The sequence below is a fragment of the Salmo salar genome, chromosome ssa20 (genome assembly GCF_905237065.1).
Source record: "Salmo salar chromosome ssa20, Ssal_v3.1, whole genome shotgun sequence".
Lineage (NCBI taxonomy): Eukaryota > Metazoa > Chordata > Actinopteri > Salmoniformes > Salmonidae > Salmo > Salmo salar.
Window position 1 is genome coordinate 48,292,567 of NC_059461.1, and position 72,089 is coordinate 48,364,655.

At 43.4% G+C, this 72,089-nt stretch overlaps 1 protein-coding gene and 2 long non-coding RNA genes across 4 annotated transcripts; 2 read left to right on the plus strand and 1 right to left on the minus strand.

Annotated features, from left to right (window-relative positions):
• Window positions 1–3,342: 3,342 nt before the first annotated feature.
• LOC123729324 (galaxin-like) lies at window positions 3,343–29,315 on the plus strand. Its single transcript, XM_045704206.1, has 12 exons — window positions 3,343–3,488; window positions 3,587–3,619; window positions 8,825–8,882; window positions 9,138–9,280; window positions 9,429–9,563; window positions 10,853–11,088; window positions 18,287–18,429; window positions 23,509–23,609; window positions 24,384–24,613; window positions 27,969–28,297; window positions 28,523–28,579; window positions 28,739–29,315. Exons 6-12 carry the CDS (start codon window positions 11,015–11,017, stop codon window positions 29,059–29,061), a joined length of 1,257 nt encoding a protein of 418 aa, XP_045560162.1. The 5' UTR covers window positions 3,343–3,488; window positions 3,587–3,619; window positions 8,825–8,882; window positions 9,138–9,280; window positions 9,429–9,563; window positions 10,853–11,014; the 3' UTR covers window positions 29,062–29,315.
• A 23,242-nt stretch (window positions 29,316–52,557) lies between these two features.
• LOC123729240 (uncharacterized) lies at window positions 52,558–59,544 on the minus strand. 2 transcript variants are annotated; one of them, XR_006760957.1, is made up of 3 exons: window positions 59,502–59,544; window positions 54,603–54,748; window positions 52,558–54,434 (listed from the first exon to the last, which is right to left on the minus strand). It is a non-coding gene; the product is annotated as an uncharacterized lncRNA (long non-coding RNA). The 2 variants fall into 2 exon arrangements; XR_006760956.1 differs by lacking the exon at window positions 59,502–59,544 and adding an exon at window positions 58,830–59,065.
• A 108-nt stretch (window positions 59,545–59,652) lies between these two features.
• Window positions 59,653–60,937, plus strand: LOC123729330 (uncharacterized). Its single transcript, XR_006761095.1, has 4 exons — window positions 59,653–59,815; window positions 60,196–60,229; window positions 60,313–60,375; window positions 60,454–60,937. It is a non-coding gene; the product is annotated as an uncharacterized lncRNA (long non-coding RNA).
• The last annotated feature ends 11,152 nt before the right edge of the window (window positions 60,938–72,089 follow it).

Sequence of the window (72,089 nt, forward strand, 5' to 3'; positions counted from 1 at the left end):
TTAGCCTACTATCAAGATGATAAGTAGGCTACAAATACATAATGAGCATTCATGATTAAACGTTTATTTTACCTGCAGCGCATCCTGGAGAGAATGACGCACCACGTGACTACTCTGCTGTACGATGGTGCTTTAAGTTTAACTTCCATTATAATATTAATGTATTATGTTTCGTGCATTGATGAAATTATAGAAATACAATACAGAAATCAGATTTGATGTCATTTTTATTTTAGGATTCGAAAAAACAACGTGCAACGTGCATAATAGGCCTCCTGTAATTTCAGACCTCCCCATGGAAATAAAATGCAGTCCTTTTCAATCCTCAATAATACGATACAATCTTATTCTCTTTTCCCCCTTATCTGGGCAACAGACAGAGTGCAATAAAACAGCAGCCTTTTGAAAAGGTTTCTGTGCATTATCCTCTTCTCTTTAGTTGTCTGCAAATGTGCAAGGGTAAAATGCAGCAGCACCCTCTTCTCTTTTGACACGCACAATACAATGCAGCCATCCTCGGACCTGAGTAACAAAACACAATAATATCCCTATGTGTCATTCCAAATATATACTGACAAAAATCACTTTATAAAAACAGGCACATATTTAGTAACTAAGTGGCTATGACAGGATTGTGTTCTTACCCGTTTAATGTGACTTCTGTTTTCGGACATCACTGGACAGCTTCTCAACATCGGGCATGTAAGATGTAACTTTAATCTTCACGCAAGCTCTCATCTGTGAGGCGGGTGCGGTATTTGGATTTTATGTAGTTCATGTTTGAGAATATCTGCTCGCACAGGTATGTTGATCCAAAGACGGATAATACTCCAAATGCATATTTTTTTCATGTTCCTATAACTGTCAGGAAGAATGGAAATGTCTTTCCACGTTACTCTTTTTGTTATTTGACAACTTCTCATTACAAAGCAAACATGCAGGCAGTCCTTCCGCATTGGCAATGAAAGCAAATGATTCGGTCCAAGAACTGTGGAATCCTCTGTTATCCTCAGCTATCTTTTCCCCTTTGGGATCCATGGCCCATGACACACCTGCCGGTTTGTTTGCAACAGCCACCTGTCTGGCACTACGCCGAGCTGAAATAAACGTGTGTCGCAGGCTATGACGTAAATCTTCGTTGACAGAAATGTTGAAATTAAATATTTATTATACAAATTTTTACAGCATTGGATAATAAATTATATTAAAACAAAAAATATATTCACACCATCTTTTTCCATTTTCATATTTTTGAAAAAGCTCCAGGGAGCCACTAGGGCGGCGCTAAAGAGCCGCATGCGGCTCTAGAGCCGCGGGTTGCCGACCCCCGGCCTAGCCAGTCTCCAGATCTGAACCCAATAGAAAATCTTTGGAGGGAGCTGAAAGTCCGTATTGCCCAGCGACAGCCCCGAAACCTGAAGGATCTGGAGAAGGTCTGTATGGAGGAGTGGGCCAAAATCCCTGCTACAGTGTGTGCAAACCTGGTCAAGAACTACAGGAAACGTATGATCTCTGTAATTGCAAACAAAGGTTTCTATACCAAATATTAAGTTCTGCTTTTCTGATGTATCAAATACTTATGTCATGCAATAAAATGCAAATTAATTACTTAAAAATCATACAATGTCATTTTCTGGATTTTTGTTTTAGATTCAGTCTCTCACAGTTGAAGTGTACCTATGATAATAATTACAGACCTCTACATGCTTTGTAAGTAGGAAACAAGGCCGATTTTGCAGGTTATCAAATACTTGTTCTCCCCACTGTATATGTCTCAGAGGAGGAGAATACTCGTTTGCTTATGTTAATTTCCACCTCATTGCAGCGGTTTCAACCCACAGACTGACTGGTTGAAAAAACAGGCAGATCAAGATGGATTGATTGCAAAGTGGTATAGTATAAACAGGACATTTACCCTGGAATCGTCAAGGCGTACGTGCAGTGGTGCTCGTGAAAGCCATGAGTTGTGTTGGCCCCAACCATTTTTTTTTGGGGGGGGGGCGATGTAGGACTACATCATATGATACATTCCACGCATGCGGTTAGACTTTTCCCTGAGGCCCATCCAGTGACCAAAAGGCACATGGGGCTGGATGCCTTGTTCTAGGAGGAACTTTGCTCTCTTTCTAAGCCTTAGATACCCTTGGAAACTCACTATACAATACATACAAAGCAGGACATAAAATCAAACATTAAATAGAACATAGGCATCTCTCATTGAACTCTTCCCTCAATATATAGGTGTGACATGAGGTCGGACCCAGCAGCAGAGAAGAGAACCAGACGATGAATCAGTAGTATAGGATAAACGTAAATACTTTACTAGGAAACGGTTAAACAGAAGGTCCAAAGTAACACTGTGGGAAAAAAATTAACACCAGGACTTAGGAGACAAGCGCAAATGAATCAAGCTTCTGCAAAGGGTAACAGAAACACACCTCTTTACAAGGGAATCATAATTAGTCATAGAAAACACCTTTGCGCCATCGTCTCTAGGACAGTCTCTGACGCCCTCTGGTGACAGGTGGAACCATTACAATAGGTTCTAGAAGTTCTAGTTGTTGCATCTAAGTGCGGTCAATGACAAAACATTGTTCTCATGTTGAAAAGATACTAGTCCCAGTGTTTTGAAATCTTTGTCTTATATTAATTAAATGTTTAACATTTCCACCACAACCCATATGTAAATGAGTATATTATGTATAAATTACATTGATTTGTTTTAGATAGGGAAATCATATGGTTGTTATCATCATCTCACAAGTTTGGGTGGAAATAACATATTTATCATGATAAATATATGTTGGTTTCAGCTGTCACCAATGCAACTTTATACATTCAGGTGTGGTGTTGAATTATTAATATTAGGAAAACCTTAATCACTTAAAAGAATGTTTCAAAAAAGTTCATGTACAAATGTATAAGAAATGTGATAAATAAAAATAAAAGATTCTACTAAAATGGATGTTTAATGACGTGATGGAAATGACATTTGTCTATGGCTGTCCGGGGAAAAAAATACAAGAATATATACATTTCTGAATAGTACGATCACAGCCATTATCAGATATAGTTTCTAGACAAATCAAAGACAATTATAATACTGGTAAAATTGTGTATCAATACATTTTAACTTCTGAAAGTGCCTGAAGTTGTAGAATCACCCTTATGACATGAGTAACAATTAGGCGGAAATTTAAAAAATAGTTAGTTGAAATTGATAATGCAGTAATTTTCACTTTACATTTTCACCAACTGCAACATGAAAAGCAGGACCCAGCAAAAGAATGACTCATACAACTTATGACTGAGAATGGGTCATCAAATGTATTTTGGGGAAAGCTAGGCAACTGGATATTGTTGTCAGGGGTGGTACTTGTAGATGTGGCTGAAATTGAGTACTTATCTCTGTGCATATTAGTATTTCATCTATGAATGAGACTGCTCTATTGAAAGAGTCACCATGACCACTCCACTACTGATGTTTGGTATGTGACCATCCCTATCAAACTCTGCACATTTGCTAGAATTTCTGTAGAACCTCTAGACTTCCTTTCCTTAACATTTGCTTTTTGAATTTGTGCAGTTTGGCTGACTCTACCCTGCTACAATGCTCATGGTAAGTGGAAAGCACTATCTTCTCTTTCTTGCATCTGTTTGTATGATGGAAGTGGGGCCAGCTGTTGAGAGGTGTGGGCTACTATTCTGCCTCTCAGATTGACGTGTGTACAGTATACAGCAGAGATAGTATTGCAATGTGAGCTCCTCTTCGGTTATGATAAGCCACAGTGGAACTTGTGAATTATTGTTCTTTGAGCCTGAGAATTTATGCATCATCAGGGATGAATTCATTTCTTCCCGGTACGGGACCTTTTTAATGGGCCTAATCATAGAATCCCTAGTATTTATGCGTCCACTCATGGGCGGCGTGTTTCAAGTTTGGGAAGCTAATGTTCAACTTAATATAAAGCATTCCAACCACCTTCACATTTGCAGACTTATGTAAGAGCCTACTACTCCCGATGTGATCAGTTTGTATACAGTTGAAGTCGAAGTTTACACTTAGGTTGGAGTCATTAGAACTCGTTTTTCAACCACTCCACAAATTTCTTGTTAACAAACTATAGTTCTGGCAAGTCGGTTAGGACATCTACTTTGTGCATGACACAAGTAATATGTCCAACAATTGTTTACAGATTATTTCACTTATAATTGAGTTTAAATGTATTTGGCTAAGGTGTATGTATGTTTATGGGGCGGCAGGTAGCATAGTGGTTAGAGCGTTGGTTGGCGAAAGGTTGCAAGATCGAATCCCTGAGCTGACAAGGTAAAGATCTGTCGTTCTGCCCCTGAACAAGGCAGATAACCCACTGTTCCTAAGCTGTCATTGAAAATAAGAATTTGTTCTTAACGGACTTGCCTAGTTAAATAAAGGTAAACTTCTGACTTCAACTGTATGTATACAGTCTCCTACTGTACTTAATTACCCTTTTTCCAGTCAGAGGCATTCAGCCAGGTGTGTCTGCTTTTGGGTCTCCAGGAAATGGGTCAGACAGCGGGTAGTTGTTTGTGTACTTTGTCCTGTTGTATGACTTGTGCTTGACCTCAGTGTCTGACTCTAGGAGGAAACTGGTTGATTCTTGTTTGGTATTTGAGGAATGTTACTCATGTACAGTTGAAGTCAGAAGTTTACATAAACCTTAGCCAAATAAATTTAAACTCAGTTTTTCACAATTCCTGACATTTAATCCTAGTAAAAATTCCCTGTCTTAGGTCAGTTAGGATCACAACTTTATTTTAATAATGTGAAATGTCAGAATAATAGGAGAGAGAATGATTTATTTCAGCTTTTATTTCTTTCATCACATTCCCAGTGGGTCAGAAGTTTACATACACTCAATTAGTATTTGTTAGCATTGCCTTTAAATAGTTTTACTTGGGTCAAACGTTTTGGGTAGCCTTCCACAAGCTTCCCACAATAAGTTGGGTGAATTTTGGCCCATTCCTCCTGACAGAGCTTGTGTAACTGAGTCAGGTTTGTCTGCCTCCTTGCTCACACATGCTCTTTCAGTTCTGCCCACATTTAGAAGACCCATTTGCGACCAAGCTTTAACTTCCTGACTGATGTCTTGAGATGTTGCTTCAATATATCCACATAATTTTCCTACCTCATGATGCCATCTATTTTGTGAAGTGCACCAGACCCTCCTGCAGCAATCACCCCCACAACATGATGCTGCCACCCCCGTGCTTCACAGTTGGGATGGTGATCTTCGACTTGCAAGCCTCTCCCTTTTTCCTCCAAACATAACGATGGTCATTATGGCCAAACAGTTCTATTTTTGTTTCATCAGACCAAAGGACATTTCTCCAAAAAGTATGATCTTTGTCCCCATGTGCAGTTGCAAACCACAGTCTGGCTTTTTTATGGTGGTTTTGGAGCAGTGGCTTCGCCCTTGCTGAGCAGCCTTTCAGGTTATGCTGATAGAGGACTCGTTTTAATGTGGATATAGATACTTTTGTTCTTGTTTCCTCTAGCATCTTCACAAGGTCCTTTGCTGTTGTTCTGGGATTGATTTGCACTTTTCGCACCAAAGTACGTTCATCTCTATGAGACAGAGCGCGTCGCCTTCCTGAGCGGTATGATGGCTGCGTGGTCCCATGGTGTTTATACTTGCGTACTATTGTTCGTACAGATGAACGTGGTACCTTCAGGGGTTTGGAAATTGCTCCAAAGGATGAACCAGACTTGTGGAGGTCTTGGCTGATTTCTTTTGATTTTCCCATGATGTCAAGCAAAGAGGAACTGAGTTTCTGGAATTTTCCAAGCTGTTTAAAGGCACAGTCAACTTAGTGTATGTAAACTTCTGACCCACTGGAATTGTGATACAGTGAATTATAAGTGAAATAATCTGTCTAAACAATTGTTGGAAAAATGACTTGTGTCATTCACAAAGTAGATGTCCTAACCAACTTGCCAAAACTATCATTTGTTAACAAGACATTTGTGGAGTGGTTGAAAAACGAGTTTTAATGACTCCAACCTAAGCGTAAACTTCCGACTTCAACTGTGTGTGTGTGTGTGTGTGTGTGTGTGTGTGTGTGTGTGTGTGTGTGTGTGTATATATTATTTCTTTGCACGGGAAGAATGTCCTTTTATAAACACATTTCATTCAATTCTACTGCACTTTATATGATTGGAGACAGAATATATTTTGTTAATAGGACAAAAAGTAGAGTAGCCTAATCTGCTGACAAACAGATTAATAAAAAAAATGTTTTCCAATACGCTAACAATTCTCTGTGGCCAAATCATGCTTTCTGGTGTAGAAGCCTATTTTGAATGATTTTATTTATATCTGTATAAAAAGGAGTAGGCTAATTTAGTTACATAATATTACCTATTTCATTTAATATACTTTAGGGGAAGCTTAGTTGAACCACATTGCATTTTGGAGCGTAGGCTATACCACCCGTTTTCACGTTCATTCGCACATTTTTCATGCCTCTGACATTTGTTTTAATTATTGTGGTAGGCTTATGTTTTACTGGTACAGTGTACCCTCACTATTTATTTTGCCAGGACGCTTTACCTGACCGTATAAAATCAAATTGTATTAGTCACATGCGCCGAATACAACAGGTATGTATTTCACCTTACCGTCACCTTACACCTTTCACCTTACAGTGAAATGCAGTTTAACAAAAACCGGATAAGAATAAGAAATAAAAGTAACAAGTAATTAAAGAGTAGCAGTAAAATAACAATAGCAAGACTATATACAGGGGGGTACCGGTACAGAGTCAATGTGCGGGGGACCGGTTAGTTGAGGTAATATGTACATGTAGGTAGAGTTATTAAAGTGACTATGCATAGATGATAACAAAGAGTAACAGCGGTGTAAAAGAGGGGGGAGGGGGAAATGCAAATAGTCTGGGTAGGCATTTGATTATTGCCTTACACCTTATGTTCTCCAGATGCATAAAACGATTTGCCTTCCAGCAGAAGTCACTAATTGTCAATGGAGCAGTCCGCAACGCTATGTTGGGGATTCCGCACTAAGCAGGGGTGCGTTCTGTGTACCGCATGTGTTCAATACTTTCAACTTGTGATCGGCTTTACCATTTGGTGGTACAAACGGAAGTACACAGACTCCAGCTAGCTTTTAACTAGTTGAAAGCGAAGCATGTGTGTCAAGTACGACAAATGCGGGCTAGATATCTGGTAAAACAAAACGTATATGCACATGGTGGACATCTGGCAATACTTTTACCCCTGTGCATCGTGTACCTTACTTCCCTGACATGCCTCCTGAAAAAGAAAAGGAAAACAGAATGCAGTGGATCATGTTGCTTTAGAATCCTGCCTGTATAGGGATATGTGCAACCTATACTGAACAAAAATATAAAACGCAACATGTGAAGTGTTCGTCCCATGTTTCATGAGCTGAAATAAAATACACCAGAAATGTTCCATACACACATAAGGCTTATTTCTAAAATTGTCTACAAATTTGTTTACATCCCTGTTAGTAAGCATTTCTCCATTGCCTAGATAATCCATCCACCTGACAGGTGTGGCATATAAATAAACTGATTAAACAGCATGATCATTACACAGGTGCACCTCATGCTGGGAACAACAAAAGGCCACTCTAAAAATGTGCCGTTTTGTCACACAACACAATGCCACAGATGTGGGAGCGTGCAATTGGCATGCTGATTGCAGGAATGTCCACCAGAGCTTTTACCAGATAACGCTTCCGTATTTCACTGAAAGAATAAACGTTTTGTTTTCGAAATTATAGTTTCTGTTTTTGACCATATTAATGACCTAAGGCTTGTATTTCTGTGTGTTATTACATTATAATTAAGTCTATGATTTGATAGAGCAGTCTGACTGAGCGGTGGTAGGCATCAGCAGGCTCGTAAGCATTCATTCAAACAGCACTTTCCTGCATTTGCCAGCAGCTCTTCGCTATTAGAACATCCAATAGTCAAATGTATATGAAATACAAATGGTATAGAGAGAAATAGTCCTATAATAACTACAACCTAAAACTTCTTACCTGGGAATATTGAAGACTACTGTTCAAAGGAACCACCAGCTTTCACATGTTTTGAGCAAGGTACTTAAACCTTAGCTTTTTTACATGGCACATATTGCACTTTTACTTTCTTCTCCAACACTTTGTTTTTGCATTATTTAAACCAAATTGAACGTTTCATTATTTATTTGAGACTAAATTGATTTTATTGATGTATTATATTAAGTTAAAATAAGTGTTCATTCAGTGTTGTTGTAATTGTCATTATTACAAATATGTAAAAAAAATAAATTGAATAAAAATAAATAAAAAACGTCCGATTAATCGGTATCGGGTTTTTTGGTCCGCCAATAATCGGTATCAGGATTGAAAAATCATTATCGGTCGACCTCTACTACTGGCTGTGTGGTTTATAGAGTGATGGGGATATTAATCCTGATTTTAACGTTTTTGAATTCAAATGACTTATATGGAGCTGCAGAGACCTTTAGGAAGTGCTAACTGGAGCTATAGATACCGTTGCTTCCTGACAATAACTTATTCAACTTCAGTCACTGTATCGGCAGTTGTAAAATGCGATTTTAAACAATACAACATTTTGCATTGCTTTACTTTTCTTTGTACTGTAAAGCGATTTACAGTTCCAATATTTTCTTAGTGAGCGTTTTGCAAATATCACGCTTAGATTAATAGCATTCCTCATGACCTGAGATTACTTTTCACAGAATACATAGCCAGTGCTTTGTCTTGATGTGGGGATGTTCCACGTTTCACAGGGCAAGTCAATCCTTTTGGAGTTCCAGTCTCTGCCCATGCTGGGAAGTTCTATGACACGTGAGTATAGCAAGTACCCTTATTATCTGTGCTCTGGGTAGAAGCTGCCCTTGGGCCCAGATCTTTAGTGGGGATACTGACCTTAGATCAGTGTTTAGGGGCAACTTCATCCTACTACCTTTCTTTAATTAAGATGTGTCAGCATGATGTGACTGTATGTGTGAGCATTGTGACTCCACTCTATGTCTAGTATATGTGCTGCACATAGATATAGCAAATGTCCTCTAGACATGAAGATGAGCCTCTGCCTTTCAGGCCTCCCAGAGATCACGTCTGCGACGGGCTGAATTATGACGCTCTAGATTACACTTGCTGTGAAAAAGAACTACATAAAGGGGCGGGGCTGTCCTGCTGTGGAAACAGGGTCTTTAACCTCACCCAGGCTTCCTGTTGTGAAGGTGAGATAGGAGACGTGCCTCTGTCTAGCAGTATCCCACTGCATCTATTCACTCAAACCTGGTAACTGGGTTGAAAACATTATTTTCTCAGCATCTCCCAAGTTTGAATTGGTATTTTGTGTGTTTATCTGCCATTCAACCGATGCAGGTCAGCTGACTCTGAATGTGAGCCAGCTGGTGTCAGATTGCTGTGGTTCTAGGGCATATGACCCACTCAACCAGCTGTGCTGTGACTTACGGATCCTGACCAGGACCCAACCCCATTCCAAGTGTTGTGGAAAAGGTCAGTGATGACAGGTATTTTGAGGCCTTTGCTGTCATCATTGGGAAGAATAATACAACTACATCAAAAGGCATACAAATAGGTGGTGTCAGTGTGTGCATTTTAGACTTGGCTCGCCCCATTGAGGTCTGTCTAGTCTGAAAGCATTTTGGGAGATATTTCCCAATTCTCTCATGAGTCATTGTGACAACCTAATTTCCCACCTGCACCCAGAGCTCGCACTAGGTGCTTAAAGTACTTGAATTTGGCACTCTGAAATTGAAGTACTGGAAAAGCTTGAAAAATCGGACATTTTCTTAAGTTAGTAGTTGAAAGGTCATTTAATGTAAATTAGAAAAGAACAGAATGATCAAATAGGTTGATATGAAAAATGTGTTGGTCTTGCGAATTAATTTCCAGGCTGACAACCCAGTTTTATTTCCTCACGTGTTTCGTGGTCTGGCAGCGCACAATTGGCCCAACGTCGTCCGGGTTTGGCTGCCATTGTAAATAAGAATTTGTTCTTAACTGACTTGCCTAGTTAAATAAAGGTTAAAAAAAATGGAAAGGAAATACAAAGAGAGAGGAAGCATTGAAGCAAGCAGGGAGAGAGGTTAGTAGTACAGTGGTTCCCAAACTTGGGGTCCGGGACCCATGTGGGGTCTCCTAAAATTTAAATAGGGTCCCCTGAGAGAATCTTTAAATCTTATTAAACCCATTAATTTGTTTCTTCAAATGGGTATAGAAAACATTTTAGAGTCAACTAAGGGCATTTTACACTGTTAGAATTCACTTTCATGTCATTATGTGTTGGGACAGCCTGTGGGACCAAACATTTTGCTAAATATAAAGACAATTTAAATAAAGACAATTTTATATCATTATCATCATGTTCAATGAACAAAAATATAAATGTATCATGCAATTTCAAAGATTTTACTCAGTTACAGTTCATATAAGGAAATCAGTCAACATCCTCATCACTGACTTAGCACTCCTGTGTGTAGTAAATAAGTAGTGAAACACGTATTATTGAGTAGAACTTGTAAGGTAGTGATGAATAGTAAGTTAATGGTGATATACTGTCATCTGATGGCGACTAGAAACAATTGCATGATAGGAACAATTAAATGGACGGTCCTTGAAAATACATACTGGTGCTTGAAAGTCCTTGAATTTGACTTGCCACTGTCTGCACCTCATGGCTTCTATGCTCACTTACTCCCCTTCACAATGACAAGCTTGTAACACTTGAGCACTTGAGTGCTTTAAACAGTAAATCTGATCAATTGTTATTACCTGTCCCACAGACCTTTATGATGAAGACCACGAGCTTTGCTGTGGAAAAGTCCAAGGAAGGAGGGTCCTGACCAAAATGTCTGGTCACCACCGGTGCTGTGGAGACCACCAGTTTGACCAGCGAAGCCACTGCTGCTGCATCGATTCTGAACCACTATCTCCACAGCCTCTCAATGCAAGCTGCTGTGCATCATCAGGGTCTAATGTTTTTCCGCACTGGGGCAATTGCTCAGAAGTCTCCAAACTGGTAAGGTTGCCTGTGGCCTTCAACCATATACTGAACCTCATGTCTCACTTTCTTTATTCAATCATTTCATTAACAGTCAGGTTTTAAAATAATAATTTTGATGTCCTAAAGCAACAATGGGGGTGGCGTCCGTTGCTTTATTTCCCTTGTGGGTTTATGCTTTTGGCCTAGGCTTTGAATGGTCTGCCAAGAACAGACACGGCGCCAGGACTTTTGCTCTCTCGGTGTTAAGGGGGAGCTTGACCAATACGCGGGGTGCTAAGAAAATAGTCGATTTTCATGCCTTCAGAGTTAAGTTCTCGTTTTTTTCAATAAAAGCAGATATGACACACAGCACATTTGAGATAAATGTAGCGGTCTTTATTACGTACCACAGGAGAACCAAGAAATTAAGAGCGACACCACGGCTGTCTTTTTGGCTTTTATGTCGATCTGCAATAGTATTGTGAAAAGACAGGACAGGAACACAGTCTCCAATGCACCATCTGACAAGTTGTTCCATATGTAACCGGTGCTGTACTGCACCGCTGTAACTCTGCGTCGTGTGTGGTTGATTGAGACTATAGACGTGGACTTTGGAGATCAGGTTGTTTTAATTAAGCAGAATTCACTCTGCATCCTGCATCCAAAAGAAAATAAAACATTTGTAAAGCACATATGTTCTGCGAATCGTCACCTCTTTCTACAACAGATGCACAATACAAGGGACTGGGATCATTCGAGGAGCTAGCCATCGTTCACACATACAATAGTCTGCTAATACCTTAGCTAGCTATTAACCACATGTTGAATTCAGAATGTTGATACCATCCTAAAAAGTACATTTACATCTTAACAATACCATCCACTTATGAGTAACCTCTAAATATACAGTGAGGGAAAAAAGTATTTGATCCCCTGCTGATTTTGTACGTTTTGCCCTCGGACAAAGAAATGATCAGTCTAATTTTAATGGTAGGTTTATTTTAACAGTGAGAGACAGAATAACAACAAAAAAATCCAGAAAAACACATCAAATTTTATAAATTGATTTGTATTTTAATGAGGGAAATAAGTATTTGACCCCTCTGCAAAACATGACTTAGTACTTGGTGGCTAAACCCTTGTTGGCAATCACAGAGGTAAAACGTTTATTGTAGTTGGTCACCAGGTTTACACACATCTCAGGAGGGATTTTGTCCCACTCCTCTTTGCAGATCTTCTCCAAGTCATTAAGGTTTCGAGGCTGATGTTTGGCAACTCGAATCTTCAGCTCCCTCCACAGATTTTCTATGGGATTAAGGTCTGGAGACTGGCTAGGCCACTCCAGGACCTTAATGTGCTTCTTCTTGAGCCACTCCTTTGTTGCCTTGGCCGTGTGTTTTGGGTCATTGTCATGCTGGAATACCCATCAACGACCCATTTTCAATGCCCTGGCTGAGGGAAGGAGGTTCTCACCCAAGATTTGACAGTACATGGCCCCGTCAAATGATGTGGTGAAGTTGTCCTGTCCCCTTAGCAGAAAAACACCCCCAAAGCATAATGTTTCCACCTCCATGTTTGACAGTGGAGATGGTATTCTTGGGGTCATAGGCAGCATTCCTCCTCCTCCAAACACGGCGAGTTGAGTTGATACCAAAGAGCTCCATTTTGGTCTCATCTGACCACAACACTTTCACCAGTCGTCCTCTGAATCATTCAGATGTTCATTGGCAAACTTTAGACGGGCATGTATATGTGCTTTCTTGAGCAGGGGGACCTTGCGGGCGCTGCAGGATTTCAGTCCTTCACGGCGTAGTGTGTTACCAATTGTTTTCTTGGTGACTATGGTCCCAGCTGCCTTGAGATCATTGACAAGATCCTCCCGTGTCGTTCTGGGCTGATTCCTCACCGTTCTCATGATCATTGCAACTCCACGAGGTGAGATCTTGCATGGAACCCCAGGCCGAGGGAGATTGACAGTTCTTTTGTGTTTCTTCCATTTGCGAATAATCGCACCAACTGTTGTCACCTTCTCACCAAGCTGCTTGGCGATGGTCTTGTAGCCCATTCCAGCCTTGTGTAGGTCTACAATCTTGTCCCTGACATCCTTGGAGAGCTCTTTGGTCTTGGCCATGGTGGAGAGTTTGGAATCTGATTGATTGCTTCTGTGGACAGGTGTCTTTTATACAGGTAACAAACTGAGATTAGGAGCACTCCCTTTAAGAGTGTGCTCCTAATCTCAGCTCGTTACCTGTATAAAAAGACACCTGGGAGCCAGAAATCTTTCTGATTGAGAGGGGGTCAAATACTTATTTCCCTCATTAAAATGGAAATCAATTTATAACATTTGACATGCATTTTTCTGGATTTTTTTATTGTTATTCTGTCTCTCACTGTTCAGATAAACCTACCATTAAAATTATAGACTGATAATTTCTTTGTCAGTAGGCAAACGTACAAAATCAGCAGGGGATCAAATACTTTTTCCCTCACTGTACAACATTATTCATGAACAAAACACTGTATGACTTTATGCTTAAAAGAATCAAACTTTTCTGAAGACGACAGAAAAAGCGTGCCTACCTCTCATAGTGCATCAAAATGATCTGAGCACGAGCACGCAGGGCAAAACGTAAGTACACACTCCCCTACTCCCAGGATGCAGGCATGCATAATAACAAATCAACATGACATATTAATATATGAACCTGGGCTCGAACCAGGGACACTTGCACACATCAACAACTGACACCCACGAAGCGTCGTTACCCTTCGCGCCACAAAAGCCGCGGCCTTTGTAACGCAAGGGGAAACCCTACTTCAAGTCTCAGAGCGAGTGACGTCACTGATTGAAACGCTATTAGCGCGCACCACCGCTAACTAACTAGCCATTTCACATCGGTTACATATAGACAGTAAATACGACAGGTTATGTATGCCCGCAGGCCTCTTGCCTAAGCACTCCCTAGGTGCCTTCCCCTTCCACCCTGGGAACAAATGAAACAGAAAAGTACAAACAAGTTCAATAATCAAAACAGTCCTTTGGACATAAACATACCTCCGCAGGACCGCTACAAAATACTTCATGAAAACCTGTCTCTCAGCAAAAACTAACATAGGACATACTAATCATCTTTCTGAGAAACAACCAACATATGATACAACCCTCAGCTTTATCTGAGAAACAACCAACATATGATACAACCCTCAGCTTTATCTGAGAAACAACCAACCCAGGCATTAACCCTCAGCTTTATCTGAGAAACAACCAACCCAGGCATTAACCCTCAGCTTTATCTGAGAAACAACCAACCCAGGCTATAACCCTCAGCTTTATCTGAGAAACAACCAACCCAGGATATAACCCTCAGCTTTATCTGAGAAACAACCAACCCAGGATATAACCCTCAGCTTTATCTGAGAAACAACCAACCCAGGATATAACCCTCAGCTTTATCTGAGAAACAACCAACCCAGGATATAACCCTCAGCTCTCTTCTGAGAAACAACCAACCCAGGATATAACCCTCAGCTTTATCTGAGAAACAACCAACCCAGGATATAACCCTCAGCTTTATCTGAGAAACAACCAACCCAGGATATAACCCTCAGCTCTCTTCTGAGAAACAACCAACCCAGGATATAACCCTCAGCTCTCTTCTGAGAAACAGAAGACTGGCTTATATAGCTGGAGAAGAAGTCTAATGGGATACAGCTGTATCCTGACGAGGGGGCGGGGTCAGCTCCAATCTGCAATGGGGCTGACCAATCAGCTGCTTAGGGGAATCCAGGAAGCCATTTCCTAAAATACACACATACAAATACACAAACCACAACACAGAAACTGGGGATCATAACACTCACATAACGTAGCCTAACTGCGCGAACACCTCCTACACACACACACACGTGCACGCTGCCAGGGATCAAATGCTGACCGCATTATCTACCAAGAGAATTCTCTTTGATCATAATCACAGTCGTGTATATTCCCCCCCAAGCAGACACATCGACGGCCCTGAAAGAACTTCATTGGACTCTATGTAAACTAGAAACCACATATCCTGAGGCTGCATTTATTGTAGCCAGGGATTTTAACAAGGCTAATCTGAAAACAAGGCTCCCCAAATTCTATCAGCATATTGATTGTGCTACCAGGGCTGGCAAAACCCTAGACCACTGTTATTCTAACTTCCGCGACGCATATAAGGCCCTCCCCCGCCCTCCCTTCGGAAAAGCTGACCACGACTCCATTTTGTTGTTCCCAGCCAATAGACAGAAACTAAAACAGGAAGCTCCCGCCCTCAGGTCTGTTCAACGCTGGTCCGACCAATCGGATTCCACGCTTCAAGATTGCTTTGATCACGTGGACTGGGATATGTTCCGCATTGCGGCGAACAACAACATTGACGAATACGCTGATTCGGTGTGCGAGTTTATTAACAAGTGCATCGGTGATGTCGTACCCACAGCATCTATTAAAGCATTCCCAAACCAGAAACCGTGGATTGATGGCAGCATTCGCGCAAAACTGAACGCGCGAACCACTGCTTTTAATCATGGCAAGGTGACCGGAAACATGACCGAATACAAACATTGTAGTTATTCACTCCGCAAGGCAATCAAACAAGCTAAGCGTCAGTACAGAGACAAAGTGGAGTCGCAATTCAACGGCTCAGACACGAGAGGTATGTGGCAGGGTCTACAGTCAATCACCGACTACAAAAGAAAAACCAGCCCCGTCGCGGATCACGATGCTTTGCTCCCAGACAGACTAAACAACTTTTTTGCTTGCTTTGAGGACAATACAGTGCCACTGACACGGCCCGCTACCAAAACCTGCGGGCTCTCCTTCACTGTAGCCAACGTGAGTAAAACATTTAAACGTGTTAACCCTCGCAAAGCTGCAGGCCCAGACGGCATTCCCGGCCGCGTCCTCGGAGCATGCGCAGACCAGCTGGCTGGTGTGTTTACAGACATATTCAATAAATCCTTATCCCAGTCTGCTGTCACCACATGCTTCAAGAGGGCCACCATTGTTCCTGTTCCCAAGAAAGCTAAGGTAACTGAGCTAAATGACTATCGCCCTGTAGCACTCACTTCCGTCATCATGAAGTGCTTTGAGAGACTAGTCAAGGACCATATCACCTCCACCCTACCTGACACCCTAGACCCACTCCAATTTGCTTACCAACCCAATAGGTCCACAGACGACGCAATCGCCATCACACTGCACACTGCCCTAACCCATCTGAACAAGAGGAATACCTATGTAAGAATGCTGTTCATCGATTACAGCTCAGAATTTAACACCATAGTACCCTCCAAACTCGTCATTAAGCTCGAGACCCTGGGTCTCGACCCCGCCCTGTGCAACTGGGTCCTGGACTTCCTGACGGGCTGCCCCCAGGTGGTGAGGGTAGGTAACAACATCTCCACCCCGCTGATCCTCAACACTGGGTCCCCACAAGGGTGCGTTCTCAGCCCTCTCCTGTACTCCTTGTTCACCCACGACTGCGTGGCCATGCACGCCTCCAACTTAATCATCAAGTTTGCAGACGACACTACAGTGTAGGCTTGATTACCAACAATGACGAGACGGCCTACAGGGAGGAGGTGAGGGCCCTCGGAGTGTGGTGTCAGGAAAATAACCTCACACTCAATCTCAACAAAACAAAGGAGATGATCCTGGACTTCAGGAAACAGCAGAGGGAGCAGCCTCCTATCTACATTGACGGGACAGTAGTGGAGAGGGTGGAGAGTTTTAAGTTCCTCGGCGTACACATCACGGACAAACTGAAATGGTCCACCCACACAGACAGCGTGGTGAAGAAGGCGCAGCAGCGCCTCTTCAACCTCAGGAGGTTGAAGCTTGTCACCAAAAACACTCACAAACTTTTACAGATGCACAATCGAGAGCATCCTGTCGGGCTGTATCACCGCCTGGTACGGCAGCTGCTCCGCCCATAACCGGAAGGCTCTCCAGAGGGTAGTGAGGTCTGCACAACGCATCACCGGGTGCAAACTACCTGCCCTCCAGGACACCTACACCACCCGATGTCAAAAAGATCATCAAGGACAACAACCACCCAAGCCACTGCCTGTTCACCCCGCTATCATCCAGAAGGCGAGGTCAGTACAGGTGCATCAAAGCGGGGACCGAGAGACTGAAAAACAGCCTCTATCTCAAGGCCATCAGACTGTTAAACAGCCATCACTAACATTGAGTGGCTGCTGCCAACATACTGACTCAACTCCAGCCACTTAATAATGGAAAAATTGGATGTAATCAATTTATCACTAGCCACTTTATATTATATAATGTTTACTTATCCTACATTACTCATCTCTTATGTATATACTGTACGCTATACCATCTACTGCATCTTGATGTAATTAAATGTATCACTAGCCACTTTAAACAATGCCACTTTATATAATGTTTTCATACCCTACATTACTCATCTCATATGTATATACTGTACGCTATACCATCTACTGCATCTTGCCATCTTGATGTAATGTATCACTAGCCACTTTAAACAATGCCGCTTTATATGTTTTCATACCCTACATTACTCATCTCATATGCATATACTGTACCCTATACCATCTACTGCATCTTGCCTATGCCGTTTGGCCATCACTCATTTATATATTTTTATGTACATATTCGTATTCATTCCTGTACACTTGTGTGTATAAGGTAGTTGTTGTGAAATTGTTAGGTTATATTACTTGTTAGATGTTACTGCATGGTCGGAACTAGAAGCACAAGCATTTCGCTACACTTGCATTGACACCTGCTAACCATGTGTAAGTGACAAATACATTTGATTTGATTTGATTTGGAACAGAATGGCTGGTTATTAACTTTAACATATTTATTTTTATTTAAAAAAAAAATTATACTAAAATGCTTGAGGGGGCTTAACTGGGGCTATGCAGATTTGTGACGTGGCTATAGCACCCCCTAGCCCCGGTGTAGCGCCGTGTCTGGCCAACAACCACATTGACACTGTGATTATTAAAGTGGGCACTTTAATTGTAAACCTTTGTCTGTAGAAGAAGAGTGGTGGAATAGTTAGAAACATGTTTTTTAACATGATTTTTTTTTAACTATTCTTGTATGTGTATTTGTGTACATTATGTTTGTTTATGTGTCTTTATGTGCATGTGTTTGTATTGCATCTAAGTGTGTGTTTCTCTCTCTCTCGCGCTCTCCACATGCCTCCAGTATGCCTGGGGAGAAGCCTTGTGGTCTAGGTGCCTGTTTCAACCCAACAACAGAGCGTTGCTGTGTGAACCCTAGCTCTCACCAGGGTCAAAGTTACTCTCATGACCAGGCCTGCTGTGATGGAACACTCAGCCACACCCCACGTAAGACAGCACAAGGTGCCCTGCTAGTGTCTGTATGTTTGTGTGTTTCAGAGGAGGCTGGTGGGAAGAGCTATAGGAGGACAGGCTCATTGTAATGGCTGGAATGGAATAAATGGAACGGTATCAAACACATCAAACATATACAAACCACATGTTTGACTCCGCTCCATCTATTCAATTCCAGCCGATACAATGAGACGGTCCTCCTATAGTTTCTCCCACCAGCCTCCTTTGGTGTGTATGTACACTGAGTGTACAAAACATTAGAAACACTTGCTGTTTCCATGACAGACTGACCAGGTGAAAGCTATATTCCCTTATTGATGTCACTTGTTAAATCCACTTCAGTCAATGTAGATAAAGGGGAGGAGACAGGTTAAAACCTCTGAGATGTCAAGTCCCCCGTTTAGGGGATCTGCGTGGTTCTGGTACCGGTTCCGACCGACAGGATGTGAAATCTGAAACCACTTGAAGCTGGGATGTCCCTCCTATCATTTCATTCTGTCTTCAGAATGTCCGTCAACTCCTGTCTAAACCCTATGTCACAGCCACTGACAAAGCACATGCTTGCAATCCTTATATCGTAGCGCAGCAGTAGAGTGGTTTCAGAGATTAATTCATATCCATCTGTGGCGTGTATTCATGGATGCCAAGGGAAGCCAGGCTTCCCCAAAAAATGTACCAGTAAACAATTTATCTTTAGTCTCTCTGTGTTTCATAATTTTCCTTAACCCTTGTGTTGTCTTATGGGTCAAAAATAACCCACCACTATGTTTAACAGCAGAGAAAACCCCCTAAATTCTATTTTTTCAACTTGAAATTGTATGACTTTTCCTAGAGTGACCCCAACAGCAATTCTCTCTCTGTGGATCTAGCCCCAAGAAGTTCTGGACAACGGTTAAAGACCTGAATAATAAACCTTTCTCCTCACAGCTGCCCATGTCCCTTAAAGTTTATGATGTGGTTGTTACTGACAAGAAGCACATAGCTGAGCTCTTTAATCACCACTTCATTAAGTCAGCATTCCTATTTGACTTAGCCATGCCTCGTTGCCCATCCAAAATGTTCTCATCTCCCACCCCTTCTAATGCAACTAGCCCTGATGCTCCTCCCTCTTTTTCCCCTGCCCCTCTACAAAGTTTCTCCCTGCAGGTGGTCACTGAGTCCGACGTGCTAAAGGAGCTCCTTAAACTTGACCCCCAAAAAACATCTGGGGCAGATGGTTTAGACCCTTTCTTCTTTAATGTTGCTGCCCCTATAATCGCCAAGCCTATCTCTGACCTCTCTCCTCTCTGGGGAGTTCCCATTGCTTGCAAGGCAGCCACAGTTAGTCCTTTATTTAAAGGGGGAGATCAAGCTGATCCTAACTGTTATAGGCCTATTTCTATTTTGCCCTGTTTATCAAAAGTGTTTGAAAAACTTGGCAATAATCAACTGACTGGCTTTCTTGATGTCTATAGTATTCTCTCTGGTATGCAATCTGGTTACAGCTCAGGTTATGGATGTGTCACTGCAACCTTAAAGGTCCTCAATGATGTCACCATTACCCTTGATTCTAAACAATGTTGTGCTTCTATTTTTATTGACTTGGCCAAAGCTTTTGATACGGTAGACCATTCCATTCTTGTGGGCCGGCTAAGGAGTATTGGTGTCTCTGAGGGGTCTTTGGCCTGGTTTGTTAACTACCTCTCCCAAAGAGTGCAGTGTATAAAGTCTGGGACACCAGTAGTGAGAGTACGTGGTGCAGACACAGATTCTCTCTACGTCACCTGGTAGGAGCGGCCTGCCAGATAGGATGCAATCCAAGAGTGTGCAGAGCCTGAGACGCACAGCCCTGAGAGGGTGGAGAGGAGGATCTGATGGTTCATGGTGGCAGTGCGCAGAGCCTCCGTGACACAGAGAAGAGCAGTCTCGGTTGAGTGACCTGTCTTGAAGCCTGACTGGTTAGGGTAAGAAGATCGTTCTGAAAGAGATAACGAGAAAGTTGATCAGAGACACACGCCCAAGTGTTTTGAAAAGAAAGGGATACAGGTCTATAGTTTTAGAGGTCAGATAGTCGAGTGTTATTTTCCTGAGGAGGAGAGCAACTTCGTCCATTTTGAAGTCAGAGAAGATGCAGCCAGTGGTCATTGATGAGGGGAGTGAGGAATGGGAGAAGGTCTCTAGAGATGGTCTGGAGGAGGGGATGGGGTCGAGCGGGGAGGTTGTCAGGTGGACAGACCTCTCTAGTCGCAAGATTTCATCTGGAAAGAGAGGAGAGAAAGAGGTCAGGAGACAAGAGGGAGAAGGATTTAGCAGAAGGGAGAGATGATAGGATAAAAGAGAGTTAGTGCGAGAGCGAAGATTGTCAATACCCCACCAAGGTGGCCTAGAGGCTCTGAGCTTCTTTTTAGAACAATGCCCTGTAGACTCTCGGCCTAGCTCCTCATGTATCAGAGACCTAGCATAGCTGGTACTCACAAATAACAGTTTTATGTATAGAAGTGACTTTTTTCTACCAACAAAGGGAACTGCTACGGGGAGTACGATGGCCCCCAATTATGCCAATCTTTATGGGACTTTTAGAACACGATTGCATTCTCAATCCTGAGCAAAATCCCTTTCTATTGAAGATCAAACTATATCGACGTTATATAAATGATGTATTGGTATTATTTAATGGGACTCTTGAGAGTCTTGAGATGTTACATGAGTTTCTTAATAAGTAAAATGATCATCTTCGTTTTACCACGTACTTTGATTACTCTAGTGTCAGCTTCCTTGACATTCAGATCACCAAAGAAAATGACACACTCCTCACCGATCTATGCAGCAAGCCCACAGATCGAAACACGCATCTAAGATGTGCTAGTTTCCACCCTATTTCTCCTAAAGAAAAGCCTCCTGATCAGTCAGTTAAAACATGTCTGTAGAATCTGTAACATTGACAATTTCCTTTTGGAGTCCTTTTGGATACATTCTCTCAACACTCTGTCTCCAAGAGGCCCAAACAAGAAACTAGACATAACCTTTTCTATAAAATGTGTCATGCTCACAGGGGGCTGCCCTTTTAAAATTCTCCCTATATTATATCAAATTCTATACAAAATGATTGACACATTTGTCTCACCCGTTTTTTATCTATTGCACACATATAGTGCATTCAGAAAGTATTCAGACCCCTTCACTTTTTCCACATTTTGTTACGTTACAGCCTTATTCTAACATGTATTAAATTGTATTTTTTTCCTCAGCAATCTACACACAATACCCCATAATGACTAAGCAAAAATTGATATATCACATTTTACATAATTATTCAGACCCTTTACTCAGTACTTTCTTGAATCACCTTTGGCAGCAATTACAGCCTAGGGTCTTCTTGGGTATGATGCTACAAGTTTGGCACACCTGTATTTGGGGAGTTTCTCCCATTCTTCTCTGCAGATCCTCTCAAGCTCTGTCAGGTTGGATGGGGAGTGTTTCTGCACAGCTCTTTTCAAGTCTCTCAAGAGATATTGTCTCGAAGCCACTACTGCGTTATCTTGGCTGTATACTTAGGTTCGTTGTCCTGTTGGAAGGTGAACCTTCGCCCCAGTCTGAGGTCCTGAGTGCTCTGGACCTCCTTTCCTGTACTTTGCTCCGTTCATCTTTCCCTCGATCCTGACTAGTCTCCCAGTCCATGCCGGTGAAAAATATCCCCACAGCATGATGCTGCCACCAACATGCTTCACCGTAGGAACGGTATAGGCCAGGTGATGAGCGGCTCCTGGTTTCATCCAGACGTGATGCTTGGCATTCACGCCAAATAGTTCAAATCTTGGTTTTATCAGAGAATCTTGTTTCTCGTGGAGAGTCCTTTGAGTGCTGTTTACTGAGGAGTGGCTTCCGTCTGGCCACTGTACCATAAAGGCCTGATTGGTGGAGTGCTGCAGAGATGGTTGTCCTTCTGGAAGGTTCTCACATCTCCACAGAGGAACTCTGGAGCTCTATCAGAGTGACCATTGGGTCAATTGAATTTACCACAGGTACGACTTCAATCAAGTTGGAGAAACATCTCAAGGATGATCAATGGAAAAGATGAACATGAGCTCAATTTCAGGTATCATAGCAAAGGGTCTGAATATTTAAGTAAATAAGGTATTTGTTTTTTATTTTTAATAAGGCTGTAACGTAGAAAAAAAGCCAAGGGGTCTGAATACTTTCCGAATGGACTGTATATTAGCCTGGTTGACATGGATTATTTACCATTCTTAATTTGATTTGAAAAAATACTATCGTATACTATGGTATAAATACTGTTTTTGCAGACTTTACTGTAGTATTTACAGTTAACTATAGTATAAACACTAGTAAAATAACTGTAGTGTATATACTATAGTAATTAATGTGGTGTTTTTGCAGACTGTACTCTACTGTAGTATTTAATGTAGTGTTTTTGCGGACTGTACTATACTGTAGTATTCCTGTACTGCTTTTGCATTACTTTAGTATTTACTATAGCTTTTTTGTTTTATTGTATTTGACATAGAAGTGGAGGCTTTCTCCTTCAAGAAACCTACTGAAGAAACACTAAAAGAGCACATTTTCCATAACCTGTAGGTAGGTAGGCAGGACTGTGTTCTGAATGGATAGTTCAGTGCTTCTGCTCTTTTCTATAACCTGTAAGGAACACAATATGGTCTATACTTGGCATGGTGGTTTGTCACTTATGGGTGGCCCAAATTGTGATTATGGGGGAGGGGAATGGGCAGAGTATATGAACATTGAATACTGTAGTATTTACTATAGCTTAATAAAAATGGGGGGTGGGGGGGGTGGATGGACTGTAGTGTTTGTGCGGACATTACTGTATTTTTTACAGTAGTGTTTTTTTTCAGATAATACTAGTATTTACTGTAGTATTCTATACTACAACGGTGTATTGTAAATACTACACATGATTGAGGGATACAATAGTGTGTAGTATAGTATACTGCAGTTTACTATATGATTCTATAGTAATTTATGTAGTGTTCTATAGTAAACTGTAGTATTTTTTCCATGTGGCTCACCACCATCCCCATCTCTGTCCTTCCTCCTTCCCATCTCTCTAACCAGATCTCTACAATGGTGCTAGCTGTGGCTCTCAGGTTTACAATCCAAACTTCAACATCTGCTGTGCCGGGAAGCTGTCCAATAGGGTGCCTGGAAAAAACCTGGTAAGTCCATTAGCCCATAGATCTTAGGCCTATAGCTAAAGCTTAGTTCACTGAACCTCCTCCGCTATATAAAAATGTGTCCTCATCTCAGTCAAATTGAAGTAAAACAGCTAAATCATCCATCCGCTTGATGAGTAGATATAGGTCAAGCAATAAAGACAAAAGCTGTACAGTACAGGGATGTATTTGTAAAAAAAAGTTTAAATATCTAAAGACGAGCCTGAAACTATACATTGTCCACAGACCCATTTTCAGCCCCGTCAGAATGTTCATACAGGGCCCCAGTGGGAAGTGGGTGTCCTATACTCAAGGCCAATATTCTAGACTGGTGCTTGATCTAAAAGTTTGTCAGGGAGAAAATCTGCCCCATATTTTGCTAGTAACAATTACTATTTCTATTGGTGTTTGCTTTACTTGAGCTATATGCTGTACCATGTCATTTCCATCTGCATTGTTAGTTCTGTAAGTCCCAACCCACAACCAGTTAGTGTCTCCTCGTCTATGTGACTGTTAGTCAGATAATGGATAACAATAGTTCTCATTGGGTCTCTTCTATCGCTTCACACTCTGTCGGTAGAGGATGTGTGCACAGGTTGACTGGTAAGAAAGTTAGACTCTCTTTTCTAGCATGTGGACTTTCTTTTGTGATTGTGTGTGAATTTGCATGCTACCGTTTGTGAGTGCATGAAGTTGTCTGTATGTGTGTCTGTTATACATGCTGTGTGTTTGTGTGTGTGTTGTTACCCTGCTGACTAGTGTGTGTCTCTCTCCCAGTGCTGCGGTACAACTCCGTATGGTGTAGAGGACCGAGGGGTGCTGTGCTGTAACCAGACCTTGCATCGTGTGGTGGAGGATGGGTACCAGTGCTCCCCAGGTGGCCACTTGTATCTGCCATCCCGTGACATGGTGTGTGGCTCACGCGTTCATCTCAACGATCCAGGCAAACACTGCTGTGGAGAGGACACATACGACCCTCAGTATGAAATCTGCTGCAACGGACACAAGTGAGTAGCTCTGTAGGGTGGAAATTGTAGGAAGTTTATCCCAAAGACGTGGGGTTATCACTGTCTGCAAGAGCAGTTCAGAGTGCCTAAGGGCAGAACTAAGGCGCTAAGAACAGCTTTGATCTCATTGTCACTAACACCTTGTTTCAGAAGAACAAATATAAACTCCAGGTGAAAATATGTCCCCCCCCCAACGCCTGCAGAAGTACAGTAAGAGGCATCTGCACTGTACCCAGCTTGTGAAAGCTGCAGTAAGGGACGAGTTCCGTCGCTCTCTCGCTGAAAGGCTGAGGGAGAGTGAGCCTCTTCTGAGTGCAGAGGCCCACTCCATTGGCTACAGAGGTAGGAAACATCAAGACTGGTTTGATGAGAACTCGGACACCATCGCAACGTTACTGGACAATATGCACAAAGCGCACAGGGCTCCTCTCAACAGCCCCACATCTGCTACCCTCTGCCAGCAATGGGGTGCATCACGCAAGGACGTGCAAACAACCTTGCATGCTCTGCAAAACGAATGGTGGACGAATAAGGCACAGGAAATCCAAGTTTATGCAGACAAAAACTACATGCAATTCAGCTAAAGCTACCTATGGCCCTAGAAGTCGCTCCATCACCCCCCTGAAAACAGCTGATGGTCTGACTCTCTTGAAGGACCAAAACCAGATCCTGATCAGGCAAGCTGACTACTTTGAAGCACTACTCAATCAGCGCTCTCCTACAGACCACTCCACCCTGGAAGAACTGCCTGTCCGCCTACCCATTCAAGACCTTAACCATTCACCAACCTTCCAAAAGGTGTTATCAGCTCTCCGTTCCCTCAAAAACGATAAGACTCCAGGTGCCTACAGCATCCCGGCAGAGCTACTTAAGAAGGGAGGTTACTTCTGCACCAGAACACTCCATCAGTACATCACTGAGGTTTGGGACCGGTAGATCATCCCCCAACAGTGGTGGGATGCAAACATTGTCACCATATATAAGAACAAGGGTAACAAGTCCATCTGCGGCAACAGCCAGGGATATCCCTTCTGGCTGTTGCCAGCAAGGTCCTCTCCAAGGTGATGCTGCCAGAGTCACAATGCGGCTTCAGAAAGAACAGGAGTACGGTCTACATTATATTCACGGCACGGCAACTCCAGGAGAAGTGCTGTGAACAACAAAAGGACCTTTTCATGACCTTTGTCCACCTCTCCAAGGCCTTCGACACTGTGAGCAGGTAACTACTATGGGGCATTCTACTCACATTTGGCTGTCCAGACAAATTTGTCAACATCCTTTGCCAGTTCCATGATGGGAGGATGCTCGGGTGGCCATAGGAGGGCAGGAGACAGTGCCCTTTGGAGTAAGCGTTGATGTGTGCTGGCACCTGTACTGTTTAACATCTTCCTCCTATGTGTCCACAAGGAGCTTGAGGACAGCAACGGGTTGCGGTGGACTTCAGGCTGGATAGAAACCTATTCAACATCCGGAGGCTCCAAGCAACCATCAAGGTTGTTAGAAGACCTTCAGTCTGTCCTTGAAACGGCTGTGAGGGTCTATAGCAGAATTGGACTGTCAATCAACACCACCAAGGCAAAGGTGGTCTGCCAATGGAGATCCAGCCCTCCTCCTGCCATGCCTGTTTTCACCATTAAACACAAATCACTGGCAAACGTCCCATCATTCAAATACCTGAGCAGAATCCTCTCGGAGGACTGCAGCATCGACCTCAAAATTCAAAACAGGATCAAGCAAGCATCAGCTGCCTTCTGGAAACTCAGACACAAGGCCTTCCAAAACAGGGATCACCACCTCCACACCAAAGTCGCTGTCTATCAAGCCATCTGCATCACCACACTTCTTTACAGCTGTAAAGCCTGGGTCACTTACAGTCGCCACAACAAGCAGCTCGAGCGATTCCACAAAAGATGCCTGCAGCAATCCTATGAATCACCTGGTGCAACCGTGTGCCGCATACAGAAATACTTGCTAAGACCAAGTGCAAGAGTATGGAGGCCATGGTCACACAACACCAACTGTGCTGGCTTGGGCATGTCATTAGAATGTCTCAGGAGCGCTTGCCAGGGAAGATCCTGTAGGGCCAGCTACATCTTGGCCGGTGGTCTGCAGGGGGCAGATGAAGTGCTACAAGGACCAGCTGAATACGTCGCTGAAGACGTGCAACATCAAACCCACAGACCTGGTGGACGCCGCTGCCGACCATTCCACCTGGCGGCAGCTCTGCCAGAGCGGTGTACAGAGGTGGCAGGAGGAGAGGAGCACAAAGAAACAGCAAAAACATCTCAGGAGACGTTCAACCATGCCTGCCCCCCCCAACACAGACTGCATAGGCCCCACCTGCAATAAAGTTTGTGTATCTCAGATTGGACTCTACAGTCACCAAATAATTCACTGTTAACTCAGAAGTGGAAGTCATCATCGGATACGATGGAGCAACCATCAAACCATCAAGCAACATACAAATCATTAAAATCCAGACGGAAAATATTTAAAATCCTATCACTAAAATCTAGATGGAAAATATTTACACAAGAAGCAACCTAATATCACACAGTCAAACTCTCAGTCATTTAGTAAGTTCACCCTTCTGCCATTCTCACATCCCCCTACCTCAGGATGTGGAACAATTATGTGGACGGCCAAATGGATGCGTCATGTCATACAGATTTTAGCCTCCCAGACATGTTTCAAAAGCCAAAAGATCTCCAACTGTTCTGTACTTCACCTCCCTTGTTCCAGTCAGAGGCATTCAGACAGTTAGACAGCCACACATCTCTTAAGACAGGTTGTGTCTGCTTTTTGGTCTCCAGGAAAGGGGTCAGACAGCGGGTAGTTGTTTTTTGTACTTCGCCCTGTTGTATGACTTGTGCTTGACCTTGGTGTCTGACTCTAGGAGGAAACTGGTTGACTCTAGTTTGGCATTTGAGGAATGTTACTAATGTTTGTTCCAAGTAAATGTTGTTCATTATTGACTGAAGTGTGTTTATTTGGAATACAGAAAAATTTACCATGTCTGAGCGCATACCTGACACAGATGGTAATTACTTAAAAGAAAACACTTGAATCTACTTACAGTACCAGTCAAAAGTTTGCACACACCTACTCATTCCAAGGTTTTTCTTTAGCATTGGAATGAGTAGGTGTGTCCAGTCTGAATTTATACCGATGCCATTACTCAATACTTTGGCCATGAAATCAATGGGCTGAAACGATTTCCTTGCGTGCTATATTCATCAAAGTATAATGGGTAAAATCCATTAAATTATAAATAATCTGTACAATATGGCTCTGAGTTCACCCAACATGACAGCTCTCTTTCTATTGGGAGGTCAAATGTTTTTTCTCTGCACAGACACAACAGGTTGGGAAAAATGTCCTGCTGTGGAAGGAAGGTCTACAACCCCAGCAGCAGACAGAGGAAGTGCTGTGCAGGGACTCTGTACGACCTGCAGGTTCAGGGCAGGCCCACAGAGGATACCCAGTGCTGTGGGAGTGTTCTGATGGAGGCTGGCTCCACCCAGACCTGCTGCTCTGCCCCAGGGCTAGACCTGCTCTACCCTACCCAGCCAGGGTTCACCTGCTGTGGGCACCGCTATCCCAATGCCTCCCAGTGGTCTTGCTGCGCCGGGGTCCTGCACCCAAGGCCTGAACCACACAACACCACCAAGAACGTGATTCCAGGTCAGTGGGAACAGGATGCAATCGATCTATGATTTATGCCACAGCTTGACTTGCGTCTGTTTATCTCTGAAAGGTCTCCGAAAGACCAACCTACAAGTCAGACAAATGATATGAATATTGAATTCTATATCTAGTTCATATAAGATAAAGGGGGTGTCTTCTGATGGGTCCCTGCCTGGAGTCTGTCTCTGTCCATTTGTTTAGACTGTTGTTCATTATCCTCAGGACCCAGGCTTCTACCACTGGGCGATCTGAAGACTGAAGTCCTGTGTTACACCGAAGGTAAGGCCTCCAGTTTGAAGCACAGAATGAAAGGAAACATTACTCAATACTTTTATCTTTAGTAAGAACAGTGGGAAGCCCTTGAATCTACTCTCATTTTGACACTGATGTACAGTTGCTTCACAACGCGGATCTGAAAGTGTGTGTGTGTTTGTCCAGTTCTGCTAGGGACAGTGCAGAGTGTGTCCGTGAAGATGAACGAGCGGTCCATCGTGATGGTGAACGCCTTGTCTTTGCTGGCCTCACGTGGCCATTTCAAAGCCATGGCTTCCCCTCACTACGTCACATTACCCGACCACTGCAGCTCCCCTGAACTGGTGCCGGGCAACTCTTACATCTTGATGAAAATACCTTTCTCAGACACCATAAGATTCATCTCTGATCTCAGCGATCATTCCTCCCCTTTCCATTCCATCTTTTCCATTTGCTCAACCTTTATCTATCCCAGAGGAAAGAAGGCTAACCATCCCAACAGAAAATGAATTCTGGGTATTTCCATAGGCTATTGTGCAGAAATCTGTTATGTTATCTGACGATAAGCTTAAAACTAGCATCTTTATGATCTCTCATGAGCCATATCTCAGGATAAGTCATATTTTGTCTGTCTGGGTAGTGGTTTTCTGTAATATTATCACAAAAGACTGACTACGTGCTTTGTTACAACCTGTAATTGTTGCATCCATTTTTGGACTTGTAAATGAATTACATCTACATATTGTTTATTAAAAAATATAATTTGTCTCATGGGCTTAGTTCAAATGTCGTACACCATCAGAACCCAAAATAGGCTTGTTTACTATGTAAACAATGTATACTGAACAAAAATATAAACAACAATTTCAAAGATGTTACATTGCATCAGTTAATTTAATTAAATTCTTTAGATCTTTCATTAGGATTTCACAATACAGGGAATACAGATATGCATCTGTTGGTCACAGATACCTTCATAAAAAAGCTAGGGGCGTGGATCAGAAAACCAGTCAGTATCTGGTGTAACACCATTTGCCTCATGCAGTGTGACACATCTCCTTTGCATAGAGTTGATCAGGCTGTTGATTGTGGCCTGTGAAATGTTGTCCCACTACTCTTCAATGGCTGTGCAAAATTTCTGGATATTGGCCGGAATTGGAGCACGCTGTTGTACATCTCGATCCAGAGCATCCCAAACGTGCTCAATGGGTGACATGTCTGGTGAGTATGAAGGCCATGGAACTACTGGGACATTTTCAACTTCCCGGGGAATTGTGTACAGATCCTTACAACATGGGGCCGTGCTGCCTTATTATGCTGAAACATGAGGTGATGTCGGCGGATGAATAGCATGACAATGGGCCTCAGGATCTCTTCACGGTATCTCTGTGCATTCAAATTACCATTGATAAAATGCAATTTTGTTTGTTGTCCGTAGCTTATGCCTGCCCATACCATAACAACACTGCCACCATGGGGCACTCTGTTCACAACGTTGACATTAGCAAACCGCTCGCCCATATGGCGCCATACACGTGGTCTGTGGTTGTGAGGCCGGTTGGACTTACTGCCAAACTCTCTAAAACGTCGTTGTAGGCGGCTTATGGTAGAGAAATGACCATTCAATTATCCGGCAACAGCTCTGGTGGACCTCCCTGCAGTCAGCATGCCAATTGCACGCTCCATCAAAACTTGAAACATTACATTTACGTAATTTAGCAGACGCTCTTATCCAGAGCGAGTTACAGTAGTGAATACATACATTTCATATTTTATTTTTGTATTATTTTTTTTGTACTGGCCCCCCGTGGGAATCGAACCCACAACCCTGGCGTTGCACACACCATGCTGGCATTGCAAACACCATGCTCTACCAACTGAGCCACAGGAGATCTAGCATTGTGTTGTGTGACAACTGCACATTTTAGAGTGGCTTTTTATTGTCCTCAGCACAAAGTGCACCTGTGTAATGATAATGCTGTTTAATCAGCTTCTTGATATGCCACACCTGTCAGGTGCAAGGGTTGTGGGCTGAGCAGGTACATAAAGAAAATATTAATGTATGCATTCACTACTGTAAATTATTGAAATGTGAATGTAAACAAATTTGTTTAAAACAATTTTAAAAAAAGACGTTTTTTGTGTGTAGAGAACATTTCTGGGATCTTTTATTTCAGCTCCCGAAACATGGGACCAACACTTTACAGGTTGCGTTTTAATGGTGCTAGGTTAATTAAAATGTTTTGTCTTAATTAGAGTACCACAGAGATTTACACAGTTATCAAATAATCAAAGCTTGATGATCAGTTAAATATTTGAATCAGCTGTGAAGTACTAGGGCAAAAACCAAAACATGCACCCCTTGGGGTCCCCAGGACCAAGATTGGGAAACACTGCTTTATGTTATCCCACATACATTGTGTACAAAACATGAAAACCTGCCCTTTCCATGACAGACTAGGTAAACCCAGGTGATGTCATTTTTTAAATCCTCTTCAATCAGCGTAGATGAAGGGGAAGAGACATGTTAAAGAAGGATTCATAAGCCTTGAGAGAATTGAGACGGATTGTGTATGTGTGCCATTCAGAGGGTGAATGGGCAAGACAAAAGATTTAACTGCCTCTGTACGCAGTATGGTAGTAGGTGCCAGGTGCACCGGTTTGTGTCAAGAACTGCAACGCTGCTAGGTTTTTCATGCTCCTGTGTGTATCAACAATGGTCCACCACCCAAAGGACATCCACCCAACATGACAACTGTGGGAAGCATGGGCCAGCATCCCTGTGGAACGCTTTCGACTGCACACGCACATGTCACGTCTATTTCTATGGGCAAAAGCACTTTGCATGACTCAAACTGTTTACACCCCTCTAGTTGGTGGAGAGAATTTTGTAAATGTAAAGCGTATTTCCTGCAATTCTATACATTTTACATGTCTAGTGTGTATTCATGTGATATTTGAGTGACTAAAACATTACAACAATATCTTTGGGCAAAAAAACTAAATAAAAAACTAGTTGACATGGTCTAGTTGATCTGGAAATTTCGAAGATATGCAATGACTAAGATGACAAGAGGAGGTGATGATGCACTACCCAATTTCGAAATTGCAGCTTGTGAATTCTATTTCAAGAGTAAGTTAAAATCCAGACTGAGTTCCTTTAAAAAGGAATATATATATTGGACACACCTAATATATATATTGGACACACCTACTCATTCCAGGGGTTTTATTTATTTTTACTTTATTCTACATTGTAGAATAATAGTTAAGACATCAAAACTATGAAATAACGCATATGGAATCATGTAATAACCAAAACAGTGTTAAACAAATCAAAATATATTTTAGATTTGAGATTCTTTAAAGTAGCCACCCTTTGCCTTGATGACAGCTTTGCACACTCTTGACATTCTCTCAACCAGCTTCATGAGGTAGTCACCTGGAAAGCATTTCAATTAACAGGTGTGCCTTGTTAAAAGTTAATTTGTGGAATTTCTTTCCTCCTTAATGCATTTGAGCCAATCAGATGTGTTGTGACAAGGTAGGGCTGGTATACAGAAGATAGCCCTAAGTCCATATAACGGCAAGAACAGCTCAATTAAGCAAAGAGAAACAACAGTCCATCATTATTTTGTTATGTTCGGTTTTACTCAGTTTATCAGAACCTACAACCTGAGGAAAGCTCAAACCAAGTTTATTTACCCATGGGTCAAACAGCTGAAAGAACAAATACATATTTACACAAGTACTGGTATTTAAATCGTTCTCCTATGCTGAGCCTCCTCCTTACACATCTGGACCGCCAATACATCTCTGATCCTAGACAAGACTTTAGTAATGCCTGTTCTTTCTCACTTCATCTGACCTGACCTCGACCCAAATTCCTCACTCCTCCCCAACTCACGTCTGTCCTGTTGACTTGTACCAGAATGTGGCCCTTCTCCTTTCCATAGGATACCTCATCTCTAACAATAACATGTTCTGACAGAATGTAAACGTTCTACATTCCCCTCTCTCCCTAGGTGACATGAATAAAGATATTTCATATTTTCAAGTTTAGAAGTCTCAAAAACCTTCAAGGGCTATGATGAAATTGGCTCTCATGAGGACCGCCACAGGAAAGGAAGACCCAGTTATCTCTGCTGCAGATAAATTCATTCGAGTTAACTGCACCTCAGATTGCAGCTCAAATAAATGCTTCACAGAGTTCAAGAAACAGACACATCTCAACATCAACTGTTCAGAGGTACTGCGTGAATCAAATCAAATCAAATGTATTTATATAGCCCTTCTTACATCAGCTGATATCACAAAGTGCTGTACAGAAACCCAGCCTAAAACCCCAAACAGCAAGCAATGCAGGTGTAGAAGCACGGTGGCTAGGAAAACTCCCTAGAAAGGGCAAAACCTAGGAAGAAACCTAGAGAGGAACCAGGCTATGAGGGGTGGCCAGTCCTCTTCTGGCTGTGCCGGGTGGAGATTATAACAGCACATGGCCTAGATGTTCAAATGTTCATAAATGACCAGCATTGTCAAATAATAATAATCATAGTTGTTGTCGAGGGTGCAACAAGTCAGTAACACAAGAGTAAGTGTCAGTTGGCTTTTTCATAGCCGATCTTTGAGAGTATCTCTACCGCTCCTGCTGTCTCTAGAGAGTTGAAAACAGCAGGTCTGGGACAGGTAGCACGTCCGGTGAATAGGTCTGGGACAACAGGTCTGGGACAGATAGCACGTCCGGTGAACAGGTCAGGGTTCCATAGCTGCAGGCAGAACAGTTGGAACTGGAGCAACAGCACGGCCAGGTGAACTGGGGACAGCAAGGAGTCATCAAACCAGGTAGTCCTGAGGCATGGTCCTAGGGCTCAGGTCCTCCGAGAGAGAGAAAGAAAGAAAGAAAAATACAGAATTAGAGAGAGCATATTTAAATTCACACAGGACACTGGAAAAGACAAGAGAAATACTCCAGATGTGACAGACTGACGCTAGCCCCCCGACACATAAACTACTGCAGCACAAATACTGGGGCTGAGACAGGAGGGGTCAGGAGACACTGTGGCCCCATCCGATGAAACCCCCGGACAGGGCCAAACAGGTAGGATATAACCCCACCCACTTTGCCAAAGCACAGCCTCCACACCACTGGAGGGATATCTCCAACCACCAACATACCATCCCGGGACAAGGCCGACTATAGCCCACAAAGATCTCCGCCATGGCACAGCCCAAGGGGGGGCACCAACCCAGACAGGAAGACCACGTCAGTGACTCAACCCACTCAAGTGACGCAACCCCTCCCAGGGACGGCATGGAAGAACACCAGTAAGCCAGTGACTCAGCCCCCGTAATAGGGGTAGAGGCAGAGAATCCCAGTGGGAAGAGGGTAAACCGGCCAGGCAGAGACAGCAAGGGCGGTTCGTTGCTCCAGCCGTTCCGTTCACCTTCACACCCCTGGGCCAGACTACACTTAATCATAGGACCTACTGAAGAGATATGTCTTCAGTAAAGACTTAAAGGTTGAGACTGAGTCTGTGTCTCTCACATGGGTAGGCAGACCATTCCATAAAAATTGAGCTCTATAGGAGAAAGCCCTGCCTCCAGCTGTTTGCTTAGAAATTCTAGGAACAATTAGGAGGCCCGCGTCTTGTGACCGTAGCGTACTTGTATGTATGTACCGCAGGACCAAATCGGAAAGATAGGTAGGAGCAAGCCCATGTAATGCTTTGTAGGTTAGCAGTAAAACCTTGAAATCAGCCCTTGCCTTAACAGGAAGCCAGTGTAGGGAGGCTAGCACTGGAGTAATATGATCACATTTTTGGGTTCTAGTCAGGATTCTAGCAGCCGTATTTAGCACTAACTGAAGTTTATTTAGTGCTTTATCCGGGTAGCCGGAAAATAGAGCATTGCAGTAGTCCAACCTAGAAGTAACAAAGGCATGGATACATTTTTCTGCGTCATTTTTGGACAGAAAGTTTCTGATTTTTGCAATGTTATGTCGATGGAAAAAAGCTGTCCTTGAAACAGTCTTGATATGTTCTTCAAAAGAGAGATCAGGGTCCAGAGTAACGCCGAGGTCCTTCACAGTTTTATTTGAGACGACTGTACAACCATCCAGATTAATTGTCAGATTCAACAGAAGATCTCTTTGTTTCTTGGGACCTAGAACAAGCATCTCTGTTTTGTCCGAGTTTAAGAGTAGAAAGTTTGCAGCCATCCACTTCCTTATGTCTGAGACACAGACTTCTAGCGAGGGCAATTTTGGGGCTTCACCATGTTTCATTGAAATGTACAGCTGTGTGTCATCCGCATAGCAGTGAAATTTAACATTATGTTTTCGAATGACATCCCCAAGAGGTAAAATATATAGTGAAACCAATAGTGGTCCTAAAACGGAACCTTGAGGAACACCGAAATTTACAGTTGATTTGTTATAGGACAAACCATTCACAGAGACAAACTGATATCTTTCCGACAGATAAGACCTAAACCAGGCCAGAACTTGTCCATGTAGACCAATTTGGGTTTCCAATCTCTCCAAAAGAATGTGGTGATCGATGGTATCAAAAGCAGCACTAAGATCTAGGAGCACGAGGACAGACGCAGAACCTCGGTCTGACGTCATTAAAAGGTCATTTACCACCTTCACAAGTGCAGTCTCAGTGCTATGATGGGGTCTAAAACCAGACTGAAGCGTTTCGTGTACATTGTTTGTCTTCAGGAAGGCAGTGAGTTGCTGCGCAACAGCTTTTTCATTTTTTTTGAGAGGAATGGAAGATTCGATATAGGCCGATAGTTTTTTATAATTTCTGGGTCAAGATTTGGCTTTTTCAAGAGAGGCTTTATTACTGCCACTTTTAGTGAGTTTGGTACACATCCGGTGGATAGAGAGCCGTTTATTATGTTCAACATAGGAGGGCCAAGCACAGAAAGCAGCTCTTTCAGTAGTTTAGTTGGAATAGGGTCCAGTATGCAGCTTGAAGGTTTAGAGGCCATGATTATTTTCATCATTGTGTCAAGAGATATAGTACTAAAACACTTTAGTGTCTCCCTTGATCCTAGGTCCTGGCAGGGTTGTGCAGACTCAGGACAACGGAGCTTTGGAGGAATACGCAGATTTAAAGAGGAGTCTGTAATTTGCTTTCTAATGATCATGATCTTTTCCTCAAAGAAGTTCATGAATTCATCACTGCTGAAGTGAGAGCCATCCTCTCCTGGGGAATGCTGCTTTTTAGTTAACTTTGCGACAGTATCAAAAATAAATTTCGGATTGTTCTTATTTTCCTCAATTAAGTTGGAAAAATAGGATGATCGAGCAGCAGTGAGGGCTCTTTGATACTGCACGGTACTGTCTTTCCAAGCTAGTCGGAAGACTTCCAGTTTGGTGTGGCGCCATTTCCGTTCCAATTTTCTGGAAGCTTGCTTCAGAGCTCGTGTATTTTCTGTATACCAGGGAGCTAGTTTCTTATGACAAATGTTTTTAGTTTTTAGGGGTGCAACTGCATCTAGGGTATTGCTCAAGGTTAAATTGAGTTCCTCGGTTAGGTGGTTAACTGATGTTTGTCCTCTGACGTCCTTGGGTAGGCAGAGGCAGTCTGGAAGGGCATCAAGGAATCTTTGGGTTGTCTGAGAATTTATAGCACGACTTTTAATGCTTCTTGGTTGGGGTCTGAGCAGATTATTTGTTGCGATTGCGAACGTAATAAAATGGTGGTCCGATAGTCCAGGATTATGAGGAAAAACATTAAGATCCACAACATTTATTCCACGGGACAAAACAAGGTCCAGAGTATGACTGTGGCAGTGAGTAGGTCCAGAGACATGTTGGACAAAACCCACTGAGTCGATGATGGCTCCGAAAGCCTTTTGGAGTGGGTCTGTGGACCTTTCCATGTGAATATTAAAGTCACCAAAAATTTGAATATTATCTGCGATGACTACAAGGAATTCAGGGAACTCAGAGAGGAACGCTGCATATGGCCCAGGAGGCCTGTAAACAGTAGCTATAAAAAGTGATTGAGTAGGCTGCATAGATTTATGACTAGAAGCACAAAAGACGAAATCAGGCCTTCATGGTCGAATTGCTGCAAATAAACCACTACTAAAGAACACCAATTAGAAGAGACTTGCTTGGGACAAGAAACATCAGCAATGGACATTAGACTGGTGGAAATCTGTTATTTTCTTTGCATGTGTGGTTCTCACCATGAAGCATGGAGGAGGAGGTGTGATGGTGTGGGGGTGCATTGCTGGTGACGCTGTCGGTGGTTTATTTAGATTTGATATCTTCACTATTATTCTACAATGTCGAAAATAGTACAAATAAAGAAAAACCCTTGAATGAGTAGGTGTGTCCAAACTTTTGACTGATCCTGTATATACATAAAGTGCATTCGGAAAGTATTCAGACCCCTTAACTTTTTCCACATTTTGTTACGTTACAGCCTTATTCTAAAATTGATTAAATAATTGTTTTTCCTCAGCAATCTACACAGAATACCCCAGAGTGACAAAGTGAAAACAGATTATTAGAACATTTTGCAAATGTATTAAAAATAAAAAACAGACACCTTATTTACATAAGTATTTAGACCCTTTGCTATGAGACTAGAAATTGAACTCCGGTGCATCCTGTTTTCGTTGATCATCCTTGAGATGTTTCAACAACTTGATTGGGGTCCACCTGTGGAAAATTCAATTGATTGGACATGATTTGGAAAGGCACACAGTTGACAGTGCATGTCAGAGCAAAAACCAAGCGCCGAGACAGCATTGTGTCGAGGCACAGATCTGGGGAAGGGTACCAAAACATTTCTGCAGCATTAAAGGTCTCCAAGAACACAGTGGCCTCCATAATTCTGAAATGGAAGAAGTTTGGAAACCCCGAGACCCTTCCTAGAGCTGGCCACTCGGCAAACTGAGCAATCGGGGGAGAAGGGCCTAGGTCAGGGAGGTGACCAAGAACCTGATGCTCATAGTTCATAGTTCAGGCCTTTATGGTAGAGAAAGCCAGATGGAAGTCACTCTGACAGCCCGCTTGGCACATGACAGCCCACTTGGAGTTTGCCAAAAGGCACCTAAAGGACTCTCAGACCATGATAAACAAGATTCTCTGGTCTGATGAAACCAATATTGGCTTGAATGCCAAGCATCACTTCTGGAGGAACCCTGGCACCATCCCTACAGTGAAGCATGGGGGTGGCAGCATCATGCTGTGGGGATGTTTTTCAGCGTCAGGGACTGGGAGACTAGTCAAGATCGAGGGAAAGATAAACAGAGCAAAGTACAGAGAGATCCTTGATGAAAATCTGCTCCCCATTCAACCTGACAGAGCTCGAAAGGATCTGCAGAGAAGAATGGGAGAAACTCCCCAAATATAGGTGTGCCAAGCTTGTAGCATCATACCCAAGAAGAGTCGAAGCTGTAATTACTGCCAAAGGCGCTTCAGCAAAGTACTGAGTAAAGGGTCTGAATACTTATGTAAATGTTTTTGTGAATAAATTAGCAAATGTTTCTAAAAACCTGTTTTTGCTTTGTCATTTTGGGGTATTGTGTGTAGATTGAGGAAAAAAAGCTATTTAATCCATTTAAGAATAAGGCTATAACATAATAGAATGTGGAAAAAGTCAGGTCTGAATACTTTCCGAATGCACTGTATACTATAGCTAAGAAAGTAATACTAAGTGTATGTTGTATAGTAGGCTGTTAGTAGCCCATGTGCCTCACCCTAATAAGTTGGTCCCTTTTCCCCTCATAATTTAGCCTACTGTTCTGACTTGGTGGTGCACATGTAGCCTATAGCCTGTTTTAGAGAAATGTAATCATTGAATATTGTAAGAGCTTTCATTGTCTGCTTATATGCTCCCTTTATTTATCCTACGGTTCTGACTTGGTGTACATGGAGAATACTGTAAGAACAGCCCATTTTCTGAATTCTGTCACTGTACATTTCAAAAGTGGTGAACAAATAGTCATATTGACTACGTCCTAGCTCGCCCATTAATGTCTTAATCAAAATTACGGATTGCCTCTTATCTGCTTGTCGTCCCCTTATGCTATAGTTTGTACAAGATGTCGACCGATTATGATTTTTCAACGCCGATACCGATTATTGGAGGACCAAAAAAAGCTGTTACTGATTTAAATTGGCCAATCTTTATTTATATATATATATAAAAACGATAGGATGGCACATCAATGCGAGCTGTGGCAAGAAGGTTTGCTGTGTCTGTCAGCGTAGTGTCCAGAGCATGGAGGCGCTACCTGGAGACAGGCCAGTACATCAGGAGACGTGGAGGAGGCCGTAGGAGGGCAACAACCCAGCAGCAGGACCGCTACCTCCGCCTTTGTGCAAGGAGGAGCAGGAGGAGCACTGCCAGAGCCCTGCAAAATGACCTCCAGCAGGCCACAAATGTGCATGTGTCTGCTCAAACGGTCAGAAACAGACTCCATGAGGGTGGTATGAGGGCCCGACGTCCACAGGTGGGGGTTGTGCTTACAGCCCAACACCGTGCAGGACGTTTGGCATTTGCCAGAGAACACCAAGATTGGCAAATTCGCCACTGGCGCCCTTAATGCAGGTTCACAGGACGTGAAACGTGACAGAGTCTGGAGACGCCGTGGAGAACGTTCTGCTGCCTGCAACATCCTCCAGCATGACCGGTTTGGCGGTGGGTCAGTCATGGTGTGGGGTGGCATTTCTTTGGGGGGCCGCACAGCCCTCCATGTGCTCGCCAGAGGTAGCCTGACTGCCATTAGGTACCGAGATGAGATCCTCAGACCCCTTGTGAGACCATATGCTGGTGCGGTTGGCCCTGGGTTCCTCCTAATGCAAGACAAGGCTAGACCTCATGTGGCTGGAGTGTGTCAGCAGTTCCTGCAAGAGGAAGGCATTGATGCTATGGACTGGCCCGCCCGTTCCCCAGACCTGAATCCAATTGAGCACATCTGGGACATCATGTCTCGCTCCATCCACCAACGCCACGTTGCACCACAGACTGTCCAGGAGTTGGCGGATGCTTTAGTCCAGGTCTGGGAGGAGATCCCTCAGGAGACCATCCGCCACCTCATCAGGAGCATGCCCAGGCATTGTGGAGAGGTCATACAGGCACGTGGAGGCCACACACACTACTGAGCCTCATTTTGACTTGTTTTAAGGACATTACATCAAAGTTGGATCAGCCTGTAGTGTGGTTTTCCACTTTCATTTTGAGTGTGACTCCAAATCCAGACCTCCATGGCTTGATAAATTGGATTTCCATTGATTATTTTTGTGTGATTTTGTTGTCAGCACATTCAACTGTGTAAAGAAAAAAGGATTTAATAAGATTATATCATTCATTCAGATCTAGGATGTGTTATTTTAGTGTTCCCTTTATTTTTTTGAGCAGTATATAGTGTGTGTGTGTGTGTGTGTGTGTGTGTGTGTGTGTGTGTGTGTACATACACTTAGGTTAGAGTTATTAAAACTCGTTTTTCAACCACTACACAAATTTCTTGTTAACAAACTATAGTTTCGGCAAGTCAGCATCTACTTTGTGCATGACACAAGTCATTTTTCCAACAATTGTTTGCAGACAGATTATTTCACTTATAATTGACTGTATCACAATTCCAGTGGGTCAGACGTTTACGTACACTAAGTTGACTGTGCCTTTAGCTTCTAATAGGCTAAATGACATCATTTGAGTCAATTGGAGGTGTACCTGTGGATGTATTTCAAAGCCTACCTTCAAACAGTGCCTCTTTGCTTGACATCATGGGAAAATCAAAAGAAATCAGCCAAGACCTTAAAAAAAAATTGTAGACCTCCATAAGTTTGGTTCATCCTTGGGAGCAATTTCCAAGCACCTGAAGGTACCACGTTTATCTGTACAAACAATAGTATGTAAGTATAAACACCATGGGACCACGCAGCCAACATACCGCTCAGGAAGGAGACGTGTTCTGTCTCCTAGAGATGAACGTACTTTGGCGCGAAAAGTGCAAATCAATCCCAGAACAACAGCAAAGGACTTTGTGAAGATGCTAAAGGAAACAGGTACAAAAGTATCTATATACACAGTAAAACGAGTCCTATAATGACAACTTGAAAGGCTGCTCAGCAAGGAAGAAGCCACTACTCCAAAACCGCCATAAAAAAGCCAGACTACGGTTTGCAACTGCACATGGGAACAAAGATCATACTTTTTGGAGAAATGTCCTCTGGTGTGATGAAACAAAAATAGAACTGTTTGGCCATAATGACCATCATTATGTTTGGAGGAAAAAGGGGGAGGCTTGCAAGCCAAAGAACACCATCCCAACCGTGAAGTACGGGGGTGGCAGCATCATGTTGTGGAGGTGCTTTGCTGCAGGAGGGACTGGTGCACTTCACAAAATAGATGGCATCATGAGGAGGAAGATTATGTGGATATATTGAAGCAATATCTCAAGACCTCAGTCAGGAAGTTAAAGCTTGGTCGCAAATGAGTCTTCCAAATGGACAATGACCCCAAGCCTACTTCCAAAGTTGTGGCAAAATGGCTTAAGGACAACAAAGTCAAGGTATTGGTGTGGCCATCACAAAGCCCTGACCTCAATCCTATAGAAAAATTGTAGGCAGAACTGAAAAAGCATGTGCGAGCAAGGAGGCCTACAAACCTGACTCAGTTACACCAGCTCTGTCAGGAGGAATGGGCCAAAATTCACCCAATTTATTGTGGGAAGCTTGTGGAAGGCTACCCTAAACGCTTGACGTAAGTTAAACAATTTAAAGGCAATGCTACCAAATACTAACTGAGTGTATGTAAACTTCTGACCCACTGGGAATGTGATGAAAGAAATAAAAGCTGAAATAAATCATTCTCCCTACTATTATTCTGACATTTCACATTATTAAAATAAAGTGGTGATCCTAACTGACCTAAGACAGGGAATTTTTACCAGGATTAAATGTCAGGAATTGTGAAAAACTTAATTTAAATGTATTTGGCTAAGGTGCATGTAAACTTCCGACTTCAACTGTATGTATGTATGTATGTATGTATGTATGTATGTATGTATGTATGTATGTATGTATGTATGTATGTATGTATATATATATATATTTGTAATAATGACAATTACAACAATACTGAATGAACAATGAACACTTATTTTAACTTAATATAATACATAAATAAAATCTATGTTGTCTCAAATAAATAATGAAACATGCTCAATTTGGTTAAAATAATGCAAAAAGACAGTGTTGGAGAAGAAAGTAAAAGTGCAATATGTGCCATGTAAAAAAGCTAACGTTTAAGTTCCTTGCTCAGAAGATGAGAACATATGAAAGCTGGTGGTTCAATATTCCCAGTTAAGAAGTTTTAGGTTGTGGTTATTATAGGAATTATGACGGGTCGACTATATCATTTGTATTTCATATACCTTTGACTATTGGATGTTCTAATAGGCACTTTAGTATTGCCAGCCTAATCTCAGGAGTTGATAGGCTTGAAGTCATAAACAGCTGTGAATCAAGCATTGCTAAGAGCTGCTGGCAAACACAGTAAAGTTTGAATGAATGCTTACGGGCCTGCTGCCGCTTACCACCGCACATTCAGACTGCTCTATCAAATATCAAATCATAGACTTAATTATAATATAATAAACACAGAAATACGAGCCTTAGGTCATTAAAATGGTCAAAAACAGAAACTATCATTTCGAAAAAACAAAACGTTTATTCTTTCAGTGAAATACGGAACTGTTCCATATTTTATCGAACGGGTGGCAACCCTAAGTCTAAATATTTCTATTACATTGCACAACCTTCAATGTTATGTCATAATTATGTACAATTCTGGCAAATTAGTTCGCAACGAGCCAGGCGGCCCAAACTGTTGCATATATCCTGACTCTGCGTGCAATGAACGCAAGAGAAGTGACACAATTTCCCTAGTTAATATTGCCAGCTAACATGAATTTCTTTAACTAAATATGCAGGTTTCAAAAAATATACTTCTGTGTATTGATTTTAAGAAAGACATTGATGTTTATGGTTAGGTTCATTCGTGCAACGCCCATTTGGCGAAGTAGGCTGTGATTCGATGATAAATTAACTGGCACCACATTGATTATATGCAACGCAGGACAAGCTAGTTAACCTAGTAATATCATCAACCACGTGTCTTTACTATCATTAAATGTGAAGCCTTATTTTATCAAATCAATTCTCTATGTGTAATTATTATCACGAGATTAAACTAATAATGTAAACTTTAATTAACTAGGAAGTCGGGGCACCACAGGATTTTTTTTATAGAGTCTCTAGTTCCCGAATCGACTCTTCAGATATTTTCATATCAGTCTTCCATTAATGATTGTTAATTGTTACCTTCTATCAGTCTCTTCTGAACGTCGTAAAATTCTTGGTTATCTGCACGAACCCTAGTTTCCATAATGAATCAGCAATATACAAATTAGCTTAATTATTTATTTACTAACTAACTAAATAATCACAGAAATACATAACAAACAAACAGTAGATATTGGTTACTAACAATGATAGAACAGTCCCTAGTGGGCTAAGCCGATATGACAGCTTGGTAGACAAAAGGAAAGGGGTGGGACTGAGAAAGAGCGGGAAAGACAAATGGATTCATTACACACAGTCTATAATTATATGAATTGAAATGCTAATCCTTTGCACATGAACGGCCACTCATTCGAGAATAATTGCAATGTATATATATTTACGCCCGTATGTCGTTGTTGTCTTCTCTGTTTGAATCCTCGATCGTCCTGTAGGGTTCATCAGAGTCTCTGGTTAACTTTTGTTTAAGTCACAAAGTCTTTTGTGGTTGTAGGTGGTTAGAATGGCTCTTCAGAGTACCTTTGATAGAATAGATGCTTCGGCGGTTGTTGGTATTCTCGTTCTAGGTTTACGTAATTTCTAGCTGCAGACTAGTAATTCGTGTCATTTGCTCCTTCTGTAGGGAATCGATAGTCTCAGAGTTCAACCATTTCCAGCCGTGTAGCCAATGTTCCACGTGGTATAGTCTTGTCCTTTGGTAGAGTTGTAGTTTAAACCACTTCACACACCAGCATCACCCGGCATGATTTGGTCTTAGAAATTCAACCATTTGCAACCTTAGCTTACACTGGGGTTTGCGTGGTCTGGTGTGAATTTCATCAGGATTGGGTTTTATACATTTCAGTAGAAAAGTAGAAAAGGGCAGATCAATATTGTTAACCAGTTTGTAATAGGCTGTCCCCAAATAACCTGTATTTTAGCCCAAATATAAACAGTTGGGAAGAGAAAACCTCTCCCAAAGCTGAGAACCAAGAAGTGATCAGGTCAATCATCCTGACCAACCTGGGACACTGTAAAAACAGATGTGCCAGAATTTCAGACTCAGCACAGAATGGACACCCTTCCCCAACTGTTGGATCCAGGTGTACCAGATGCATATTGGTGGCTATGGCTCCATGTATTATCCTCCATTGGAGACCAGCTGTCCTCTTTTCAATAGGCAGTTTGTGAAAAAGAGGCTCTTCAAAAAGCCACATCCCTGGTGGCGTGCCGGCCTTACGGGACTTGACAAGAACTCTCCAAGCCTGCATAACAGACTCATAAAATGGAGTCAGGCCAGGCAAATCACCCCCTCCAGCTTTAAGAGGAAAAGGTGCTTGTCTAAGCCCAAACAGCCCGTTCTCCTCATCAATGTGTAGGCTGTGTCGACCCAGCTAGAACCGTCACTGTACAACAGTCTCTGGGCTGCTTGAAGCCGGAAAGCCATGATCCTGGAAGAAATGTCCACCAGGCCTTGCCCACCCTCGTGCAGTGGCAGGTACAGGGCTGCAGCTTTAATCCAGTGTTGTCCAGACCAGAAGAAATTGACAAGGGTCCTCTGAAGCTCTTGTATCAGACCCTTTGGTGGCTGTAAAATCATTAGTCTGTGCCACAGGGTAGAGGCAGCAAGATTATTAGCTACCAGTACCTTTCCCCTATAAGACAGCTGGGGTAGCACCCATTTCCACCTTGACAGTCTGGCACACACTTCCTCCACTACACCGTCCCAAAACATGACATCATGTAACAACTTAACATTAAAATACCAGTAAGGTGATGACCTTCGTGGACAGGACAAGTGAATATCAACAGTAACAATATGGTGATCAGAGAAACCCACAGGAGTAATATCACACCTTCCAACCCTACTACAGTAGTGCTCAGATACATACAACCTGTCTAACCTTGCTGCACTGACACGACCTTCATTAACTTTTAGCCATGTGTACTGCTTAACTTTTGCATTCCTTACTCTCCACACATCAGAAAGCTCAAACTCAGTTAATAGACCAGACAGGCAAGTGGCTGACCGCAGATGAGGTTCTTCAGCAGTGCGGTCAACAGTAAAATCTACTATACAATTCCAGTCTCCCCCTAAAACCTTCAGTAACACACCTAAAGCTGTGCCGAAGTGACAGGGACGGCGTCCCCATGTGGGTCGCCATCCCCGCCAAAATCAGGATAATTTCGACACGAAAAACAATATAATTAATTCTACGACAACTACTAAATCAAAATAATGATAACCTTAATCATGCATAGGAACAAAAAAAAGATAGCACCAAGAAAAGGAAACGTAAAAGAAAAACCAAGATATCTAACGCTACACAACATTCGCATTCACTCACACAATTCCCAGCATGCACCAAACACTCCCAGCATGCAGAGAGAGAGAGAGAGAGAGATATAATCTTTCTCCCAGGGCATGTCATGACAGTAGGCAGCAGCCTCTCTGTGTTAGTGATGGCTGTTCAAGTCTGATGGCCTTGAGATAGAAGCTGTTTTTCAGTCTGCTGTCCAGGATGCGACCTCGCATCGCAAGGGAAGACACATTTCGGCAAGCTATTTGTCCAGCTGAACGTCTCGCCATTTGTTTAAGGTAAATATTGTCAAGCAATTCTAGAATCCTGACATGTTATTATCGATCGATAAATATATCATGCGTGAGACAATAGCCTATATGAATATATCAGAACAATAACAAATAGCACTGTAACATAACATTTTCATAGGCTACACTAAAAAAACATTCTTTATGAGATGAATTTACATGAAATGTGTATTGACTACATCTTGGAGGTTACTGATGCTACTGTTGTATTGTGGTATTTATATATTCATTTGTGATGCTATCCTTCACATGATCCTGTTGTCACATGCTGCACATATGTGTGCACATGCATCTATCTATCCAATGTTATCATCATTTTTTTTCAGATATTATACTTTAGTTATCCACAATGACCTGGTGATATAAAAGTATAATAATTACATTATTCCATATTCCTTCAGATACCTTGCTACTGGAGATTCCTTCAAAACGATTGCGTACTGTTACCATGTAGGGCACATCAGGAGTGTGACCAGGGACATCTGGGACTGACTCGTGGGAGAATTCATGCCTGTCCCAACCATGGACGACTGGAGGGCCATTGCTGCTGGCTTTGAAGAACGATGGAAGTTTCCTCATTGTCTGGGATCAGTGGATGGCAAGCATGTGGAATTGCAAGCCACACCAAACTCCGGCTCCCTGTTCTACATCTACAAGGGGATGTTCTCCATTGTTCTTGGTGGTTGTGGATGCCAATTACCTCTTCCGGTTAGTGGATGTCGGCAGCTACGGGAGGACGAGCGACGGAGGCACTCTGGCCCACTCTGCCTTTGGTCAGGCCCTCAGACATGGCACCCTCAGAAATTGAGATAGGTAATTACTCTGTTGTCAGGAAGGATCGGAATCGGAACGGTGGGGGGATATGTGCTTTTGTAAGATCAGACATTGCTTTTAACGTCAGATCGGATTTAAACGCTGATCTGGAGATTGTCTGGCTGGATATCTGCCTTCCCAAAACCAAGCCGATTTTGTTGGGGGTGTGTTATAGGCCGCCCAAGCAGAATGCATTCTATGAAGGTCTTGAAATTGTGTTGTCAAACTGTAATGATTCCCTGTTGAAGGAAATAATTTTATTAGGGGATTTCAATACTGATGTCTGCAAAACGAATAGCCCAACCCACAATGTATTTATGCACTTTTGTAGATCACTTGCTCTGACCCAAATGATAAAAGATCCCACCAGGATATGTGAAACAGTGCAAAGTACGATTGACTTAATATTGGTGTCTGATAAATCTAAAATATCGCGGAGTGGAGTAATAGTCTATGGAATCAGTGATCATTTTATTACATTTTGCACAAGGGTAAAATTGACTGGTCACCTGTGCTAGATAGTGTAGGGGTAGACAGTGCCTGGGAAGTCTTTAAATGTAGATTCCTTGATGTGGTGAATGTGATGGCTCCCATTAGACGGGTCAGGGTAAAGCAGAGATCTAGCCCTTGGTTTAATCATGAGATTCTAGAATCTATCCAAGCAAGGAATAAGGCCTTTAAAAAAATGTAAGAACTCTCAAGAGCAGCATGATTTTGTCCTATATAAACGTCACAGAAATGAAGCACAGAGCAGGATGGATGAAGCTAAGAGGGGTTACTTTGCTGAGAAAATAAGTTTTAAAAAATGACCCTAAAAAGCTTTGGAAATCATTTAAGGAACTAGGCTGTAGTAGTACTACCAAAAACAAACTAAACAGTATTGGACTGAACATCAAAGGGGAGATGGTATATGAAAAAGCAGAGGTTGCCAATGAATTCAACTCTTTTTTTTACTTCTGTTGCCAGCAAGCTGGTTAGCAAGATGCCCACCAGTTCTGGTTTGTATGGAAGCAACCAAGTCAAGAAGTATTATGTAGAGTTAGGGGTTCAGCAAAACTCTTTTTCTTTTGCAAAGGTAGCAACAGCCAAAATAGTCAGTATGCTGACCGAGCTAAAATGCTCCAAAGCCACAGGCCTGGATAATATTCCTGCAAGGTTTCTAATAGATTCTGCTGAGCAAATTGGCCCTTGTATTACGCATATCGTTAATCTCTCTCTTGAACAGGGCACCTTTCCCAGGGACATGAAACAAGCTAAAGTACAAGGAGCTCTTTGCTAGTACAAGGAGCTCTTTCTCGAAAAGAGGCTTTGCTTTCTGGGGGGACTCGTCTCTGGACAGAGGGGAATTGTGAAATGTGGCTCAGCACTGGGAGGGAGCACTGAGTTGTTTGTGGTTGACCACTTCCCTCACCATCACTATCCTCATTCTCTGATGCTGGGGCTACTCCTGCCACTGCCGCTCCTACTTCTCCTCCTGCCGCGCCTACTTATCCTCCTCCTGCCGCTGCTACTGCTGCTCCTACTTCTCCTCCTGCCGCGCCTACTTATCCTCCTCCTGTCGCTGCTACTGCTGCTCCTACTTCTCCTCCTGCCGCCTCTACTTCTCCTCCTCCTGCCACTGCCGCTTCTACTTCTCCTCCTGCCACTGCCGCTCCTACTTCTCCTCCTGCCACTGCCGCTCCTACTTCTCCTCCTGCCGCCTCCACTTCTCCTCCTCCTGCCACGGCCGCTCCTACTTCTCCTCCTGCCACTGCCGCTCCTACTTCCCCACCTGCCGCCTTTACTTCTCCTCCTCCTGCCACTGCCGCTCCTACTTCTCCTCCTGCCACTGCCGCTCCTACTTATCCTCCTGCCACTGCCGCTCCTACTTATCCTCCTGCCACTGCCACTCCTACTTCTTCTCCTGCCACTGCTGCTTCTACTTCTCCTCCTGCCACTGCCGCTCCTACTGCCACTCCTACTTCTCCTCCTCCTGCCGCTGCTACTGCTGCTCCTACTTCTCCTCCTCCTGCCACTGCCGCTCCTACTTCTCCTCCTGCCACTGCCCTCCTACTTCTCCTCCTGCCACCTCTACTTCTCCTCCTCCTGCCACTGCCGCTCCTACTTCTCCTTCTCCTCCTGCCACTGCTACTGCCACTCCTACTTCTCCTCCTCCTGCCGCTGCTACTGCTGCTCCTATTTCTCCTCTCCTTGCTACTGCTACTGCTGCTCCTCCTCTCCCTGGTTTCACTTTCCACCCTGATAGTTTGTAGAAATACCCCTTTAAAAAACAGCCCCTTCCCACAATGACATCACATTCAGAGTGTCAATCATTTTTGGGGGCGGTAAAACAACAGTGCAAAGCTAAGTGTCACTCGGTTTTATCTATATTTTAATCTTTCATGATGTTAGTCAGTATGTCTCACTCTTAAATGTCGACCCTGTTAGACTGCATTAGATGAATTTCTAAATACGTTTGACAGAAAAGTAAAAATTATCTTCAAGTGTTCACCATTATGCTAGCTGGATCTTGATCACTCACAGTGCTATGGCTTAGCCTCCAAATTTCCACCCTGTTAGTTCCCACACCTGTTAGGCGTATGCACCTAACAGGGTGGAAATTTTGTCAGAAAAGATAGAAAATGAATTACTTATGTCAATATTTACTACTATTAACATAATGTAATTAGCAACTACAGTGCCTTCGGAAAGTATTCAGACCCCTTGACTTTTTCCACATTTTGTTACGTTACAGCCTTATTCTAAAATTGATTAAATAAATAAAAATCCTCAGCAATCTACACTGAATACCCCATAATAACAAAGTGAAAACAGGGTTTTAATAATTTTTTTCAAATGTATTAAAAATAAAAAACAGATACGTTATTAACATAAGTATTCAGACCGTTTGCTATGAGACTCGAAATTGAGCTCAGGTGCATCCTGTTTCCATTGATTATCCATGAGATGTTTCTACAACTTGATTGGAGTCCACCTGTACTAAATTAAATCAAGAACCCGATGGTCACTCTGACAGAGCTCTTGAGTTCCTCTGTGATGGGAGAACCTTCCAGAAGGACAATCATCTCTGCAGCACTCCACCAATCAGGCCTTTATGGTAGAGGGGCTAGATGGAATCCACTCCTCAGTAAAAGGCACCTGACAGCCCGCTTTGAGTTTGCCAAAAGGCACCTAAAAACTCTCAGACCGTGAGAAACAAGATTCTCTGGTCTGATGAAACCAAGATTGAACTCTTTGGCCTGAATGCCAAGCGTCAGGTCTGGAGGAAACCTGGCACCATCCCCACGGTGAAGCATGGTGGTGGCAGCATCATGCTGTGGGGATGTTTTTCAGAGGCAGGGACTGGGAGATTTGTCAGGATCGAGGGAAAGATGAATGGATCCTTGATGAAAACCAGCAACAGAGCACTCAGGACCTCAGACTGGGCGAAGGGTCACCTTCCAACAGGACAACGATCCTAAGCCAAGACAACGCAGGAGTGGCTTCGGGACAAGTCTCTGAATGTCCCTGAGTGGCCAAGCCAGAGCCCGGACTTGAACATCTCTGGAGAGACCTGAAAATAGCTGTGCAGCAACGCTCCCCATCCAACCTGACAGCGCTTGAGAGGATCTGCAGAGAAGAATGGGAGAAACTCCCCAAATACTGTACAGGTGTGCCAAGCTTGTAGCGTGATACCCAAGAAGACCAGAGGCTGTAATCGCTGCCAAAGGTGCTTCAACAAAGTACTGAGTAAAGGGTCTAAATAATTATGTAAATGTGATATTTCAGTTTTTATTTCGAATACATTTGCAAACATTTCTAAAAAACAGTTTTTGCTTTGTCATTATGGGGTATTGTGTGTAGATTGATGAGGCGGGAAAGAAACTATTTAATACATTTTTTAACAAAGCTGTAACGTAACAAAATGTGGAAAAAGGGGTCTGAATATTTCAGAGTGCACTGTAACTTGACATTTCTTCAATACATTGTGGGAGGATAACCAACCTTCCAATTAATGGCAATACATTTATTAGCCACTGTAAATGCTAGGTTACACAGTTTTTTCTGATAACAGTCTCCAGTATGAACATTTCCAAGCAAACACAAACAGGGAGAAGGGAGAATCTGTAGACATGCTGAGATAAAAGAACATACTCTTTGCCAGTATTCAGCCAGCCTTCACGTCTCCAGCAGAATAATACAATTTCTGAGTGCATAATATTCAGTTTCACTGGCATATAAAGTCAGCAAAAAAATAAACTGCCCTTTTTCAGGACCCTGTCTTTCAAAGATAATTTGTAAAAATTCAAATAACTTCACAGATCTTCATCGTAAAGGGTTTAAACACTGTTTCTCATGATTGTTCAATGAACCATGAACAATGAATGAACATGCACCTGTGGAACGGTCGTTAAGACACTAACAGAAATGTCCAGGAACTTGCAGGTGCCTCGGTGGAAGAGTGGAGTAACATCTTACAGCAAGGACTGGCAAATCTGGTGCAGTCCATGAGGAGGAGAGGTCACATCTGGAGTTCATCCGGTGTTTTCTTAACCAGCAGTTACTGCCTCAGTACAATCTCTGCTCAGTCAGTTATAATTTTATCGTCTCATTCCAGTTACTCCTCTGTCTCGGTTTCCTGTTACATCTCTCATGACCTTGGAGTCACCTCAGGACCTGTTTACCCTGCCAACTCCCAACCTCAGTCTAGACATCTGTTTTTTCTGCAACTCATCAGAGCTTCATTGGATCTGCACTCCATATATCTCTCTGTGTAACAAATATACTGCTAAAAAAAATAAAGGGAACACTTAAACAACACATCCTAGATCTGAATGAAAGAAATAATCTTATTAAATACTTTTTTCTTTACATAGTTGAATGTGCTGACAACAAAATCACACAAAAATAATCAATGGACATCCAATTTATCAACCCATGGAGGTCTGGATTTGGATTCACACTCAAAATTAAAGTGGAAAACCACACTACAGGCTGATCCAACTTTGATGTAATGTCCTTAAAACAAGTCAAAATGAGGCTCAGTAGTGTGTGTGGCCTCCACGTGCCTGTATGACCTCCCTACAACGCCTGGGCATGCTCCTGATGAGTTGGCGGATGGTCTCCTGAGGGATCTCCTCCCAGACCTGGACTAAAGCATCCGCCAACTCCTGGACAGTCTGTGGTGCAACGTGGCGTTGGTGGATGGAGCGAGACATGATGTCCCAGATGTGCTCAATTGGATTCAGGTCTGGGGAACGGGTGGGCCAGTCCATAGCATCAATGCCTTCCTCTTGCAGGAACTGCTGACACACTCCAGCCACATGAGGTCTAGCATTGTCTCGCATTAGGAGGAACCCAGGGCCAACCGCACCAGCATATGGTCTCACAAGGGGTCTGAGGATCTCATCTCGGTACCTAATGGCAGTCAGGCTACCTCTGGCGAGCACATGGAGGGCTGTGCGGCCCCCCAAAGAAATGCCACCCCACACCATGACTGACCCACCGCCAAACCGGTCATGCTGGAGGATGTTGCAGGCAGCAGAACGTTCTCCATGGCGTCTCCAGACTCTGTCACGTCTGTCACATGCTCACTGTGAACCTGCTTTCATCTGTGAAGAGCACAGGGCGCCAGTGGCGAATTTGCCAATCTTGGTGTTCTCTGGCAAATGCCAAACGTCCTGCACGGTGTTGGGCTGTAAGCACAACCCCCACCTGTGGACGTCGGGCCCTCATACCACCCTCATGGAGTCTGTTTCTGACCGTTTGAGCAGACACATGCACATTTGTGGCCTGCTGGAGGTCATTTTGCAGGGCTCTGGCAGTGCTCCTCCTGCTCCTCCTTGCACAAAGGCGGAGGTAGCTGTCCTGCTGCTGGGTTGTTGCCCTCCTACGGCCTCCTCCACGTCTCCTGATGTACTGGCCTGTCTCCTGGTAGCGCCTCCATGCTCTGGACACTACGCTGACAGACACAGCAAACCTTCTTGCCACAGCTCGCATTGATGTGCCATCCTGGATGAGCTGCACTACCTGAGCCACTTGTGTGGGTTGTAGACTCCGTCTCATGCTACCACTAGAGTGAAAGCACCGCCAGCATTCAAAAGTGACCAAAGCATCAGCCAGGAAGCATAGGAACTGAGAAGTGGTCTGTGGTCCCCACCTGCAGAACCACTCCTTTATTGGGGGTGTCTTGCTAATTGCCTATAATTTCCACCTGTTGTCTATTCCATTTGCACAACAGCATGTGAAATGTATTGTCAATCAGTGTTGCTTCCTAAGTGGACAGTTTGATTTCACAGAAGTGTGATTCACTTGGAGTTACATTGTGTTGTTTAAGTGTTCCCTTTATTTTTTTGAGCAGTGTATTTTGGTTCATTCATCCCTGTTTTCTCATCTGAGTCTGCTCTTGGGTTCCCCGGTGTCGCTCCATGTAACCGGAGATGCACTGCAGTACTTAATGCAGCTGGTCCAGGGACACATTATTACATTTCTATTAGTCACATGTCTGTGGAACTTGTTCAGTTTATGTCTCAGTTGTTGAAACTAGTTATGTTCATACAAATATTTACACATGTTAAGTTTGCTGAAAACAAACGCAGTTGACAATGAGAGGACGTTTCTTTTTTTGCTGAGTTTAGTACATTCTATGGATGGTCTTAAACTATAGTAATTTATGTTTGAGATTTTATGAACATGACGGGGCATTCTAACATATGCGTCCATTCATCATAAATTGCGTCTCCCAGTTCTTCCTCACATTTTTGTTTTACATGTTTTGTGTCATCGGGAAAAGCCTCAATCAACCCTTGATGCAGTTTGGAAATCAACTTTAGAGGTTTGTTAGACTGCCTTAAAATAATTTAAAGCTTCTTGCTTGTCCAGTGTTTGCTGCACAGAGGAAATATTGTTTTATCTGCAAGAATTCACCTCCGCTCCCTCACAGACTGGTCTTCCCTGGCTGACTGACCCTGCTGAGACCCCTGTCACCATCTGATCCTACTCAGATGAGGCATGACAAAGAATTACATTGGTGTACATTTATACATGATATTATCCATGAATAGAATCAATGGTTCAACAATTGAAATGACCATTATTCCCTAATAGCTAAAGTTAGTGCGCTAGCTAGCTAACCTTAGCTAACTTTTGGCTAGCTCTGCTAGCTTATGGTACATCATCAAATTTACTTCTGTTGAAACGGGACAAAACAATGGCTACAAAACATTTCCATACACACAACAGCTGTTAGATACTGCTACCTGTCAGATACTGTAGCTAGAGGCTAGCTAGAGCTAAACCAGCTGTGGTAGCTACTAACTTGCTAACTAGTTACTAGTACAGTAGTTCAGTCACTTCAGTCGAGAGGGGATGAAATATTAGCTAACATAACATGGCAGTTACACTACTAACGCCGCACTGGGAAAAAAAAAAATAATAATTCTGTCAAACCTTGCCAGCTAGATCAGCTAACTAAAGAGTAGCCACTTTCTGCTCTGCTTGTTGGTACAACTCAGAGAAAACTCGCAACACAGACAGAAGCTGCCTATGGTCATCTCTTCCGTGGTGGTCCTATACACCAGCCTTTCAGAAGCTTTGCCTTCACACAGCATGTCTGCATGCTCTGTGCAGACCTAAATCCAGCCAGCTAAAACCGGAAAACAGCCTACCCAACCGCTCTGAGCAGTGGCGGTTCTAGACCATTTCAATTGGGGGGGCCAAGCTGGGGGCAGTTGTACTGTTAGAGGGGCCAGTTACATTAGATGTTATTGTTGTCATGTCGTTTTCTTCACTGCATTGCAGGAATTAGCAGGCAAAAGACCATGTTCCGCGTTGCCACTGTCTAATAACGGAACTAAAAAAAAGAACGATAGCAAAAATTAGTTATGTAAAAATTATTTCATACTCCACATTTAGGGGGGCCACAAGGGGGTCCAAAATGTTGTCACAGGGGCACTGGCCCCTGGTGTAGGTCGTGACCAGTTGGATGGCAGGTCCAGCTCTAGGGTGTTCTAGAAACATCCGTGAGTTTACTTTCAGCTTGATTTAACCATGTCTGATTGTAGCCCTTTGATCTAAATCTTTCTAGAAGTTCATCCTTTCTTCCCGTACGTCCAGGATGTCTAGTCCTCCCTCGTCATGTTCAATAGTGAAGTGCAGGTGTCCTGTAATGGAATTCAGAAATTGGTGAAAGGACATTAGCGACTTTAGGTCACCCTTGTACACAACAAAATCGTCATCAATGTAGAGATTCCAAATGACCAGGTTCTCCGGAAAAAAAGGGTTGGACGTCATTGGACGTCTCATTTAGAATGTGAGCTTTTTCAACATACCCGAGGTGTGGGTTAGCGAAGTTCGGTGCCATCCTTGTGCCCATGGCAGTCCCGCTACACTGCCGGAAGTAGGCATCGTCGAACTTGAAGTAGGTTTTGGTGAGCACCAAACTCATGAGTTCAGCTAGAAGAGGGTGGGTTGGGATCTGTTCAAGTCAAGGAAATGGACACAGCGTTCAATTCCTAATTCATGAGGAATGACTGCGGACAGGGACTGAACATCAAAAGACACTAAGAGACACTGCTGGTATCTCAATGTCAGTCAATAGTTTTAGAAAGTCACCTGTGTCTTTGAGATGAGAATGCAGAGTTGAGACAATTGGTTTCAGGTGATGGTCGACATAGAGTGTGATGTTTTCAGTTATGCTCCCAATCCCTGACACTTCTTGTTTACACATGGATGGAGCTTACTAGCTCACTAACTGTTGTCCAAACCAGTTATTTATTTATTTAATATTAAAACATACAATCTACTTGCCGTGAAGCCGCTCAACATTTACATTAGATTCAGTCATCTAACAGACTCCCATCCAGAGCAACGCACTGAAGCAACCAGGGTCAACGCCCCGCTCCAGGGCACGTAGACAGATCTCCCACAAGGTCAAAAACGGGGAACCCAAACCAGCGACCTATCGGCCACCGGCCCAAGCTCCCAACCAACCAGCCCTCCAAGATCCGCCCCCCCCACAGTTCCTCGAGAGCTGCCGCTCAACACAGTTTAAGATTAATGTTATGCTTTTTCAGCCATTCTTGAACCTGAGACCAGAAACAGGCTACCTGAGGGGCAATACCAAACCAGTTGTTAGACCTCTTTGCCTAAGCTTTTGATGTTTTTTGTTGTTATTCATAGTTTTGCTTAGCCCTGTTCTTTATTTTCCAATACCCAACATATATTATATAGTAATGGTTGTAAATCAATTACGCCTACTGTAGTTGAAAAAATCTTGCCCAGTTTTCCAATTGTTCTTTATTGGTTACACTTCTGTATTTCATCACTAGGTGGAAACATTGACCATAGTACCCCACCTGTATGGTCTACTGCACCATCTCTCATTAGCATCACCAGCTGAAGAGTTCTCCCTAATTGTCTTCCTCATGCCCTATATGAACTCGTCCATTCCCTTTATGATTATTCTGAAGAAAGCCATTAAATGCCAAAACGTAAATGTTTTAAAAGTAATACAACTAAGAATTTGTAATGGTGAGAGAGCGTTGCGCCTTTTCCTTTCCAATGATTTTTACACATTTTTAGGTTACACCTCGACTCGTGTGTTGAGCACCCTCTACTTCTTACCAACGTTAATGGTCATTTTTTGTCATACCTGTGGTATATAGTATGATATAACACAGATTTCTGCCAATCAGCATTCAGGGCTCGAACCACTCTGTTTGTAGGCTAATTGTAAATAAATCCCTTATGTGGATGTGCATAACTATAGATACATCCAACAGGAGAGTTTCAGGGATGAAAACTGAACAGAGGATCTTGAAATCTCTATGCAAGAAACACTAGGAGGAACTTTAAAAAAAATGAATGTTAGGCAATTGTATGGAAATTGTGACTTTACTATGTGCTACATGTTAAGTCTACAAACCGTTATAAATGGCCTATTTGGGAGAATTACTAGTCATTTCAATAGCCATAGGCTAGGCCTATTAACTAAAATCTGGATTTATGATTGTAATTAAACTTTGGAATTGATTAACTAGATGCAGGTAGCCTACAGCCACTGATAGGCCTAGATCTCATTTCAGATAACATACAGTAACCAAATGAACGATTTAGCAGCTTTCTACATTTAAATAGACTAACTAATGTATTCAACATGAATAGCGAGGCAATTTCAAAATAGGAAGTGCTTCTGTTGCCCTGCTGGAAAGGCTATTGAGGATGGGGTCATAATTTGAATCACTGAATCATATATGAATAATATTGATATGAACTGAACAGGCCTGTGCGACAAGCATAAGCCTGTAGCAAAATCTGATTGACTGTTACCTTCAATCTAATGCATTCTAATAACAGCTGATCCGCAATTGCGATAGAACTGTGACCATGATCACAATTGATAACTTCCAATTTCATTAACTAAACATGGCCATTAATAATTGCACAATAACACAAGGCTACAACAACAAGAAACTTAAGTTATAGGCTATTTATTAAAACGGTTGCCAGCTCCAGGTAGGCCACTGATTTATTTATTTGCAATGGTATCATCATTTCAACAATATTTATTGTATCAAATGGTAGACTACAGCCTACATAGGCATACACGTCAACAGGCTATTTGATGGCCAACATATAGAAATGTGGGCTATCATTCTCCACATTTAATGTCAGCTGTATTGTGGACTTTTTCCCATAATAGAAGCACGCGAGGTAGTTCCATAACCTTATTTAGAGTCATTAAAACGTATACAACATTTCAAATTTCCACTGAGCATGCGTAAAACCCTTCGCTTGCTATGGTTTTCCATAAGAAAAGTTGACATTAGAAGGCAGATTAAACCACCTCCATCGAATTGATCTAATGCTCCTGAAGTCGTTTTCCTGTGCTCTGTCGCCATTATGTCTTGATACGCATCAGTTCTAGCGCGGTAATGTTTTATGGAAAAAGGGTTGGAAATAGGTATCCGTAATGACAACCTAAATAGCCTACCTACAAGAGCATGCTGCTCTCTCCTCTCACTCATGTGACTCAGTTTCAACACACACACACACCCCTCTGGCCCTCCCCCACTCAGAAACAGGTTGCTTCACTGCTTGACAGTCAGCCGCAGCAAGTCCCAGTGAAATGTATATATTTAAAGAACAATGCCGTGGCGGCCGCTGAGCAAATTAGAAGAAGCCCCAAAAAAACCTGCGACCAACTCATTTTCACAAGCGACATAGTTTTCAGAGTAGCCCAAATGTCGGAAAACCGCGGCCATGGTAACCCAGCAAGCACAGTGGATCTGAGCCGATCCCGACTGAGAGTCGGGGCACTCGGCTGAGAGTCAGACTCTGCGGGTGCCATGTGGCCCGCCTTCGGCAGTATTACTTATGGCTTGGATGCGGGGATTGAGCTCAGGCCGAATTCCCGAGTGAGTTATCTGGCCCAAACCGGTTGTCGCTACTCTCTGGCAGATGATTACAATTGATGATTAACATTTCATTATTTATTTATTTTCCCATAAAATGGTAGTTGAAATACAAATGATACGCAAGACAAACTAAATTTAGATTTCAGCTTTGAAAGTCACATCTACGGTGGACCACCACCTGCACTCGAGCAAATCTACTTCAACCTGACTACCAGTGCACACGTTATTGAGGCACTTGGTATTCCAACTGTCATAAACTGTCACTAGAACTCATCAAGACGGTTGGATAGACAACATAAACGAACTCACTTCTGTACATCACGCTGGTCCGTACAATTGACCTTATTTTAGCGCCCCAAAAACGTAATACTTCCAGATCAACTGTAATATCAATACCATTGTAAAGCACAATTTCTCCCCTTTCCAACAAAATCAATGAGACCTTCATGATGCCCATCTCTGCATGATTCAAGAAGGCAATGAGCTCCATCGGGTCTTTTTAAAAATGGCGGGTGGGGAAGCTAAACCTATTGCGTGATAGTGAGGAGAGATGTCGTGTGGGGAAACGGCTTTTTTCACTCGATCTGTCCAACTTATCACCTTATCGCCTCTAAAATGTAAGTAAAACACTATCAAGAGTTTGTGTCGAATTTGAATCGGGTTTTTGGGGCGGTGCTAAAGTGATCTTCAGAAGTAAACAGCGGCTTTTGAGAGTCATGATAGCTTGCAGTGATGACGCAAAAAATGACAATGTATCCTTACCCTGTCCCTTTCTTGTTTTTAAACTGTGAGAGAAGTGCTTACACCTGGTGGAGAGAGGCTGTAAAGACAGAATTAGTTGCTTTATGCGTGCTGTACGTTACGCCATGACACGTCACTTTTTTCAACTCTTCTCCAATACTATAGCGCCATTACCAATCAACGCTTGAATAGAAACCTAGTTCACACCCCAATGTTGATGTCAACATAGTCGCTAGTCCAGTGACATCAGTGTTGTCAATTTAGCGATTTTGTCGCTATATTTAGCGAGTATTCAGACCCTCTAGCGACATATTTTCAAAAAAGTGACTAGCGACAGATCTAGCGACTTTTTTCTGGTGTTATTGGAGACTCTGGCGTGAAAGTACGTATCGTTCTTACTCTTATCAAGGAACAGCGGGTGTGGCGGGTGTGCCCCACCCCCGTCCCAAAGCACTCACAGGCGGCCCAGTCCTATCGCTGCAGTCAGAGCAGGAGATGTTCACCCCTCCGCGTCCAGACTGTAAATGAATCACGCATGCGGGAAGCCGCCGCTGGCTGATCCCGCCCTGGCTTACATTTAAAAGAAAAAACAATTAACCTGAATTCGGGCCAGACTAGTTACCATCATTTTCTCACATTGTTCTTGTTGGTCCATTTAGATTGTTTATGTATATTGTATACAAAAAACATTTCTGGTTAAAAATGTTCATGTTTTACTGGGGCGGCAGCATAGCCTAGTGGTTCGACTAATAACTGAAAGGTTGCAAGATCGAATCCCTGTGCTGGCAAGGTAAAAATCTGTGTTCTGCGCCTGAACAAAGCAGATGAATCGCCCACTGTTCCTAGACTGTCATTGAAAATAAGAATTTGTTCTTAACTGGCTTGCCTAGTTAAATAAAGGTTAAAAAAATGAACTGTGACTCGTTGTAGGCTCCTAAAAGTGGATTATACGGTTAAAAACCAAACTGAAAACTAAACAAAAAAAAAACCCAAAAAGTGAAAAAAACGAACAGAAGAACAGAAGAAAGTTCATTTGTAGTTCTAAACATATTTAGGGTGTTTTTTACTCACTGTTTGTCTCTCCCACGACTTTATTCCTCTCTCCTACAGCGTCCATCACAATTACATGCACATGGCCAATTATGCAAATTAGGCGATGATGTCATTTAGTGACTTTTAGGACAGCCAATAGCTACTTTCCTTACTGAGGAGTTGGCAACACTGGTCACTACAGTCCCATTAGTTTTCTTTGTAGCCTCGTTTGAATGTCGCGGTTGCGCACATTTGTATGGAATGGGGTTAGTTTAAGTTACCCCTTTTGTTAAGACGGAAACAAAATAGCTAGCCAGCTCATTAGTTATTTTGTGACAGTTCTAACGTTAAAGGTAATCTATTTATTATATTTTGTTTGTGGTATTGTTTGCTAAATGGTCTGGTAAAATTATCGGGAAGTCAGAGTACGTTCACGTTATGTGTTTCTGTGATTGTGTTTACAATATAATGTTAAACTTCAACAGTAAATCATATTTCTTATCCAATTTGGACATTAAGTAACTGGGTAATTTTTGTAATAAGTTATTTTACTGCCGCCTTTACTACCAGTGTGAAAAGGCTGGTTAACAGAGGCCTAACGTTAATTTAGAGGACTGAGTAGTATATCGACACATAAAACGACTAATCTTAACGTTAAGGGATTTCTAACATGTTTCAAGGCCAGTTTCATAATCAGCAATCAGATTGTGTTCTCTGTGATGTTAATTTACAGCAAACTGTTAACCAACCTCTTCTAATTAATCAAGGTGAGTGTTCCCTGAAAATGACAATTCTGCGGATGTTAATGCAGTCACTTTGACACCTAAACATTTCTGCTCTGTCACTCAAGCCTGCTAGCTAATTCCAGCAGTAGCCCCAGCTCTTCCTCCTGCCAGCTATACAGCCAACAAAGGTGATTAAGGTTCCTAAGAATTAATATTCATGCAAGTCGCTGCCCTTTAGTAATTCAGTTCATCAATGTGTGTTTTAGAGCTCCGGCCCTCAGTCAGACAGAAATGACTGAGAAGTATTCAGAGTATAGTGTGACTTCAAACATCCGGCGAAGGCTACTGCAAATGTCTCAAGATTTCTGACATCTATCCAACAAGAGCAGTCTACACTTAATGCAGAAAATGCTGCTGTTCCTCAGACATTTTATATGTCCAAAGAGGCCGCTGAGGAAATGTTCAGTGGTCAGGACTTTGAGGATGAACTGTTTGTGGATGCTTTGATGGACACAAGGCTCCAAAATTGTTTGCAGCATGGAGAAGATCATTTTCGCCTTGTGCGACCAAAGCTAATAATTACAACAGATGAAAGGTGTTGTATCGACCTAATGGATTCATAGGCTGGCAGAGCTCACAACAGACTTGCGTGCACAAGGGTACTGAACAAAAATATAAGCGCAACAATTTAAACGATTTTACGGAGTTACAGTTCATATAAATTAATCAGTCAATTGAAATAAATGAATTAGGCCCTAATCTATAGATTTCACATGACTGGGAATACAGATATGCATCTGTTGATCACAGATACCTTTAAAAAAAAAAGGTAACTGGTGTGACCACCATTTGACACATCTCCTCCGCATAGAATTGATCAGGCTGTTGATTGTGACCTGTGGAATGTTGTCTAACATGCTGACCAGACCGGATACGTCGCGCGCGCGAGCGTCGCAAAATAAATTTAGAAATCCATGTTATTCAATTATTGCACCCACACTGCTTGATTGCGCCAACGAGCGTCTGCGTTGCCAAGGGCTAAAATAGAAGTCCTTTTTATTTCTGACTCAGATCGCGCTGCAAGTCCTGTCTCTCCCATCTCCTCATTGGTTTATAGAAGCAGGTACCCCCGTGCCATCTCCTCATTGGTTATACCCACATGGGTGATTGAAAGACTAAATGTTTTGCCGGTCGTCGTGGTAATACTATGAAAGTGTAGATGCAAATCACCATATAAATTCAAAGATGAAAAAGCCTGGAAGGAGGAAAGATGACTAGAAACGATTCGGTTGGCCGTTTTATGTGTGGATTAATTGTCGGAGTAGAGGACCTTGTGCATTTCAGGTAAAATAACAACTCAATGTTTATATCCCAGGACAAATTAGCTAGCAACAGCAAGTTAGCTAAATAGGACAAATTAGCTAGCAAGTGCAAGCTAACTAGCTAAATTGCCATACATGTTTAATGCTTTTTCGACCTGTCCCCAAATTAATGTCATTGGTTCAGAGTTTGTTTTGATATTTTAACCTGCGTGTCGTGATTGCGTTTGGTGTAGGGGGACAAAATAAATGTCTGCACAATGGCGCACGCGCGCAGCCGGTTTGGGTTCCGTGTAACTCCTCTTCAATGGCTGTGCGATGTTTCTGGATATTGGCGGGTACTGTAACACACGACGTACACGTCGATCCAGAGCATCCCAAACATGCTCAATGGGTGACATGTCTGGTGAGTATTGCAGGCCATGGACATTGCAGGCCAGAACTTGGACATTTTCAGTTTCCAGGAATTGTGTACAGATCTTTGCAACATGGTGAAACTTGCATTATCATGGTGAAACATGAGGCGATGGCGGCTGATGAATGGTACGGCGATGGACCTCAGGATCTCGTGCCGGTATCTCTTTGCATTCAAATTGCCATCGCTAAAATGCAATTGTGTTCGTTGTCCGTAGCTTATGCTTGCCTATACTGTACCATAACCCCACCGCCACCATGGAGCACTCTGTTCACAATGTTGACATCAGCAAACCGCTCGCCTGCGGTTGTGAGGCTGGTTGGACATACTGCCAAATTCTCAAACGATGTTGGAGGTGGCTTATGATAAAGAAATTAACATTAAATTATCTGGCAACAGCTCTGGTGGACATTCCTGCAGTCAGCATGCCAATTGTACGCTCCCTCAAAACTTGAGACATCTGTGGCATTGTATTGTGTGACAAAACTGCACATTTTAGAGTGGCCTTTTATTGTCCCCAGCACAAGGTGCACCTGTGTAATGATGAACATGCTGTTTAATCAGCCATTTGATATGCCACACCTGTCAGGTGGATGGATTATCTTGGCAAAGGAGAAATGCTCACTAACAGGGATGTAAAGAAATGTGTGCAATTTTGGGGGGAGAAATAAGCATTTTGTGCATATGGAACCTTTCTGGGATCTTTTATTTCAGCTCATGAAACATGGGACCAACACTTTACATATTTATATTTTTGTTAATTGTATTTCAATATCTTACATTGTCAATAAATATCCCTTTCCTACCCCCTGCTCCTATAGGTTTGGATGAACAGACCAACCAGACTCTCAAGACCCTTGGTGGGTACCAGGAACGGTGGTAGGACAACCTGAGGGTAATTCCCCCCGCTGCCTGTGTCGGCCTTGGTCACACACTGCTTGCCTCTCTTCCCAGACTTGTTGATGAAGTGATCCGGTCCTACGTGGAATTTAAAACTAAACTACCTGGCAAACATTGGCGAGCATGCTTAACTCCCGGCGACTGAAACTTACTAGCTTTCCCCGGCGTTATGGCAACCCCATTCCTATTTTCACTTCCTGGAGTTGGAGGAAGTTAAGGAAATGGGGCTTGCATTCACCTCCGATGAAGAAGCAGCCCCTGAGCACTTGGCTGGGGTAACCTCCGCAGCGAGGGACCTTGGCACGGGTCTGAGTGACCAGTGTGCCCCTCGGCAAAAACATTACTGTGTCCCAACGTTTGGCAAACGGGGTACTATGTCAGCCATTGCCATTGTCAGAGCCCCTTGTGCCAGTAAAGGGGCTGGGCTTCATGCAGGCTTGTCCATGTTTAATGCTTCCACCTCTGTTACCCCACATTCCACGGTGTTCACAGGGTTCATGGGGTATAGCAATCTCCCACAATGGGGTCGCCCTCCCCCATAGGTGGCTCATTACTGGGATTCATTGCTGATTCCTGCCTGTAGCTCCCTATGAGGTGTCTAGTGATAGAGGTTATGGGCTCTATACAGTAGGTGATTAGTTTTTGAGTTGAGTTGAGGGAATGAGCAAGGTTGAACATGACCACACTATTATCCTACATACAGTCTCTGTGGTTCATATGAGCCCCCAAATGAGCTGTTTGTCTCCAGCTCAGTGGTTTTCATTCCTGGGAATTAGATTCAATTACAAATTGCCCCTGTCTGTTACAACAGAAGGGGTCAGTTTTTCAGAGCTGTCTGTACCATTCCCAGCTAGGTTAAAAGGCGCTTTGTAGCCAGTAACTATGACTGGTCGGTAGGGCAACCTCCACAATAACGATTTTCACCTGGGTCTATTTTTTTTATGCGTGTGGTCCAGCACTGGTGCCAGCCACTTACCAGAACGCATCTTACCGTCTAAACCGGGTGAGGCTCATTGTGATAACAGTACCCCCAAGTGGCACAGCCATTCGGGGTACGTCACTGATCGTCGGAGCCCGTGTACCCAGAGTGGGCCGGGATTTAGGCAAACCTTGGCACATAAACACAGTTTTTTCAACCGAGTTCTGCAGCGTTCACGGGTGATTAAAGTGTTGTCTCCCGCATGTGAGTTCGCTGACAAGTGTTCCTTCTCTATGTTCAGACACACAGTTGTCAAGAGTGGTGCAAATGGAAGAAAAAACATTCTCTCCCAGTCCACAAGGTGGCATCCTGCCCCTTCAGATGGCACTTCACAGGAGTCTCGCTGTGTACTCCAACCAATGGCGAACATGCACAATGTTGGCCTGGATCATGGAACAGTGACGTGAGTGTACAGGCTACAATTTGATGTGCATTCACAACGCTTCTGCAGGGTTATCACGTCGACTGTTTCCAAGGCCTCAGCACCCGTTTTGAGGGAGGATATATTCTCCTGTCTCCAGAATCAGGCAATCCGATTGGTTTCTCGATGATCCGGGACTGCTGGTACAGCCGGTATTCCTGGTTATGAAAAGGTAATGGACTTTGCGTCCCATTCTAGACCTACATGCCCTCAGCAATCACCTCAGAGTCTACAAACTCAAAGTGCTCACGAGCAGCCGGCTATTACAGCAATTGGCTGGTGGCAACGGAGTCGAGGGGAAAGCAGTGTTACACACATCCATGCTACTGTCTTGTATTCAGTCTCTACTCTCACAGGCTCTCCCAGGTATGGGACATTTTCGGTAGGGCTGATGTAGATCTCACACATCGCGAGAACGCGTAGTATCATTTATTTACGCCTTTCGGCCAGTGGTTCTGATTCAGCCCACATTGGAGTGGGTGTGCCGGGAGGGCTTACCATTGATTCTTGTGGCTCCCCGTTGGCCAAGGAAGCCTTGGTTCTCAGAGATCATTCGCCTTTTGGGCGGGGATCCGTGTCCCAGGCCCATGGGCAGGTTTGGCAAGCGATGCCAGAAATGGTTCCTATGGGCCTGGCCACTAAGAAGGCCAATCTGATGGCTAGAGGTTTACCTCCGAATGTTATTGCTACCATTCATTCTGCATGGGCGTCCTCCACTAGAGGGCTGTAGCAAGCGTTTGAGCTCTGGTGCCAAGATAAAGGACTTCAGTGCTCTGTGAGGGACATCCCTTATGTTCCCACAGGAACTTTTCAAGCATTCTCCCCTTTAACCTTTTACTGCAGTGGGCTAAATCAGGGTCACACAGTGATTCTTGATAGTCATAAACAAATCTACTTTCAAACAAAAGTATACACCTCACACATGTTTATGGGCTTAAGGAATAAGAAGACCTGTATGTTATTACATTGTAAGTTTGCATCCCAATATATACACATCACAGAAGACTGAAATATACCAAAACTGTTTGACAAAAACACCGGATTTTCGTTGTTGAAATATTAAAAATATATATATATATATATATATATCATTCTACCCATGACTACAGGAAAAGGCTACAAGTGTACATGGCCGCTGTCTCAGCATGCCATGTGGGACTTGACGGAACCTCACCGGGGGCTCACCCCCTGGTTGTGCGGTTCCTGAAAGGTTTACGTCTATAAACCTATTGCTCTCACATGGTACTTGGTGCTGGTTTTGGAGGCACTGTGCGTGGCCCCCTTTGAGCCTCTGGAGTCGGTGGATCTGGAGATCCCCTCCTACAAAACCTCTGTCCTCATGGCTTTGGCCTCGGCTAAACATGTTGGAGACCTCCACACGTTATCAGTACACCCTTCCTGTAGTCAGTTCGCCCCGGGAGACTCTAAGGTGACGTTACATCCAAATGTGCCCCCCCCCCCCCCCAAAAGTCATGTCTATGTCCTACAGGTCCTTAGCTTTTAATCTATTTCCATTTTCGCCTTCTCCTTTTGCTTCTGAAGAGCAACAGAGGTTATATGCCCTGTGTCTGGTGCAAGCTTTATGCATGTACATTGAACGGGCCGGAATATCCGGTTATGTGATCAACTTTTTGTTTGTTTTGTTAATCCAGTTTGTGGCTCTCTAATCAGCATCTCTCCAACTGGATTTTGGGGGCTATCTCCATGGCATATAGCAGCAAAGGGCAAGGGTTACCTAGCGGTGTATGCGCCACTCCACCAGGGGTCTGGCAGCGTCATTGACCATTGTTTAAATGGTTAACTATAGGATATATTTGTACTGCGGCGAGTTTAGCATCACCACACACTTTTGTGAGGTTTTATTGCTTAGATGTCCCTACTTCCAGCATAGCACGAAGTGTGTTTAAGGCTGGGACTGAGGAAAGTCACTAGGTAGCTCGCTATGTGCGCAACACCCAGACTGACGCATCCGCCAGGGTCAGGTCTGGTTAGTCTGCCATGGGCCATTTCCTTTAGCGAGACCGGGAGGGGGACAAGGGGTCAGAGACCAAGTCAAGACCAGAAAAATGTGAGTCCAATTCAAGACCATGATTGTAATTTTGGCAAATCACCACCATAATAAGACTTCAAAATGTCCAGTATTTCTGTGTTCATATTTCAGAACAACATAGGGATTCTTTAGACATTCAGAATAGTGAAAAAAAATTGGGAAAATAGAGCTACTCTACAAATTATTACCAACCCAAACATAGTGGGGAACAATGGGCCTTCTACGCCTTCAGAGAAGGGCTAACATGGAAACCAAACCGGCTGCGTGCGTGCGCTATCGTGCATAAATGTATTTTGTCCCCCCACACCAAACGCGATCACGAAACGCAGGTTAAAATATCAAAACAAACTCTGAACCAATTACTTTAATTTGGGGACAGGTCGAAAAGCATTAAACATTTATGGCAATTTAGCTAGCTGGTTTGCACTTCCTATTTAGCTAGCTGGCTGTTGCTAGCTAATTTGTCCTGGGATATAAACATTCAGTTGTTATTTTACCTGAAATGCACAAGGTCCTCTACTCCGCCAATTAATCCACACATAAAACGGTCAACCGAATCGTTTCTAGTCATCTCTCCTCCTTCCAGGCCTTTTCTTCTCTTGACTTTATATTGCGATTGGCAACTTTCATAAATTAGGTGCATTACCGCCACTGACCTCGTTTGTCTTTCAGTCACCCACGTGGGTATAACCAATGAGGAGATGGCACGTGGGTACCTGCTTCTATAAACCAATGAGGAGATGGGAGAGGCAGGACTTGCAGTGCGATCTGCGTCAGAAATAGAACTGATTTCAGCCCTTGGCTACGCAGATGCTCGTTGGCGCGCACAATAATTGAATAACATAGATTTCTTTAGCAATTTATTTCAGCCTGTAAGGCAACAACCCTAAAAAAAGACACACTTGCTTTCTCACTCTACTAGACATGTAGGCTACAGCTGAACATTTTTAGGGAATTTAAGGTTTCAAAAGATTGACTCAGTATACTTTAATTTTGTATTTTTTTTGTTTTAGTGAATTGTTGTATTCAGTGGTTAACATTTTTGTACAAATGGTTTTAATTGCTGCCTACATGGGTTATGGCTCACTGCCTATGTCATGCCTTTACATAAAGGTAGAGATCCGTCCCAGTTGGATAACTATCGTCCCATAGCTAAACTGTCTGCACTGGCAAAAGTTTTGGAAAATCTTGTGAACTCACAATTGAAAGACTTTCTTTATAATAACTCAGTTTTATCTCAATTCCAGTCGGGTTTTAGAGCCAAGCATAGTACAATTACTGCTGCAAGTAAGGTTGTAGGTGATATTCTAGATGCTCAGGACAAGAAGAATCACTGTGTTTCACTTTTTATTGACTTATCGAAGGTCTTCGGCACTGTTGACCATGCCCTGCTGTTGAATAGGCTAAAAAGGGTTGGTTTAAGTGTTGGATATTGGATATGTTCCAAAACTACCTTTCTGACAAAACACAGTGTGTAGCTCAGGAGGGTATGAAATTTGAGTTTTGAAGGCTTACAAAAGGAGTTCCCCAGGGCTCAGTTTTAGGTCCGATCCTTTTTACACTGTATATAAATGATATAGGGAAGACTGTTGATTCTGCAAATCTCCATCTGTATGCTGATGACACAATTATTTATTCTAGCGTATCTAATATTGAGAAGGCTTTTCTGAACTTACAGTTGGCCTTTGATGTTATTGAAAGGCAGCTTTTCCAATTGAAACTTGTGCTTAATGAAAGGAAAACAAAGTTTATGGTTTTCTCTTCCCTGAAAGTAAACAGATGGAGTCACTTGCAGATTTGCAGATTTCACTCTAAGGCTAGAACTGAGATGGGGAAAACATATTTTTCCCATAATGCCCCTTCATCTTGGAACATGCTTCAGAAGATTTTAAAGTTAGGGGAGTTAGTGCTCTTGTCTGTTTTTAAGACTCTGATCGACAACACTGTTTGTGATAACTGCAGTTGTTTCTAATCTTCAATTGTATCTTTAACTTGTGACACTTGTGTGTATTCTATATTTTTCTGTGTTTTAAGGGCACGCTGCTATTTCCCTGTTTTGCCTTCTTGCAAGGTCGCCCTCACAAAATAGGTTTTTAACCTCAATTGGTTTGACCTGTTTAAGTAAAGGTTAAAAAAACCAAAAACGATTACTTGTTTTGCCAACGTTTACTGACACCGGCCATATTCAGTAGGTGTTGCGTTCGTAAATGCATCAGTTGTTCTGCGCTCTGGCACACTCAGAAGAGAGTGCTCTGAAATCAAAGTAACTTAGATAGCTAGAGTGAATTTGCAAACACAAGAGATATGCTAACTGTATAACAGTCATTCAAGTTCTTGCTAGCTAACCAAATTACATGTGCATCTCTAGCTGTGTGTAGCCACCGAAAATGATATGAGGGGAAAAAGTCAGTCACTCACCCACTCCTCCAATGGCATGACATGACATCCTCCTAGCATCTATCTATCTATCTATCTATCTATCTATCTAGCTAACGTTAAACTCCGTGTTTTTAGCTTTCTACATAAATAGATACGCTAGTCTATTAGCCACATTATGACTGACTTGTGATCATTGCCCTTGCTAGTTTGTATTGACATTCCCAGTCTTAGTTACATTTGTCCAGTTTTGTCCAGATTATTGAGTCATTGAAATTGAAACAGTTCATCCCGAATGGAGGCAGAAAATAATGTACCAGACCAGCTGTGATTTACAACGCGATAACAATATTTTTTGGACTACCAAGAAATGTATTGGTGAATTATATTAATAATGCTGTCACGACTTCCGCCAAAGTCGGTCCCTCTCCTTGTTCGGGCGACGTTCGGCGGTCGACGTCACCGGCCTTCTAGCCATTGCCGATCCACTTTTCATTTCCATTTGTTTTGTCTTTGTCTTACACACCTGGTTTCAATCCCCCAATTACTTGTTCATTATTTAACCCTCTGTTCCCCCATGTTTGTTTGTGAGTGATTGTTTATTGTATTGCGGTCCGTTATTGTGGCCTTGTATTTATTGACGTGTATGTTGATTATTTGTTTGAGTCAAATTGCAACATTACTCATATCTGCTGTCCTGTGCCTGACTCATCCACACCAGCTACACACAGACACATTACAGAATCACTCACCACCGAATGGAGTCAGCAGGAGCAGACGCCCTCCCTGTGGCGGTAGAGGAGCGCGTCCAGCAGCACGCAACCATGTTGCAACGTCTGGGCACCGCCATGGATCGCGTGCTGCAGACGATGGATCATTGGGAGAGAGGAGGTCTTCCAGCGCCTCCACCAGCCCCACTACAGCAGACCCCTCTGTCCACCCCTCCTTCACCCGGTCCCAGCGGGATTCGGCTCGTGCTCCCGAGGGAGCCGGATGCCAGGGGTTCCTACTCCAGCTGGAACTCTACCTGGCGACCGTCCACCCGGCTCCTTCGGGACGTGAGAGCGTGTCCGCCCTCGTCTCCTGCCTCTCAGGCAAAGCCCTGGAGTGGGCCAACGCCGTATGGAGTGAAGGAGACGCGGCGTTGGACCATTATGTCTGTTCCACCTGAGGCAGGGGATGAGGAGCGCGCAGGATTTCACTTTGGACTTCCGGATCCTGGCCGCCAGCGTGGGATGGAACGACAAGGCCCTGATCGATCACTACCAGTGCAGTCTGCGCGAGGACGTCCGTCGGGAGTTGGCCTGCCGAGACACCACCCTCACGTTGGACCAGCTGGTGGACCTGTCCATCCGGCTGGACAACCTGCTGGCTACCCGCGGACGTCCGGATCGGGGCCTGTCAGTTCCATCCCCCAGCACCTCCGCTCCGATGCCCATGGAGCTGGGAGGTGCTGCGCTTAGGGCGACCGGAGGAGGGGCCATTCCCTGCACCATCTGTGGCCGCAGAGGGCCACAGTGTGCTGGTCGGTGCTGGGGGGGTTCCTCAGGGAGTCGAGGCAGCAGGCAGGGCACTATCGTGTCACCCCAGGTGAGTCGGCACCAGGCTCACCCAGAGCCCCCTGTTGCTCACATGTATGTGTTTATTCAATTTCCTGAGTTTTCCCCGCATTCCCAGCATAAGGCGCTCGTAGATTCAGGCGCAGCTGGGAATTTTATTGACCGTTCATTTGCCCATAGTTTAGGGATCCCCCTTGTTCCTGTGGATATGCCCTTCCCTGTGCACGCCCTAGATAGTCGACCATTAGGGTCAGGGCTAATTAAGGAGGCCACTGCTCCACTAGACATGGTTACGCAGGAGGGTCACAAGGAGAGAATCAGTCTCTTCCTTATTGATTCTCCTGCGTTTCCCGTGGTGCTGGGTCTACCCTGGTCGGCCTGTCATGAGCCCACTATTTCGTGGCAACAGAGGCCTCTCAAGGGGTGGTCACGAAAGTACTCATGGAGGTGTGTAGGGGTTTCCATCGGTGCGACTACGGTGGAAAGTCCAGACCAGGTCTCCACCGTGCGCATCCCCTCAGAATATGCCGATTTGGCTCTCGCCTTCTGTAAGAAGAGGGTGACTAAATTACCACCCCATTGACGGGGGATTGTGCGATAAATCTCCTGGTAGACGCAGCACTTCCCAGGAGTCACGTGTATCCTCTGTCACAGGAGGAGATGGCAGCTATGGAAACATATGTCTCCGAATCTCTGGGGCAGGGATACATTCGGCCCTCCACTTCACCTGCCTCCTCGAGTTTCTTTTTTGTGAAGAAGAAGGATGGGGGTTTGCGCCCGTGTATTGACTATTGAGACATCAATCAGATCACTGTGAGGTACAGCTACCCGCTGCCTCTCATCGTCAGTTCGATCGAGTCAATGCATGGAGTGCGCTTCTTCACAAAATTGGATCTCAGGAGCGCTTACAACCTGGTGCGTATCCGGGGGGGATGAGTGGAAGACTGCATTTAGTACCACCTCAGGGCACTATGAGTACCTCATCATGCCGTACGGGTTGATGAATGCTCCATCAGTCTTCCAGGCCTTTGTTGATGAGATTTTCCGGGACCTGCACGGGCAGGGTGTAGTGGTGTATATCGACGACATTCTGATATACTCCGCTACACGCACCGAGCATGTGTCCCTGGTGCGCAGGGTGCTTGGTCGACTGTTGATGCATGACCTGTACATCAAGGCTGAGAAATGTCTGTTCTTCCAACAGTCCGTCTCTTCCTAGGGTACCGCATTTCCACGTCAGGGGTGGAGATGGTGAGTGACCGCATTTCAGCCATGCGTATTTGGCCGACTCCCACCACGGTGAAGGAAGTGCAGCGGTTCCTAGGGTTTGCCAACTACTACCGGAGGTTTATCCGGGGCTTTGGTCAGGTAGCGGCTCCCATTACCTCACTGCTGAAGGGGGGACCGGTGCGAGGCGGACAGGGCTTTTGGTCACCTGAGGGCTCTGTTTACCTCGGCTCCCGTGCTGGCTCATCCGGATCCCTCTTTGGCGTTCATAGTGGAGGTGGACACGTCCGAGGCTAGGATAGGAGCCGTGCTCTCTCAGCTCTTGGGTACGCCACTGAAGCTCCGCCCCTGTGCCTTCTTTTTGAAGAAGTTCAGCCCGGCGGAGCAAAACTATGATGTGGGGGACCGGGAGCTGTTGGCTGTCGTCAAGGCTCTGAAGGCGTGGAGACATTGGCTTAAAGGGGCAAGACACCCGTTTCTCACCTGGACTGACCACCGCAATCTGGAGTACATCTGGGCGGCGAGGAGACTGAACCCTCGCCAGGCAAGGTGGGCTGTGTTTTTTACCCGTTTTGTGTTCACTCTGTCCTACCGACCAGGTTCCCAGAACGCTAAGGCAGATGCACTGTCCTGGATGTATGACACAGAGGAGAGGT

Bases quoted from the DNA above. Each gene is read 5' to 3' on its own strand.
- LOC123729324 (XM_045704206.1), top strand. From the start codon at position 11,015: ATGCAAGCTGCTGTGCATCATCAGGGTCTAATGTTTTTCCGCACTGGG. The intron at 28,298-28,522 runs GTCAGTGGGAAC...CATTATCCTCAG, and splicing joins CACCAAGAACGTGATTCCAG to GACCCAGGCTTCTACCACTG. The intron at 28,580-28,738 runs GTAAGGCCTCCA...GTGTTTGTCCAG, and splicing joins AGTCCTGTGTTACACCGAAG to TTCTGCTAGGGACAGTGCAG.